At 36.1% G+C, this 72,089-nt stretch overlaps 6 protein-coding genes across 7 annotated transcripts in view; all 6 read left to right on the top strand.

Moving 5' to 3' along the window:
• The first annotated feature begins 8,039 nt into the window (after positions 1 to 8,039).
• LOC120771542 (lipopolysaccharide-induced tumor necrosis factor-alpha factor homolog) lies at positions 8,040 to 9,242 on the top strand. The gene is made up of 2 exons (XM_040099598.1): positions 8,040 to 8,247; positions 8,993 to 9,242. Exons 1-2 carry the CDS (start codon positions 8,096 to 8,098, stop codon positions 9,093 to 9,095), a joined length of 255 nt encoding a protein of 84 aa, XP_039955532.1. The 5' UTR covers positions 8,040 to 8,095; the 3' UTR covers positions 9,096 to 9,242.
• An 11,269-nt stretch (positions 9,243 to 20,511) lies between these two features.
• LOC120772884 (lipopolysaccharide-induced tumor necrosis factor-alpha factor homolog) lies at positions 20,512 to 24,458 on the top strand. The gene is made up of 3 exons (XM_040101736.1): positions 20,512 to 20,589; positions 23,279 to 23,421; positions 24,231 to 24,458. The coding sequence occupies exons 2-3, from the start codon at positions 23,291 to 23,293 to the stop codon at positions 24,331 to 24,333; spliced, it is 234 nt and encodes a 77-aa protein (XP_039957670.1). The 5' UTR covers positions 20,512 to 20,589; positions 23,279 to 23,290; the 3' UTR covers positions 24,334 to 24,458.
• A 3,601-nt stretch (positions 24,459 to 28,059) lies between these two features.
• On the top strand, positions 28,060 to 37,901 carry LOC120773101 (lipopolysaccharide-induced tumor necrosis factor-alpha factor homolog). Its single transcript, XM_040102072.1, has 3 exons — positions 28,060 to 28,089; positions 36,471 to 36,635; positions 37,735 to 37,901. The coding sequence occupies exons 2-3, from the start codon at positions 36,505 to 36,507 to the stop codon at positions 37,835 to 37,837; spliced, it is 234 nt and encodes a 77-aa protein (XP_039958006.1). The 5' UTR covers positions 28,060 to 28,089; positions 36,471 to 36,504; the 3' UTR covers positions 37,838 to 37,901.
• A 4,337-nt stretch (positions 37,902 to 42,238) lies between these two features.
• LOC120772180 (lipopolysaccharide-induced tumor necrosis factor-alpha factor-like) lies at positions 42,239 to 53,828 on the top strand. The gene is made up of 3 exons (XM_040100628.1): positions 42,239 to 43,025; positions 50,417 to 50,552; positions 53,561 to 53,828. The coding sequence occupies exons 1-3, from the start codon at positions 42,602 to 42,604 to the stop codon at positions 53,670 to 53,672; spliced, it is 672 nt and encodes a 223-aa protein (XP_039956562.1). The 5' UTR covers positions 42,239 to 42,601; the 3' UTR covers positions 53,673 to 53,828.
• Positions 53,829 to 62,064: 8,236 nt separating this feature from the next.
• Positions 62,065 to 64,810, top strand: LOC120771598 (lipopolysaccharide-induced tumor necrosis factor-alpha factor homolog). The gene is made up of 3 exons (XM_040099674.1): positions 62,065 to 62,560; positions 62,651 to 62,786; positions 64,464 to 64,810. The coding sequence occupies exons 1-3, from the start codon at positions 62,386 to 62,388 to the stop codon at positions 64,567 to 64,569; spliced, it is 417 nt and encodes a 138-aa protein (XP_039955608.1). The 5' UTR covers positions 62,065 to 62,385; the 3' UTR covers positions 64,570 to 64,810.
• Positions 64,811 to 69,251: 4,441 nt separating this feature from the next.
• Positions 69,252 to 72,089, top strand: part of LOC120772598 (lipopolysaccharide-induced tumor necrosis factor-alpha factor homolog) — a 5,997-nt gene continuing 3,159 nt past the window's right edge. Inside the window, exons 1-2 of one of the 2 annotated variants that reach the window (XM_040101311.1) lie at positions 69,253 to 69,390; positions 69,514 to 69,980. In XM_040101311.1, coding sequence (XP_039957245.1) covers positions 69,557 to 69,980 — 424 coding nt within the window. In that variant the 5' untranslated portion in view covers positions 69,253 to 69,390; positions 69,514 to 69,556. Of the gene's footprint in view, positions 69,981 to 72,089 lie in introns of both variants that reach the window. The other variant, XM_040101312.1, reaches the window with a different exon arrangement.

Below are 72,089 nucleotides of genomic sequence, written 5' to 3'. Positions count from 1 at the left end.
AAAAAATACCCTTTTAAATTGTTGTTTTAATTGTTGTCGTGAATATCCAGGATAAAGTCATAACATTTTTCCTAGAATATGTTACTATATTAGCACTAAAGAATTCACTACAGTTAGGTAGTTACTAAAGAGGTTTAAAATTTCCACCTGAGGAAAGTGTAACAAGTGTTAAGTCTTGTATAATTTTATAACAAATATAGTTCATACGCCATTTTGTAATAATTTCCCAAGATCTTGGAAATAATTCACCGGCTTACACGGAGCGTGGCTATACGCCTGCCCAAACATATCAACCACGGAAACTGTGATCATACAAACAAAAAGGCCCTCATTCATGCCGCTAGAAAATGAGCAGACACGTCTTATTTGTCCCTCCTGCCATGCACATATGCAAAAGTGTTAACTAAAATAGAATATAAGACTTCTCGAAGACAAAACACGTCTTATGGTCACTGCAAAATTGATATTTTAACTCTTGCAAACATGTTGCTACAGAGTATTATACATTTGTCCACATAATATATTAATAGGACTACATATTGCCACAAAATTATATTAAGCGAACACCTAAAGTAAACTAACTAAACTTTAAAATATGGTAAGGGCATGATTACAAAATTTTGAAAGAAGAAGCCATTTAAAAGAATTAATTTACAGAAGGATGAAATCGGACTATAACTCCGGCCACTCCCCATATAAAACAGTTTTGTTAAAAACTGCTAATTTTGCGAGAACTCATAGAATAAATGAGGCACAAACATTAGGTTTCACTACCACGATGGTAACATAGGTTTTAAAAGTTGGCGTTAAATTGTAGTCAGTTGTGTTAAAAATGAGCTGAATCGAGTCAATACTTCAGAAATTCATAATATAAAGATATATCGGCCAAGTTGGTAGTTGTTTTAATAAAATTGAATTGTTCTAAAAACATTATGTTATTCGAGCCCTTAACCATATTTTTTAGCATCATTAATTAGAGGTCTAAGCTTCTATTTGGCTATTATCATCTTCGTTTTCATTCGAACGAATTAATTTTATTACGTGTATTTGTTTTGCACTAAACACTCTACAAACAAATACGTACATCTCTATCTGATTAAACTATGAGTCACCCATCTTTGAGACGTATCTATTGCTCTAATTCAAAGTTCACAACATTGCTCAACCAATGACTTATGTGAGATGTTAATATTAGAAAAATATTTACTGTGACAACAACTGACGTGAAAGGCCTCTTAAAATAGAAATTAAATAAACAACAGCGATAGACGACTTTTTAGTATATATAGTACCTAAGCCAATCCGTGTAACCAACTAAATATATATTTTTTCGGCACAACGAAAAAATTGTTGCTTTTTCCTTAACATCAGCTCATATACATATGTATGTATACATAGCAATCATTAATTAACTTCAATTACTTACATACGGTATATGGAAAAAAATTACCGCGAAATTCCATTACTTTACTTACGTTTGCATCATAATTTACAATTCGTAGTATTTACTGGAAAACACAACAACAAACAATGGTAATTTATTACCTAGATTTACGATGTAATTAGCAATTACTAGCCATTACTAATAATAATTATATGCAACTAGTTTGTTTAATAACTTTTAATCGTAAATATAATACATACTATGTATTTCCTCTATATAAATACTATGCCCATGGACATGTAAATAGTAATAACAAGTAAGGAAGGGCTAAGTTCGGGTGTCACCGAACATTTTATACTCTCCCATGATAAAATGATAATCGAGATTTCATTATCCGTTATTTACATATTTTTCAAATACCGTATTTGCGTAAAGTTTTATTCCGCTATCATCATTCCTAATGTATATATTATACAGGGAAGGCATCAGATGGAATTCAATATAGAAGGCGTGGTTGTGAACCGATTTCACCCATATTTCGTACATGACATCAAGGTGTTAAGAAAATATTATGTACCGAATTTCATTGAAATCGGTCAAGTAGTTCCTGAGATATAGTTTTTGGTCCATAAGTGGGCGACGCCACTCCCATTTTCAATTAAAAAAAAAAGCCTGGGTGCAGCTTCCTTCTGCCATTTCTTTCGTAAAATTTAGTGTTTCTTACGTTTTTTGTTAGTCGGTTAACGCACTTTTATTGATTTCCAACATAACCTTTGTATGGGAGGTGGGCGTGGTTATTATCCGATTCCTTCCATTTTGGAACTGTATATGGAAATGCCTGAAGGAAACGACTCCATAGAGTTTAGTTGGCATAGCTATAGTAGTTTCCGAGATATGTACAACAAACTTAGTAGGGGGCGGGGCCACGCCCACTTTTCCAAAATAATTGCGTCCAAATATGCCCCTCCCAAATGCGATCCTTTGTGCCAAATTTCACTTTAATATCTTTATTTATGGCTTAGTTATGACACTTTATAGGTTTTCGGTTTTCGCCATTTTGTGGGCGTGGCAGTGGCCGATTTTGCCCATCTTCGAACTTAACATTCTTATGGAGCCAATAAATACGTGTACCAAGTTTCATCATATCTCAATTTTTACTCAAGTTACAGCTTGCACGGACGGACGGACAGACAGACATCCGGATTTCTACTCTACTCGTCACCCTGATCACTTTGGTATATATAACCCTACATCTGACTCTTTTAGTTTTAGGACTTGCAAACAACCGTTATGTGAACAAAACTATGTATAATACTCTCCTGAGCAACTTTGTTGCGAGAGTATAAAAACTCACTAATAACTTGCTAATCGCATTTCCTTGTCATTTTTGATGATTATAAAATATCCAACAACAAAGAAATTTTTAAATGCATTATGCAATGTATTATTACTTTTTTTGTGGAAATGTATGTATGTACAAATAAAAAAAATTAGGAGAATTGCTTTTGCCCATCTAGGTTTGAGATAATATGTTAAATGAACTTTAAGTGTAGCTAAATAAGGTAAATAACACCCTTTAATAGAATTCATGAAAATTTCATAATTTTCAGACGTTTAATTTTTCATTAACAACACACCGCTCCGCTCATTACTCCGAATCACTTTGAATAATGTCACCATCAACAACGTGTATCTTGGGATGATCCAAGCAGGGGAATCCAAGCAGGGGAAACTCGGTAAGGATTACTTTCTGCTGTGCTTTACTTCTTTCCTTACTCTGTATTTTGTCAATGTTGCAAACAGGTTCCACGGAGCGGTAATTTCACGTTGGGGAACAAGAATAAAGCACGCGGAGCTAAATCAGGTGAATATGGTGGTTGATCGACGATATTCATTGCGTTTTTGGCTTTAAATTCGGTCACAATCGTGGCTCAATACGATGGTGCATTATCATCGTTTAAAATCCATGAAGTGTTCTTCCACAATTTCGGCCATTTCCGACAGATGTTCTCACCCAAACACCTCAATATGGTCGCACAGAACTCTTTATTGACAGTTTGTTCATTTGGAAAAAACACAGGATGCACCAAGCCACGAATATCGTAAAAAAATAATTCGTCTTCTTCTTAATTGGCGTAGACACCGCTTATCCTATTATGACCGAGTTAAAAACAGCGCGCCAGTCGTTTCTTCTTTTCGCTACGTGGCGCCAATTGGATATTCCAAGCGAAGCCAGGTCCTTCTCCACCTGGTCCTTCCAACGGAGTGGAGGTCTTCCTCTTCCTCTGCTTCCCCCGGCGGGTACTGCGTCGAATACTTTCAGAGCTGGAGTGTTTTCGTTCATTCGGACAACATGACCTAGCCAGCGTAGCCGCTGTCTTTTAATTCGCTGAACTTTGTCAATGTCGTCGTATATCTCGTACAGCTCATCGTTCCATCGAATGCGGTATTCGCCGTGGCCGACGCGCAAAGGACCATAAATCTTTCGCAGAACTTTTCTCTCGACAACTCGCAACGTCGACTCATCCGTTGTTGACATCGTCCAAGACTCTGCACCATATAGCAAGACGGGAATTATGAGTGATTTATTGAGTTTGGTTTTTGTTTGTCGAGAGAGGACTTTGCTTCTCAATTGCCTACTCAGTCCGAAGTAGCATCTGTTGGCAAGATTTATCCTGCGTTGGATTTCTAGGCTGACATTGTTGGTGGTGTTTACGCTGGTTCCAAGATAGACGAAATTATCTACAACTTCAAAGTTATGACTGTCAACAGTGACGTGAGTGCCAAGTCGCGAGCGCGACGACTGTTTGTTTGATGACAGGAGATATTTCGTCTTGCCCTCGTTCACTGCCAGACCCATTTGTTTTGCTTTCTTGTCCAGTCTGGAGAAAACAGAACTAACGGCGCGGGTGTTAAGGCCGATGATATCAATATCATCGGCATACGCCAGCAGCTGTACACTCTTATAGAAGATGGTACCTTCTCTATTTACTTCTGCGGCTCGTACTATTTTCTCCAGGAGCAGATTGAAAAAGTCGCACGGTAGGGAATCGCCTTGTCTGAAATCTCGTTTGGTATCGAACGGCTCGGAGAGGTCCTTCCCGATTCTGACGGAGCTTTTGGTTTTACTCAACGTCAGTTTACACATGCATAAAGGCAGCTCCTTTTCGTACTGTCGAAAGCAGCTTTGAAATCGACGAAGAGGTGGTGTGTGTCGATTCTCCTTTCACGGGTCTTTTCCAAGATTTGGCGCATGGTGAATATCTGGTCGGTTGTTGATTTTCCAGGTCTGAAGCCACACTGATAAGGTCCAATCAGTTTGTTGACGGTGGGCTTTAATCTTTCACACAATACGCTCGATAGAACCTTATACGCGATGTTGAGGAGGCTAATCCCATGGTAGTTGGGCAGATTGTGGGATCTCCTTTTTTATGGATTGGGCATAGCACACTTAAATCGTTGGGCATGCTTTCGTCCGACCATATTTTACAAAGAAGCTGATGCATGCTCCTTATCAGTTCTTCGCCGCCGTGTTTGAATAGCTCGTCCGGAAATCCATCGGCCCCTGCCGCTTTGTTGTTCTTCAGGCTGGCAATTGATATTCGAACTTCTTCATGGTCAGGTAGTGGAACGTCTCCTCCATCGCCATCGATTGTGGAATCGGGTTCTCCTTCTCCTGGTGTTGTGCGTTCCCGCCCATTCAGCAGGCTGGAGAAGTGTTCCCTCCATAATTTAAGTATGCTCTGGGCATCAGTCACTAGATCACCTTTGGGGGTTCTACAAGAGTATGCTCCGGTCTTGAAACCTTCTGTAAGCCGCCGCATTTTTTCGTAGAATTTTCGAGCATTACCGCTGTCGGCCAGCTTATCAAGCTTTTCGTACTCACGCATTTCGGCCTCTTTCTTCTTCTGTCTACAAATGCGTCTCGCTTCCCTCTTCAACTCTCGGTATCTATCCCATCCCGCACGTGTAGTGGTCGATCGTAACGTTGCGAGGTAGGCAGCTAGTTTTCTCTCCGCTGCGACACGGCACTCCTCGTCGTACCAGCTGTTCTTTTGCACTTTCCAAAAACCAATGGTTTCGGTTGCAGCTGTACGTAAGGAGTTCGAAATGCCGTCCCACAGTTCCCTTATACCGAGTTGTTGAAGAGTGCTCTCAGAGAACAGGAGTGCAAGCAGAGTAGCAAAACGTTCGGCTGTCTGTTGTGATTGCAGCTTCTCGACGTCGAACCTTCCTTGTGTTTGTTGGCGTGCGTTTTTTGCTACACAGAGGCGGGTGCGAATCATGGCTGCAACAAGATAGTGGTCCGAGTCGATGTTAGAACCCTGGAGCGTACGCACGTCTAGAAAACTGGAGACGTATTTTCCGGCTATCACAACATGATCGATCTGGTTGGCCGTTTTTCGATCCGGAGACAGCCAGGTAGCTTGATGTATCTTCTTATGCTGGAATCTAGTACTACAGATAACCATATTTCGGGCCCCGGCGAAGTCGATCAGCCTCAACCCATTTGGGGATGTTTCCTCGTGGAGGCTGAATTTACCGACCGTAGTGCCAAAGATACCTTCTTTGCCCACCCTGGCGTTGAAGTCGCTGAGCATGGTTATGACATCGTGGCGAGGGCAGCAATCATAAGCGCGCTCCAAGCGCTTATAGAAGGCATCTTTGGTCACATCGTCCTTCAAATCAGCGATATGTTGAAGAACCTCGCTTTGATGCGGATTGTGGCTAGACGTTCATTCATGAATGATAGCGCTCGGCGACGGAATCTCTCTCCACGTATACAACACCAAACTTGCGCTCCTTTATATGGCCACTGTAGTAAATGTCACAAGGACCTACTCGTCTCTGGCCTTGTCCCGTCCATCGCATTTCTTGGACGGCGGTGATGTCAGCCTTTATTTGTACGAAGACATCAACCTGGGCAGCGGCACCTTCCCAATTAAGGGACCGGACATTCCAGGTGCATGCCCTCAATTCGTAGTCCTTATTTCGTTTGCCATGGTCGTCATCAAAAGGGGGGTCTCTCATCGGAGGCTGATTGCTAATTTTCCTTGGTAAGATTTTTTACGTGGCGGGTCCCAAACCCAGCGCACAACCCTGCGGAGGGGATGTTTCGCCTTTTCACTTTAGCTCGCCTTCAAACGGATGTTTTTAGGCTACCCAGAGGATATTTGGTCGAAGACCGGAAGTAGTGAGCTGCTTGAGTCATATGTAAAAGAATCGTTTCTGGCCACTCCTAAGTGAATGGCGATCAGAGAACTTTCCTCACTTGCGTGAACTTCTACATATGACTCCATCCTCCAAAAAAAATAAAAAAATAATTAGCTCACCTTAATTTTTGAAAGCGGCTTTGTCGTATTTTTTTTTGGTTTCGGGTCGTTTTTATTCCTTCGTTCCTATGATTGATGACTTGTTTGCATACCCATGTCTCATCGGCAGTTGTAATGATCTCCATGAATGTGATATCAGAATTCGCACGATCAATCATGTCCAAAGAGACTGGTTTATGGTACTCTTCTTGAAAAAAATCAGCTTCAACGATCTCTCGACCGTCTTTGAAGGCTTTGTACCACTCGCAGGCTTGTTTTTAAATCACCGCTAGCCGTTTCCAATATTCGAAACGGTTCCGCACACGAAATTTGGTTAGAAGGTTATTGTACGTCATATCATCATATTAGACGTAGAGGTTGTTACCGATAAAAACATAAAAGAAGTCCACAAAGTAATTTTAGATGGTCGTAAAGTGAATTTGTTCGAGATTGCAGGCACTCTGAAGATATCAACTGAATGTGTACATCATTTCATTTACGAATACATATTTGGTATGAGAAAGCAATGTGCTAAGTGAGTGCCGCAACAGTTCACTTTTGATCAAAAACTACGAGAAGTTGATAATTCAGAGCAGTGTTTGGCGTTAAGCGTAATAAACCCGAGATTTTGCATCGATATGTGACAATGGCTACACCATTTCACACCCACGTTCGTTCAACTTTATTACGTAAATTCATCTAGAGAATGTGTTTCGCGCGCTTCGCTCAACTTAATCAGCCAACCGACAATATTATTCGCAACCCATCTTGAGACCCAGCATTCATTATTGGAAAAACCGCATGGACCAGGTCCAGCACACAGTGAAGAAAATATAGTAGCCGTAGCTCAGAGTGTACACGACCGTGTAGAGTTTATTCGGAGTCTTTCACAGACATACGGACAATCCCGCTTTGATTCAGACCTTGGAGCAAAACATCACGCGTGTCATTTGCTAGTTACTGGTCGAAATGCTCGAACGAGGCATTGAAAATTGAACTCAACGGATGGGCCATCCATAATCCATATTGTAATCATTACGTATGTAATCACGTAAGAAGGATGTAAACAATGCTGTATTCTCTTAACAGGAATAAGTACCCAATATTTTTTTTGTAAAAAAAAACTTTCGTATGAACTTATGCTACATTTTTGGCAGCGAGAGTATTGAAATTATAAAGCAATAAACAAAAATATTTGAACAGCTGGTTTTTTTTATTTCCGAATGAACGAAAACGAATGAAGCAAAGAAAATGTTTTTACCTTTTCTTTGTTTTGAATTTTATTTTTGTAAATTTTGAAAAGAAAATTTATGAAAAACGTAAATAGTATGACTTAAATTTTACTATTTCACTACGATATTGTGCAAATTTTCGGTGAAAAATTGCTATACTTGTGAAAATGAGCCACCATACGGGCCCCATGGTGCAGGTAACAACGCCACATTCGACGCCAATGACCTGTCCCAGTTGTGGTGCAACTATTTGTACGACAGTTGAATATCGGCCGAGTGTGAAGACACACATAATCGGTTTGTTGCTCTGCCTTATGTGGTGAGTATGTGTGCGGACAGATTTTTATGCGAATTTGAATATTTATTACACAGGGAAGGGTCTTTCAATTGAGGTTAGTAACAGACCAGTCAAGTATTTCACTTTAGCTCGTCAACTATCGCCGCTTTTTGGGAGAAGGCAAGTTAATATCATCTAATTCAAACAGATTTGGCAATATTGGGGCTCCATAGCTGGATTCGATAGTTATAGTTCTAGGATGATATAGAAGAGCTTTGAATCACGTAAATTAAGTTTGTCACGAAATTGTTAAAACTCAAAAGGAAACGTCGAGGACACCATAAAATATATATAAACAGCGTACAAAGCTAAGTTGTCCGTCTGTATATACATACATATATACGCAAGATGGTCCCCAAGTTTTAGGGATATCGATCTGAAATTATTCACAGGTTATTTTTCCCCAAGAAACTGCACATTTGTTGGAACCCCCAATATGGGACGACTATAACATATAGCTGCCACAGAAACTGAAGTAAAAAATTTAAGTCCTTTTATGAAAAACATTTTTATTTGACAAGGTATCTTCACAAAATTTAGCATTGATTATTATTCGAAACAATGCTAAAATATCTGAAAAAATGTCCCAGATCGAAACACAATTGCATAAAGCTCTCATTCAAACTAAACGGTCGGTTCGGTTTTTTTTTTTATTATTTTCAGTATCAATATTTTTTACTTTTATTATTATATCACTTAGTCGTTATTCCACTCTTTTTCCTCACAGTTGCTGGCCTTGCGTGTGCGTACCCTACTGTATGAAGTCCTGTCAGAGTGCCAATCACTATTGTCCCAATTGTGACGTATACATTGGCTCATACAGAAATTAACTGTAATAAACAAAGCGAAAACTAACAAGCTAAAGCATTACCTAGCACAAAATGAAGCATTATCTTTCCAAAAATTAGCACCAAAACGTCGAATTGACAAAAAAGGGTTCGGAATTGAATGCTTTTTCGCGCAAATAAAAAGATAAATAAGCCAGTTTAATGAAATATAGTACATTTAATAAAATGAATAAATGTAAACATAAATATCTAATGTAAGATTTTCATAAGACAATGTAAAACGTGGTTTTAGTCCTGGAAATCTTGAAAAGACCCGTGAGAAGAGAATCGACACACACCACCTCTTCGTCGATTTCAAAGCTGCTTTTGACAGCATGAAAAGGAGCTGCCTTTATGCCGCGATGTCTGAATTTGGTATCCACGCAAAACTAATACCGTTGTGTAAAGTGAATGGATAAGGAAGCAAAGCAAATGGATCTGGCAGTGCACGAGGTTAAGACGAAATATCTCCTGTCATCAAACAAACAGTCGTCGCACTCGGGACTTGGCTCGGACTATCTATATATATTTCGTCTATCTTGGAACCAGCATTAAAAGCAACAACAATGTCAGCCTCGAAATCCAACGCAGAATATCTCTTGTCAACAGGTGCTACTTCGGACTGAGTAGGCAATTGAGAAGTAAAGTCCTCTCTTTCTATAAGTCACTCATTATTCCCGTTCTGCTATATGCTACGCTACGCTGCCTAGGTCATGTCGTACGTATGGTCGAAAACACTGCAGCTCTGAAAGTACTCGAAGCACTACCCGCCAGGGGTAGAGCCAAAAAAGGAGGTAGAGCTCCACTTCATTGGAAAGACCAGGTGGAGAGGGATCTGGCTTCGCTTGGAATTTCTAATTGGCGCCACGTTGCGAAAAAAAGAAACTACTGGCGCACTGTTGTTAACTCGGCTATAATCGCGTAAGCGGTGTCTACGCCAGTAATGAAGAAGAAGTTGTATGGGAGATAGGACTAGTATTGACCACTTTCTTCTATTTTTGACATTACCAACATGATTTTATAAATTTTAGGCAGAAATATGCGCCATTATTAGAAAACCACGCTCTATCAATTTTATTAAGATAGCTCACATATTGGCCGATACATACTGCACAAGGCTGGAAGTTCGCAAATATGTCTATTAAGTATATGGAGGCTAAGTGGATTATTGATCTGATTCATATTTGACGTACTATAATATTAACAAAAAAGAATTCTCTCCGAATTTCTATAATATATCTCACAGTTTAGCCAAGATGAATTTTTTAATTTACTGTAATTAACACAAATAGCACTCGTAAGTTCAAATGTTTTGAGTATATAGTTATACTCGTAACAATAATGTGAAACTTTACGATAAAATTTACGATACAATTGTGAGTTATCAGATTGCAATACCAGGCTTGCGAAAATCAGATGTGTCTTCCTAATGTGATTAGTTGTACCAAATAACAGTCTCCGGTCTTATTGTGGTGTTTAGTTTTATCACTTTATACATTAATTTTGTTTAGTGGGCGTGGCATCTGCAGTAAGAAACATTAGTACAAGTTCAATACAGATATGTATATTAATTTTTACTGAAGTTATAGCTTTCACGATCAGAGGGACGAACAAACAGTCTCAACTCGTATGATATTGCTGATTATATAAATAAGTTATGGGTTTGCTTGTCGAAAGTAAAAATTATCTTTTTTTTCTGGTCTTACGACCTTTATTGTTCAACCGCTCGCTTAACTCTAAACTTAACAAATTTTATAATTCTTATGGTAACTTAATGCGCTTGCAGTTCTGCTGACATCGGTTCCCACGTTCCGCTGGATTTCCAGAGAATCACGCCACACTGCGCTAGACGTATCGTCAGCACTTTTGCGAGTAGAACGGATGCGCGTGTCTTTTGATTGCTTTAAATATTATTGTTGCTAACTCCTCCCTTCTTAAAATCAATTGTCCTCAATTGATAAAAAATATTGTAAGTTGTCAAAATTGAAGTATGTAATGGGGTTTACTGTTTTTGGTACTATTTCTGGTAATGTTGGGTCCTTACCCTTGGACGATGTTTCTGATGTAAAGCTTGATTGCTGGATTATCTTCTTTCTCCTATGGCAGAAGAATATTATTGAAAAAGCTGCTAGTGTGAGAATGGCCATGATTGCCACAGAAGTTTTAGTGGTATTCGTATTATTCTGAAGGCAATCCAAACGTTTTGTGATTGGAATTGAATAGAAACTTTTGCGTATGAGCTGATTTAAGGAAAAAGTGAGTTTTGCAGTTCTCTGGTATGTATATTGTTTTTGTATGCTTTGTTCGCGATCAGCTTATGTGTCACATGCATTGCACTAAGAATTTGGTACACAACTTATATTTTAGTATGTATTTGTCATCCCGTCGATATGGAGCAAGAAGATATTTTAGAAAAAATACGTAAAAACGCCTACACATTGTCAGCCCGACATAAGGGAAGGAGCCATGTTTGGAATATATTATCTGAAATTATTAAAGAGGATGGCACTATTTGGAATGGATTTATATACTGCCAATGCTGTAACAATATTTTAAAATATTTGCCAAAAAATTCTTCAAATTTAAACAGACATATGTAAGTGCTGCAAATCGCTTAAGGAGACGGCGCTTTTATTCAAGCACAGTGAGTTCATTCATATGCGTTGAGTTTGCTCATACCCATTGAGTTTGCTCATAGGCGTTGAGTTTGCTTTTTTGTGTTTTTGTTTTCATTCAACACGATCATTGTTGAGCCGAATGAGCGAACGCCTGAGTAGAGCTGTTTCAACACGAGCGTGAATAAACTCGGCAAGCAAACGAATTTACCGCAATTGAGCTGAATTTAGCTCAGTAGCGAAAACTTTCACGAATGCCATTTTGAGCGCTTGAGCCGAATGGGCTGATAGTTCGGGTATTGATCGTGCATGAACATTTTTGCGCTCAACGGAAGCCGTTCTCTGATTCATACCTTCTTTTAGTGCTTGATTTACTAGAAATTGTTTATGTATTGAAATTGTATTGCTTGGTTTGACAACTTTTTTTTCCATTTTTTTTAATTTTTTTTTTCTGAACCATAAACATCTCAAGAATATTGTGTTAAAGTTTTAGGTCATTCGGAGAAAAACTAACGAAGTTACAGCAGGTTGAATAACGGTACCTCTAACTACCCGCGCTGGTTGTACAAAACTTTGAATCGATTTTCCCAAATATGTTATTTTTAAAGTCGGTGACCAGCCTACAGAAAAAACTACCGCATCGATCGTTTTGAAATTTTGTACAAATATTCTACATATATATATGTAGCTCTCGAATGACGTCGAGTTTTTTCAAAAATTATAATTTCTAAGAATTTTACAATAACAAATAGGTCGATTTTTTCGTCTAAAACCGTCATTTTGGCTTGAAAATGGTACCAAAAATTAAAAAATTAAGAAAAACTCGACGTCAATTGAAAGATAAACTAATAATCTAAAGAAAGCATTTTGATTTTTTGATTTCAGATGATCCAGTGATGCTGTAGGCTGGTCACCGCACAACAACTTTTTTTCGAGGTGCCTGCAGAGATCGACGATAAATCCGTTATTCCTCTCTATTTTTCGATAAATTTTTTTTTAAGTATCCTTCAAATGTTGTACTTTCTTATTATAATAAGTTATTATAATAAGTAAAATAAACCTACAGCAATAATTTTTTCTAAAAAAAATCACGAAAAAAGGTCTTTTTTCGACGAAGCAAACCTTAAATTCTATTTCTGTTATAGTGTGACGGTGAATAGTTGGAAAAACAATTTGAAATTTATAGCTTGATTCTGTATACCAATTAAAAATATCTGATTTTTGAAAACGTTGATAGGTACATCCACGAATTGAATCAAGTTTTGACCTGAACTGTCATCGCTATGCGTCATAACCGACATTGAATTTATTTGTTGCTGTGCTGTAATTCTTGATAGTGCATCAGCCACAACGTTAGTTCGACTAGTTTTATGAAATATTTCGTGATTATACTCTTCTAGTTCTGCCTTGCATCGTTTCATTTTACTATTTGTATTTTTGTTGCTTAAAGCAAAAGTTAGGGGCTGATGGTCTGTAAAGATTTTGACCTTAGCGTGCCCGTACATAAAATTCCGTAGAGTGGATAATGCCCAGACAATGGCTAGCATTTCCTTCTCGTTTGCGGCGTAATGTTCCTCCGCCTTACTTAGAGTTCGCGAAATAAAAGAAATAGGTTTTCCACTTTGGGAAAGAACGGCACCAAGTGCAAAATTTGAGGCATCAGTTGTGAGCTCAAAATCGTTATTGTAATTTGGAAAAGATAAAATTACCTCATCCGAAACCAATGTATTTTTAATTTTCTGAAATGCTTCTTTAGCTTGTTCATTGAATTCAATCGGTACTTTTGCGGACTTGTTTTTTGAAATTCGGCCTTCTTCGCCTCTTAGTAAGATTGTTAATGGCTTTGGTAATTTCGCGTAATCGCGAATAAATCTACGATAATAGCCTGATAGGCCTAAAACTGAACGCAATTCTTTAATATTTTTGGGTTCGGGAAAATTAGTAATTGCTTCTACCTTTTTTGGGTTAGTTCTAATGCCCTCTTTTGATACTATAAATCCTAAAAATTCTACATCCTTTTGTAAAAAGTGACATTTGTCCAGTTGAATCTTCATATTTGCTTCCTCTAAAGTTTCGCAAACTTTTCGAAGATTCTGTAAGTGTTCTTCTTCAGATTTTCCGAATATTATGATATCATCTACATATATACACATAGCAAATCCTGCCTACATGTTCATGGAGGATATCGTCAAGTGTACGCTGGAAAATGGCGGGCGCATTTTTCAGCCCAAATGGTAGCCGAGTAAACTTCCATTCCCATTATTCACCGAAAATCCCGTTTTTTCTATGTCTGACGGCTTTAGTGGGACCTGGACCCACTTTTGAGGTCTAGCGTGGTAAAAAACGAATTGTTGCCTAAATGCGATAACATACCCTCTATTTCGGGTATCGGATATTTATCCGCTATAGTTAAACTATTTAATTTTCTATAATCGATCACTAACCTATACTGTTTATTTCCACTGGAATCGGGTTTTTTTGCCACGATCCACACAGGGGAATTATAGGGGGATCTGGATGGTCTTATAATGGCATCGTTTAGTAGTTTTTCCACCTGTTTCTCTACTTCGCCTCTAAGCGATGCTGGATATGGATAAAACTTACTATATATTGGAGAATCGGATGACGTTCTGATCTCTCCCACTACTTTGGTAGTATAAGTTAACCGTTCATCTGGTTCTGAAAATAAGTTAGGATGCTCTGTAACCAATTTCTGTAGAGCTATTTTTTGATGGGGAGTTATGTTGTCATCGTGTATTTTGATAGCATTTACTGCGTCTGTTTCTAATTCTTTAATTAATATTTTTAATTATTTTTAATTGTCAAGGTTCCCTCTCTACCGTTAATTACAGCATCTAGCTGCCGAAAGCTATCATAGCCCAAAATGCCATGAAAAGTTCTTAAAGGGGGTAGTATAAAGAATTTTAAAGTTTCTGTTTGATTAAAAAGCTGTAAAAATGTGTGGTGTTTTATTTCTTTATCACCAGCAATAGTTTTCGCTAAAAATATATCTTTGTTTTCTAGTAGTTTTTTTGCTAAATTGGGTTGAATATAATTCTGGCAGAAGCCAGTGTCAATTAAAAATTTGAAAACTTCGCCGCTCTTCGTGCGGCATTCAAAGTAAGGCAACGAAGAGCTTTTTAAACTAAAAAATGAATATCGCTATATTCGTAATATTGTCCTTCATCCTGTATATTGTCGTCTGCCACACCCAAATAATCATTCAGATTATCTTCTGAGCCAGTGTTCGAGGTAGCGCTTGGAGTATTACTTATATGAAAATTGCGTTATGCCTTTTGTGGCTGGAGATTTTTTTCAGAAGTGGTCTGTGGTGGCCTTTTGCCGAATAATTGATTATTTTGCGGCCGGTTCATATAGTTAATGCGGCGCGAGCGCAAAGTTTCATCTATCTCCATAGGCACCGGCGGTTTTGGGGGGCGCATAGGCGGTTGGTTTAGGTGTGTTTGTGTATTTAAGTTCCGATCAAATCTTTGATTTGGAAAGTTATATGAAATAAGTAGTGGTTGGTTAAATTGTGTTTGTGCATTTAAATTCTGATTAGGTCTTTAATTAGGATGATTTTGTGAAATAATTTGTGGTTGTGGCTGTGGTAAGTAAGCAATTCCGGAGAAGAAATTTTGTTGGTTTACTTGCCTCCGAAAATTTCTTGAAGGTATAGGTGGTACGGCGTTTCGCTGCATCCCTCTACGATCCATATTGGTGTTGTGTGCGTACCGTGTGCGGAATGCCTGATTTTCCAACTTCAAGCACAAGTGTAATGCTTGGGGCAGATCTATTGGTTCCTTCATGCCCAATAGTTTAGCGCACAAACGTATCTAGCGCCTTGTTTCTGTATGTGTGAGTAAGAAGATTACGAGCCTCGCTACCCACCTCCATACAGCCTAGCTTATTAAGTATTAAAGATAAATTGGAATAAACGGCCTGGTAAAATTCTTCAATTGACCTATTTCCCTGAACCAAAGAAGTCATTTGGTATTCTAGGGTGGATACATCACGCTTGTCGGCGTAATGTAAAGTTAGACATTTACAAATAGCACCCCAGTCTAAGGGTGTATTGTATGACTCAACGGCAGCATCCGCGTTGCCGAAGATTTTATTCCTTATCACGTTAAGGATTCCGTAGAATTTAGGTGTGCCCTTACTCGCTTCGTAAATATTTAATATTCGACTTACACTTTTTTCCACGAATTGAATTCGGCGGGATTTCCCGAGAATTCGCGTAAACATTTTACCACATCAGGTATCGTGTCTAAATCTGAAAAGTTGCTTGCATGTTCTATATTGATGGTTTGGTCGCAAGTGTCTGCTAAGCCTGCATTCGGGTTAAGGGTTGCCCTAACTATGCTGGGCCCCTGCCTGTTTACCACGTCTAAAGCTACCCTTTCTATTAGGTTTACGAGGTCATCTTCGTTTATTGTAACGTTAGATGATCCTGAATTTTCTGCAGGATCATTCGTCCTGATTACTGGTGGACGAACCAGATCTGTTAAAGAGTTCGTTTTATTTTTTTTCTCACTGTCCACTACTCTTTACGTATCGGTTTCTTTTCTACTTCAATAACGTTTCAGTTTTTGCACTTACAAATTAATGCTTAAAGGTTTTATTTCAATTTTAGTTTGGTAAAAAAAAAATTTCACAATCTGGGTTTCACTTAATGTTCTTAATTAGTAATTATCACTTAACTTACAATACAATAACGACTTTCATTCTTTGCCTCTTGATATTGTTCGTTGTTAATGTTGATAGGTGCTGATGAGTTGGCTTGCGTCCAACGCGTCTTTTTTGCTCTGCTACTAAGGGGCCTGATCTCACACTAGTACAGTTGTTTTTATTATCACTCCACGTTCTCCGAAGAAGTATTCTTAACGCCTTTTATTTTCCTTCGCGACGTAGGAGCTTATTTTAGCTCGGGCGCCAGTTATGGGTTTACTTGTCGAAAGTAAAAGATATCTTCTTTTTCTGGTCTTACGACCTTTATTGTTCAACCGCTCGCTTAACTCTAAACTTAACAAATTTTATAATTCTTATGGTAACTTAATGCGCTTGCAGTTCTGCTGACATCGGTTCCCACGTTCCGCTGGATTTCCAGAGAATCACGCCACACTGCGCTAGACGTATCGTCAGCACTTTTGCGAGTAGAACGGATGCGCGTGTCTTTTGATTGCTTTAAATGTTATTGTTGCTAACTAATATATGTATGTATGTATATATATACATATGTAGGTGATCAAACCCTATAGCAGCTTGTTGCAAGAATATAAAAAAAAGATATTGAATCAATTTTTCAGGAAAGTATTTGAAAACCATAGCCTTTTAACACGAATACGATTGACTTTTCACCAAAATTAAAATTTTCATCAAAGTTTTAGAGTTCTGGTAGAGCCATATTAGAAATAAATTGGTTGTAAACCTTTTCTGGAATAAACATAATTTAGTTTAATATCAAAAGTAAATGCAATCAGTTCAGGAAACCATGAAAGTAATTTTTGATATTCCGGTTGATTGGATATATACCCAATTTAGTAATGAATCTTAGTGAGACTATGAGCAAAAAATAGTGAGACTTTTTTCATAATTCATAATTCCCTTCAAAGCTTTACCCTTGGCCCCAATGCACTAGTGCCAACGATTTTACCAATCCTCGAAACACTTGTTAAAGTCAATATCTGGAATAGCCTTCAATGCGCGTAGTAATTCACGTTAAATGTCTTCAATTGAGTCACAACGGTTTCTCCGGAGCGTTCGTTTGAGTTTGTGTAATAACCAGAAGTTCACAGGGAGTCATGCGAATACGCTGATTGCGTCACGACTTTGGTTGAAAATTTGGCAAAAAACTCAGGAAAAATTAATGTAGTACACGACGGTGTATTATCGTAGTGTAAAAACCAAACGCTTAACACTCAAACACTTGTTGACACTTTGGCCGGTTGGAAGGAATTCAGAGTTAACCAAACCTTGAATTAACATAACCTTGAGTTTTGACCTGCTATGGCGTGGTTTTTTTGGCTTCAGCTCACCATTGCCACGATCTTCGGCTGATTGATCGTCTATTTTCGGGTCGTAAGCATAGATCCAAGATTTATCGCCAGCAATAATGCATTTCGTCACACCCTGGTACTCAGAAAATAACCGGACGCTAGTTTTCTAAAAAATTTAGTGATTTTAGAGAAAATCGTGATTTCAATATCCTTAGGGGCAAATGATCTATCACAATGATTTTCACTGATCCTTCCGATATTCCAATGATGCCAGTAAGATCTCTGACTGTTACTCGTTGATTTTCAAGTACCAATTCCTTTATTTTATTGACGTGTTGATCATCAGTTGAAGTTGATAGCCTCCTGAACGTGATTCGTCGTCAACGTGTTCTCGACCCTCTTTGAATAACTTGTACCAACCAAAAGCACTTGCTCGCGACACGATTCGGCACCAGAAATTTAATTCTGCACACAAAATTTAGTGGAACTTCTTCGTTGAATAATTTCACTTATCGTAAAAATCCGCGAATGCACTTTATGTACTTCAGAAAGCCAATCATATATTTTGAAGTGACATTTGGCACAGATGTCACTGACAGTCATCCCAACCTAAAAAAAATATTTGGACGAAAGGTTTTGCTATTAGTTGCTAACACTTGAAAATTTCGAAAGCAAAGAGTATGCGGTTATACCCGAACTTAGCCTTTACTTTCTTTAAACGTTTAACCACTTTTTCTAAGCACCCTACAGAAAAAAATTACATTATACATCTTCTAGTTGTAATAACCGGTATCTTATGCAAATATATTTATGTGCGTCTCAATAGAATATTAACCAAATGCAATAACATTTTTTCGGAGCCTGAATTACGCACCAATAGAAAGCTGTGAATGTGTTAGAAGCCAAAGTGCTCAGCAACGTGTTGCAGGGAAGCAGTCATACAGTTGCGGTCAAATTCTCAGGATTGTTAGCATTATTTTTATATATGTATGTATAATCCTTTTTAATTGCATTTTTTCTTTTGGAGTTCACTTTAAAATCCGTTATCTTCAGGTGTCGACATGAGAACATGCACCGACTTTTTTCGCTTAGCTTGTTGTTTTTTGTTACAATTGCGATACTTTTTATTTGCAAAGCGTTTAAAAATAGCGGTGATATTCATTTATTTAATTGAAATTGTGGGTTTTAATGTTAAAATATTACTAGTCTTATTTTAGCAATGTCGAAAAATAAGAATTGTACGCCCAAGTAGTGCGCCATGATAGAAAAAAAATTGATTTCTGAGAGCAAAGCTTATGTCGAAGCTCAAAATATTATTGGTTGCTCACCCACAATGGTACATAACGCTATCAGGTACCAAGTAATATAAAACGTGGAAGGAAGCGAGCACCAGTTACCATTTGCGGCTGCTAAAGAGATAAAATATGTCTTTAACACGTTCAGGACGGCGTGACCCACCGGTGGGTCATGCACTTATGTTTCATCTGGCGGCGTGACCCACCGGTGGGTCACGCTGTCTTTGATTCAGATCTATTTTTTTTTAATAAAATAAAAAATAATTTGGCATCAAAACCATTCTGTGTCATCATCACTTTTTCCGAATCTTAACGGTCACTTTCCTCTTCTGAAGAAGATGAAAATACCCTCATACCGCCAGATGAAACTGACTACTAAAAACTGCGCCGTCCTCAATGTGTTAATGAAGCTGCAAGTATTGAAACTGTACGCCGGCGTTTGCTCGGTCACGACCTGAGTGAATCGAAGTGAGTCGAAGAAAAGTGCCATTATTGTTAAAAACGCATTTTGAAAATAGATTTCGAATCGCCAAAAAAAAACATTTAAATTGGACAAAATGGCGGAACATTTTAGAGTCGGATGAATCTAAGATTGTTAACTGTGGCGGTTAAGGATTACGTCAATATGTAAAACGTTCACCCAATACCAAATACCAGCCGAAATATGCAACAAAAATGGAAAAGCACGGAAGTGCGAGTATTAGGTTTGGGCTTTTCTTGGCAAGGTGTAGGACCATTTTATTGGATTAAGGAAAACATGACTGGTAATTCGTATGTCGAAATAGTTTAGATAGCCATGTTGCTGTATGCCGCTTGTTTGGACGTTCCACCAGAATAATGACCCCAAGCACAAAAGTACAGTTGCTAAAAAGCCGCTTGAGGAAAGGAATGTTAATTCCCTGACATTGAAAAAAGTGGACTGATATCTAGGAGTCAGTAGCCCGATGTAAGCCGACATCGACTAGGAAACTATGAGAAGCTGTTAAGAACACTTGGGAGTCTATTTCCATTGAAAGATGCCAAAAACTTGTTGACTCAATGCCATTACAATACTAAACAAGAAAGGTAACGCAACTAAATACTAATTTAATAAATTAAAAACAATTTCCAATTAAAAAAAAAAATTAAAAAGGAAATATTTTAAAAAATTAAAAAAATCCTTTTGTTGAAATTTTGGATTTAATTTTTTTACACTAAGAAGTTTTTGACCACCAAATTCCTCACAAATGTTTTTGATATATTTATAATTCATTTAAATTAGTTAAAAACTGTTTTGTTTTTTTTTTTTTTTTTTTTTTGTGATTCGTTTCACTTACTCTTAGGGCTTTTATTGTAAAAAATTTATTTTTTTAAAGGCGATATCGCATAGATTTTTATTTAATAATTCTTTCGACGAACACTACTAAGAATTTGACCACAGCTGTACATGTACGTATGCGTGTGGCTATATTGGCGAGCTGAGGGAAAAAAGTGTTGACGATTCCTCAAACAGCACGAGATTCTCAATGTAGTTCTGAGTGCCAACAAGCAACGACGTGTCGTCGGAAGATTGCAAATAATTTCGTATCGTCAGAAATATATAAAGAAAGTAAGTGAAGTTTTCGGTTTGAAGTGATGGCGTCATCTTCTGTGATAAAATAGATACTGGTTATACTACCTACTTATACATACATATGTACCAAATGTATATTTGCATGTTGTTTGGTGATAAAGTGCAAAAGATGTTCTTAAATTAAATTAAATTACAACATTTTACGATGAGTGAGTTAAGAAGAAATCAACAGGAGCCAAATATATATTCAATGCATTTTCTCGAATGCCTATGGGCAATTGATTTAATTGATTTTGACAAGACCACAAATAAATATTTGCATATAAGACATTAGTCTTGTAGGCGAGTGGGCTAAATGCATGGCCCTCAATGTCAAAAGTGCTTGCAATTGTAAACTGTAATGGAGGGAAAACATTTTTACTTAGCTGGTGCGAATATCTTATGATTTTTCTCTTTCGGCAAAGTTATCATAGTGATGAAAAATTAATCGACGACTGACATGGGACAAGTTTTCGCTCCTAAGGATATACTTCCCTGTAGACCTTTTGCAGTATTCTTATATTTATCGGAATGAGAAAGTTTTAAACAAAAATGCTGGGTTGACTAAGGTTAACAGGTCGTTCCTAAATGGGATCTCTCATAAACAGCTTATAAACAGCCCCTTGGGGTACCTAAAACTAAATAAAAATGTATTGAAACGGCTAATGACAGTTTTGGCTATGTCTCCTGTTTCGCCGAAGGTATACCCGCCGAGATGTTTCAACCTCAGTCTGCAAAATCTGGACAACGTAGTAGAAAGTACCTGGATGTTTCCACCTCACCTTCTCTCCAATTGTTTGGGTCCGACTGGAATTTTAGCCTTACATCATAGTTGCTTATTGGAAAAAGTCTGGTAAAAACAACTATGATTGCGACAAGATTTCAAGTTGTTTAGTAGATCTCATATGTTTCACGCTGGGTTCTCGCAAAAGCACAAATTTACTAGCTTTCAAAAATTAGTATATTAATATATAATACTTGCAAGTATATGTGTAAAGGCATATTTGAGCAGGTTACATGCGATATTCCTATAGAAATACTTACGGTTCTAATGGTCTTATATTCACAATATACCATATATCGGCAAAAGTATAGATATATGTATGTAATATATATACAGTTTATGAAATAGTTGGTGCCAAAGTTGCATTATTACAGTAATCAAGCAATAACAATTTGCGCACTTGCTTTGCTGGCACCCTCACTCCGGTTGTCACTTCTAACGACAAACAACAGTGCGGGAGACATGTTTACCGACGACAAGTACAAAAAACTTCGTGGCACCGAAAATACAATAAGGAGGTGAAATTTGTAGGTTGATAGGATGGCGTCATCTCTGGAGATGGAGCATATGGTAGTTACTCTAAATGTATACATACATATATAATACATATACTTATACAAATTAATATTCACGGAATGTTGCACATTTAATAAGTACAAAAATAAATTTTAGTTTAATTGATCAAGTGAATCGAGATGTTGTTTTAATTAATGCTGAAGCTTACTCGTCTATAAAAATAATTAAAATTCAATTTTAATAGAGTAGAAAACTTAATGTATGGTGTGTGTCTATTATTGAAGCTCCTTAGTTGAACAATTAAATGTGAAAGTAACAACAAAGTTATCCATTCAATTAACTTTTTAACATCTTATTTTTTTCTCTATTTGATTATGCTAGTCCATTTATTTGATGCCATTTGTGCGTTCGATTCGGTACTTTCTAGGCTTTGACGAATCTATGTTTTATGTGTATAATACATATATATATATAAGAGTACAGTTATGACTGTCATTGATCGGTTATTACTTCTAACAGCCTCTTAAGTCTAAAAGATCAAAACTATTTCTTCGGACATTAAATGAGATACAAAAAAAAAAAGCACCTATGCCGCTATGTCACAGTCATCACAACCGCTGCTTTTCTCACACGTCAGCAGAATCACTCTTTGGACTAGGTAGGCAATTGAAAACCAAAGTCCTCTTTCGACGAACAAAGTCCATCCGTATGCATTTGTTCTCACTGAAGCCATTAAACCACCGTAACTGTCGTGATTGCTGATTTTGCCGTGGAACAACTTGAAAACGATATCGATTATTTTAAGAAAATCATCTCCGATAGAGCTCACTTTCATCTGAAAGGTAATGAGCTATAATTACTTTCACCTAAATTGACAGTTTGGTGTGGGTTTTGGACTGGTAGAATCATCAGTCCGTACTTCTTTCAAAACGAAAGTGGTGAAACCGTTACTGTCAATGAAGAACATATAGACCAATTAAAACTGACTTTTTATTGCCGCACTGCAAGAAGTTTATCTTCATAACATCTGGTGGCTACGCGCCACAATCGAATTATTGCGAGAAAAGTTTGGAGATTCGATTATTTTAAGAAATTTTGACATTGAATGGCCTTCAAGAAGTTGTGTTTTAAAACCATTAGATTGCTTGTTGTGAGGTTATATACATTATAGGGTGTTTGACTTTTCCTTTTGAGTGTTACAAACATAGTGGCAAACATAATATGTTAGTCAAGATGCTGTCAAAAGCCACTGATCACTAAAAACCTAATTTTAATTTATAAGAACAGATAATAAATTATCTATGCTATAGATAAAATAATATAAATCAAAATTGACAATATTTAAACAAATTCAAAATTAACATTATTAACATTTTTTCTTTACAGCTCCCAGTCAATATGTCAGCACCGGTGGGTCCGGAACCAGCCACGATCATTTGTCCAACTTGCAATAAACAAGTAATCACCAGCGTGGACCATACATCATCCACGAAAACGCATTTGATAGCTTTGCTTTTATGTGTTATCGGGTAGGTCTTAGTTCTAGGGTTACCATTTTTTTCGAATGATTAGTTTGGGTTCGAAAATCGTCGGTAACTGCTGATCAGCTATCTACATATTTACATTTAAGAAGCTTTACATTGCTGAAGCTGAAGACAGTTCGAAATTCTATATGGCGATTTTGAATAGACTAAATTAGTTTCATGTTGTTCCAAGTGGCTACTTATTTGGGAGTCGATCTCTCGTATGATTTTGAATAGATGAACCCAAAAAGTAGACAACAGCTGTTCAATTCACATATGACTTCCAGTAACCTATTTAATATGGGAGCCCCTTAAAAGTAAGGATGTCAATTGTTAACGTTCTCTTATACCAAACGGATCCTAAAAGTTGATTTTGTATTCATAAAGGACCGTATATCACATTTCAAGTATTCTTGAGTATCCCATAAACTTCGTTTGCAAACAAAATCGTCTTATTTATGAATTGATGTTAAACATAGTTTCCGAACAAAGATTGAGCGCTCAGAAACCAAACTTTTGGATTAATATTAATGTAGCTCTTAATCTACATTGAAATTTACCAGACTTACGAAAATAATCCTGCAAAGATCAGAATTTCAGGAAAATTTTAACGCCTAACTAAACAGATAACTTGGAAGAATAGATAAACCTAACCGGTTTTTATCAATTCTGAGCTCCTCCTACGACTAAGTATTTTTCTTACTGAAAGCCGATTAACTTTAATTAATTTTACAAAATACTTCCAAAGGGTTCAGAAAAATATAAATCCATATAATTTTTGCACATTTTTGTTGATTCCAAATATTTATTTCCAGCTTTTGGCCGTGCGCTTGCTGCCTTTATTGCACAGGCTGTGCTCGTAATGTCGAACATCGATGCCCATCATGCAACAGCTTCATTGGAGTTTACGAACGTTGAAGTGGCTTATTAGCAACTAATAACCGTTATTTTCAACGACACCTACTATACTGTATATATAAGCGCATATACATATATATGTAGGTATATTAGGATGATTAAAAAAAAAATTTTATTTTTTTTCGTTTGGTACTTTGAAAAATAGGTTCCTAGACACCTCTAAGAAAGCCTCTCTAAAAACCTATGAGTTTCATCATTCATAATGATTTTTTTCTTTGAGTTATAAAATTTATAAGAAATAAAAAATTTTCCCAAAAATAATCAAATTTTAACTGTTAATATCTTTTAAACGGTTGGGCTTACGAAAAAATTATTGTGACCATTCAATATCCTACAAAATCTAAGGAACAAGATATTTTTTCAAGTAGTTGGAAGCGAGATATAAATTTTTCTATCTCATAATAAGAAAAAATAGAAATTTGTATGTAGGAGGAGAGGTTTTCTTAGAGGTGTCTAGGAACCTATTTTTCCGAGTACCAAACGAAAAAAAAAGAAATTTTGTTTTGAATCACCCTAAGGTATATATAACCTTATTATAATAGTTTTTCAGAAAAATAGAGATTCAAAATAACTCGAATACAAACTTGGAAGATTTTTTTAACAATGTAAATATACTATATATAAATATAAATATAAACTATGCGGTTTTTTCGAAGTCATTACCTGTAAAAACATTGTATCTGTAATATTGTTTATAAAAATTATAAGTATCTGCCACATTTTTGTTATAAATGGTTATACTTTAACAAAAACAGTATCCGCTTCGTTTTTATTCAATTAGATTCCTATAAAGGAAATATATATATGAAATAGTTTGAAGCTAGGTAATTTAGGTTAAGTCGTTGGGTTGATCCAAAATCTATGGATTTCACTTGGGCAGATATTTGTTTTTTGTGTTACCCAAAAACTCCTTAAAGTGCATAACATGATAGATCGATGAAGAGTTTTGAGCTTACGACAAATTTGTTAAGGTGGTCGATCTATGTCTACCGAAAATTTCAATGTCATTATTGCAAAAACCTAGCAACAGAAGAGAAAATGACTAGATTATCAAAATGGCTAGATAATCAAAGAGTCTGACAAAATATTTAGTCGCACCTCATATGTACTTATTTGGTGTGTCTAATCAGAACGCCTACAATGGAGAAGAGATTGACTTTGCTTGAAAACTGACTGGATCGTAAAAATTCGGTTAGTTCGGAGGACGTTTTACGGTTCACTTTGAGCCAAAAAGATGTCGCAATCGCGTTGGCTTTGGTTGTTAACAAGTGACTACCAAACTCCCTAGAGGTCCGCAAGTCTCCTTAGCCAAGTCATAAGTCCAGTGCTATTTAGAACGCAAATGGATACCAAACAACCGACTCGTTTACAATCGGATGAAATCGGGGTGAGTGTGCCCCAATGGAGTAAGTGTGGGAGTGAATGCACACCTCTCGACATGAGGCTGCACTGCGGAGGAATATATCTGCCGCTACCTTGATGGCAGCCACTTTCGCTTGAAAGACGCTGCAGTGCTCTGTTAGCCTAAAACTAGAGTTGATAGAGAGCTCCCGACAAAAGACTCCTCCTTCTACCCTCCCTCTTAACTTTAATGCCTACTGCGCCTCTTCTTCAACGGATATCTCCGCGTACAAATCCCTCCCAGGTGTGTCAGCCAAGAAGGAACCGACAAGTAAAGGTCCCGCGATGGAGTGGTCTACAAGGTGTGTTTCAAAGTAAACAGGACTTTAAAACAAAACCAGAACAAATGGTTTTCCGGCAAAATGTATTTATTTTATTTAAAATAGTCTCCTTCTGCTTCAATGCAGTTTTTTCCAAAACCTTGTCGAATGAGAGTTTTGGCTCGTTGGCCAGTATACCGGTGCAAGCCTTTTGAATGGCCTCTACGTCTGTATAATGCTTTCCTTTCATGGGCAAATGTATTTTTCCGAAAAGGAAGAAGTCGCACGGTGCCATATCAGGTGAATACGGGGAGTGGTTAATGGTTAAAATTTGATTTTTGGTCAAATAATCGTCCTTAGAATGTTGGATTCTTTGCAATTTTTGGTCGTCAGCCAAATTGTGCGCAACAAACCGTGCACACACCTTTCGTAAGCCCAAATGTTCAGTCAAAATGCGATAAATCGGTGTTTTGGAGAGGTTCAATTCCATTTCCATAAATTTCAGTAATGATTTTCGATGGAATTTTCGGTGATCACGGATTTTGATTGGCCCACATGTTGATCGTCATTTATGTCTTGTTTTCTTTGGAAAGCACCTTGTATATTGTAAAGAATGTAATTGAATTAAAAAGGAATTTGTATGCGTTTCTGTCTGCTAAAAGTAGGTAAGTAGCGAAGGTTTCCAAAAAAGGGTTAACATGCTCTTGTTCAGATCTGATGGATAAAATCGTCAAAAATAGAGAAATATTTCGCTTCATACTAAGAAAAAAGAACATACCAACATCTCTACCAGAATAGTTTGGTGGCGGCTGATCGTTTGGAACTGCATGTTTTCAAGACATCGTTTGTTAATATTGGATTATTGCTGGCAAATGTTGCTGAGTTTTTATTGGTTATTTAAAGAGTGTCCCTCCTGCTTCGGAAAAAGGAGTGTTGATATGTGGAAGATTCTTTCTGCTTTAAATTAGCTCAAATCCAAAATCATCAAGCAGCAGACAAAATTGTTATTACTATAGATAAATACAAGTTGGGATCGAAGGACTAGTTAAATTTTGATTTTTTACAAAATGGTGGCTTTACAAAAGACAGTTATTGTGAAATTTGACTTTAACAACTCTTTCGAAGATTGGAAAAAACGTTGGCACAAGTGTAAGAGAGACGACATAGATTTTTAAAAATTAATTTGGAGTTTTAAAATTCTGAACGAAGTCTTACTAATTTTTGTTCATAGTAGTATATCCAAGAGGGTCGTGTGAAAATTACAAGCCGATCGTTCCAGCCGTTTCCTCCAGCGTTTTCCACAATGGCTCTGAAAATAGCGTTTCGAGACACTGCACTAAGATACAAAAATCTTACATACATACATATCTCCGAAACTATTTGCGGGTCCACTTCATTTTCAGAGAATATTCTCAAATATCTGTACATCGATATAGATAAGTGCAAATAAATCTTGTTTTTAGTTCATAAGTAGATGTAACCTCTTAATAGTCACTCAAAGTCCATTATTATGGGTTCAGAAGTGAAATGCTGCGGCGCTTTATGGACTTTTAAGTGCTGGCTGTACACGCTTTATAAGGAGCGTCCATACAGTTCGTTAAGTATTTGCTGCGACTGAGAAAAACTGGATAAATATTTAAGTTTACTTGATCGGATGCCAGATTATGGTGCCATTAGCAATGTTGCGAATTCTCTCTGAATTTGTGACAAAATCTAATATTTTTTGTTGTCGAATGCGCCCTCTCCACATATAATATCAATTAAATCCAAGGTCAACACTAAACATTTTATTCACCACCATTTCATTGATTTAAGCTGTTTTCTGTGCTTTTGCAATGTTTTCTAAGATAACTTTGAAAGATAAAAGGATAAATTACAAAATTATCATTGCACACGAAGACCTCGCATGCACTTTAGTACAATTTTATTTATTTATATGTATATACACATATATGTGGATAATATCTAAGTGCATGTGAATAAAGATAATCATAAATGGCGCCTCGAATGAAAAGTGACCAATTCAATAGTTTTGAAACGTCCTTTGTGGACGACGTGTTTATGACGGCATTATACAATATAAAAATATTTTTGAGTAAGAAAACTTTTATTTTATTGCATAATGTTTACAAATTATATTGGAAACTTTAAAAAAGGCCAAAAACAAAATTTTAAATTTGTGTAAATAAAAAAAGAAAATTTTTTAAATAGAAAATACATATTTTTTTATTATGAATTTAAGAACAGAATATAAATTTCTGGCTTAATATGAAAAAATGACAACAACAAATAACGTAAACTTCGTTTGCACCGAACAGAAAAGATAAAAGATTGATTTCTATTTTGCCCTAATCTTCATTAGGCTCGCCTATAAATTTGACAGCTCTCAGGTCATTAGTTTGTGAATTATATCATTTTGAGTGAACCAACTTCTGGTACTGTAATTTTGGAATTTGAAGTGTTGACAAATATTGCTACTATTTTCTGTCCTCAGATCTTAAAAGAATGCTGGATGTGAAGAAATTTTCGTCGAATGAAGAGGTGATTGCCGAAACTAGGTGCTATAGTGGTTCGAATCGGCGGTTCCGAAAAACAAGCAGTTTCTTGAAAAAGAAAGGACGTGTGAAACAAACATTGAGCGACTAGCTCGCGTATATACCGAGGTGCGGAGAGACGAACAAACAGCAGAAAAGCAAAAACCAAATAAAATTAAAAAAGGATAAAATTAAATAGACAATATTTCAAAACTCAATTCATCAAAGTAGAACTTTAGGAGCATTGCTATTTGAAGTTTTCTACACCGTAAATAATACCTAACTAAATTTTGACCTACATTTAAGCACATTGCCAAATTTTTAAAGATTCTATCGAAGAAACATACCCGATTTTGGAGTTAGTAAATATTCAGCTATTCTTTTCATCTATAAAGGGGCATATTCTCGTCAAAATTAATCCTGATTTTAATATAGTAATAAAAATTCAAAAGCTAAACAAGAAGACCAAAAATATCGATATGTGTCAACATATTCGTTTTCTTGCTACTTTTATGTACAAGTATATCCATATCTACGTCCATTTTTGTGGCTCTTCGTTAAGGAATATTTTACTACGCACTTACAAATATCGGAAAATCAAATATATTAAGTAAAATAATAAAAAACTATCTTCTTAAGGCGCGTTCATGAATGTGAATGACAGTAATCTGTGGTGAAAATGCCGATGAGTAAATAGTACATAATCATGCAAGCCATTGGGACAGTCTGTCCAACGGTAGACACATTTTTAACGTATACACTTGGTTGGTTGGTTACTTGAAAGGGGAGGAACAGGATTAGCCCCATTGAAATGCATACACATATGTATGTAGCGACATGGCTACATTTCTTGCAAGGTGTGGCCGAAAACAAGGCGTGAAACCCAGTGAATTATAAGCAAAAGGACATACTATGTATATGTGGTATGTTGTTCACTTATTTTGTTTGTCCGCAAAGGGCCGTTATTTATTTATTGTGCTTTAAGGGAATGCAAATGGCTATAGTGATATACTATGTTTAAAAGGGAAACGAGTTATAAGCGTTCTGTCCGACTTTAACCTTGAACAGTGGGATGAAGGCTGCAGAATTTTGACTTGAGTCATCTAGTGTGTAATTGTGGTGATATAGTATAACAGATAGCAAAGATAAAACTTTCGGGAAGGGGGGTTTTTCAGTGCGAACATTACACAAAGTCATTCATTTAGGATGACATACATACGTCGGCCAAATAACAAAATCCCAAAGCAAAGTTCTTTCACAGAAATATACATATGTAGATGCTTCAGAAAGACACATTAAATCAGTACTTTTAGTGAAAGCAGCGGCCAAATTGGGATAAATTGAGAATAATCTTCGTTGTAAACTTATTGAGATTATGAGGACTGTGGTCGATAACACCTTCGAAGGTTGGAGCCGAACCGCACATTGCAAGTCCGATAACTAGTAATCGATATTAGTGAAGTTCTCGACCCACTGAGATTATTTTGGAAATCCAAATTACGATATGTGAAATGTAACATTTTTACACCTTTGTTGTGCAGTGGTGTTGAAAGCCCACTGCGCGAGATAATGGGCTCTCTGAAAATATCCTTCCAATAAACATTCAACTAAAAGTGAGCTTCATGGTTGAACAAAGTTTTCTTGTCAGAATTCGACGTGCTTTATGGTCGTTTGGCTTCAAGGACCAGGATCCTTCTACAAAATCCGTCTTAAGGTGCGTCTCCAAGCATGCTCCTTACACACTAGAGTAAACCAAACCGATCCATGGTTGCGCGAATCATCTACTCTGCTGTATGGCAAATTTTGAATTTTTGCGGGTATTCGATTTTTGATTATTTTGTTGCGGTTTGTTGGTTCTCATATCCTTTACTTATGCTGAAAAGGTCGCCCATTGTCTAGTTAATTTTTTGGAGCTGTTTTGTTTGGAAACATATTGGTTAATTACCTAAAAAAATTGATCTAGCAATCTGCATGAAATTTTGTGTGAAAAACAATCTAAAGTACGCGGACGCATACCTTGGACAAAAGCAGCGTTTATGGGTGGTACAAAATGTTCTTCGATCGCCGAATCATTATTAAGGAAATTGCTAAGGAACTAAACATATCAATAGGCTCGTTTCATTCGACTTTAACCAATGATTTTTGTATGAGCCGGATCGCTGCCAAGTCTGTGCCAAAATTGGACTAAGTCCGTGTCAACCCAGATCTGCTCCAGAGAGTCATAACTGGTGATGAATCATGGTGTTTAGGTTATGACGTGGAAACCAGCGCTCAATAATCTCAATGGAAGCTACCAAGTTAGGTCGAATAATTTTGCTAAACGTTTTCTTTTATTGCAGGGTCTTCGTGTAGCCTGAGTTCTTGCCAAAGGGACGACGGTTAATAAAGAATATTACTTGCAAGTTACGCACAATTTGCGGAAAGCAATCCACCAAAAACGCCCGGATCTGTAGAAGCAGGAAAATGATAGTGCCACCGCAGCCACCCACAAGCAATCACCCACGTACATTTTAACTAATGGTATTATAGATAAACAACTGAAAATCAATTACTTTCGTCATCGTTGTCATTTTGATATGATAGTGTGTAATCCTAAATATATCTCGATTAATTTCAGTCGGTATAAGTAGTGGTTTGATGGCCAAATATTGTACCCTTTACAAATACAATAATTATAATTTCCAATCAACAAGCCGTGATTAATGCGCACGGTATTCAGAAAGATGATAAGATTTGTGAATAGAATTAAAATCACACTAAATATTCAAAAGTGCAGTTTTCTTCTATAAAGTACACAAACAAAAATCTCTCTTGCTCTTATCATTTATTGCTATGAATACAAAGTTCACGTAATTTCACAATATCAATGACTAATTTGAAACATTAATATAAGAAAATATTTATTTTTTTATACTCTCGCAACAATGTTGCTAAGGAGAGTATTATAGTTTTGTTCACATAACGGTTGTTTGTAAGTCCTAAAACGAAAAGAGTCAGATATAGGGTTATATATACCAAAGTGATCAGGGTGACGAGTAGAGTCGAAATCCGGATGTCTGTCTGTCCGTCCGTCCGTCCGTCTGTCCGTCCGTCTGTCCGTCCGTCCGTCCGTGCAAGCTGTAACTTGAGTAAAAATTGAGATATCATGATGAAACTTGGTACACGTATTCCTTGGCTCCATAAGAAGGTTAAGTTCGAAGATGGGCAAAATCGGCCTACTGCCACGCCCACAAAATGGCGGAAACCGAAAACCTATAAAGTGTCATAACTAAGCCATAAATAAAGATATTAAAGTGAAATTTGACACAAAGGATCGCATTAGGGAGGGGCATATTTGGACGCAATTTTTTTGAAAAAGTGGACGTGGCCCCGCCCCCTACTAATTTTTTTGTACATATCTCGGAAACTACTATAGCTATGCCAACCAAACTCTACAGAGTCGTTTTCTTCAGGCATTTCCATATACAGTTTAAAAATGAAATCGGATAATAACCACGCCCACCTCCCATACGAAGGTTATGTTGAAAATCACTAAAAGTGCGTTAACCGACTAACAAAAAACGTCAGAAACACTAAATTTTACGGAAGAAATTGCAGAAGGAAGCTGCACCCAGGCTTTTTTTTTTTTAAATTGAAAATGGGCGTGGCCTCGCCCACTTATGGACCAAAAACCATATCTCAGGAACTACTCCACCGATTTCAATGAAATTCGGTAGATAATATTTTCTTAACGCCCTGATGACATGTACAAAATATGGGTGAAATCGGTTTACAACCACGCCTTCTTCCAATATAACGCTATTTTGAATTCCATCTGATGCCTTTTCTGTATAATACGAGTATATACATTAGGAACCAATGATGATAGCGGAATAAAACTTAACACAAATACAGTATTTCTAAAATGTGTAGATGACTGATAATGAAATATCGATTATCACTTTATCATGCGAGAGTATAAAATGTTCGGTGACACCCGAACTTAGCCCTTCCTTACTTGTTTATTTTGTCGCTAATCGGAGCTGACGTAAAATAGAATTTAAATAAACAATATGCATTTATAAACAAAAGTTAAGATTTGTTTACATTCGAATTATAGACGAAATTCCTCTATAGATAGTACTGGGGTCATACTGGTACCAAAACCAATATATTTGGTACCATGCGGTACATGAGAAATCTGACGAACATGATATGTTGCTATCAGTAAAACCAAACAATAATAGCAACCCATGAAGTTTTTTCTTATAAAACGCTATATCAATTTTTTTCTCAATCCTATGGCAATAATTAATCAAAATACTACAGTACGTGGGTTGCTTCTTACATTTCGGGTTTTTTCAACTCTAGTGTTGCAATGTGGCAACTCACAACTTAATAATTTTTTTCACAGTAAATGATGATTGATGGTATCAATACTCAGAATTTTTTGGCATTCGAGCACTATTTGTGTTGTTTACAGTTACTTAAAATATTCATTTCGACCATAAAACGGTATTAAATCGCTACCATTTTCTAGAGATTATTTTTTACAATTTTCGGATTGGATTAACTAAGCAACAGAGCACCCATGAGCTTAATTCAGTTTTTGGCGATAAAGCTCCATCAAGAATCATTGTTTATCAATGGAAGGTCTCTCAAAATCAGTTGTCGTTCGGAAAACTATTGATACTAAGTTAAGAATGAGACAATTACAGACATTAGTGGGATGAGCATATTATATATTCAATATTCCATTAAGGTTTGGCTGGAAAAAGAAATGTTTATGTTGGATCCCACACAATGGCTCGAAAAAAAACTCGTGAGTATTAGTCGAGAGAAATGAAAAATGATAGCGGTGCTTCAAAACACGTCTATCACAACATGGCAAGTGCTGAATGGGGGGTTTATACGTATGAAATGTATGAAATTTTAATATTTTGTTCAAAGTGAAATTTCTTATGCAAAAAATAAGTAAATAGGTAAATATTTTTGCTTTAAATTATCAATTGTTATTACAAATGATATAATAGAGCTATTTTATGCTTTTATTTGTAAAATAACTTCAAGTTTGTTAGAGCTGTAAATCATTTTACATTTTACATATTAGTGGCATAACCACTCTACCTCATCTATCTATCTTCCATTCTATTGTCAACTCTACTGTCGTCCTACTGTCGTTGGCAAATATAGGAGAATATTGAAGTTAGCGAGAACGACAACTGTCGGCCTGCAGTCGTGCAGTCGTGTAGTCGTGCAGCTGTCAAAATAACAGTGTCCATAAGAACGTGTGTATTTTAATATTTGACAGCTGTAGTTTGCAGTCTGTCGCGCTCTATGTATTCAGCACTTGAACCCGAAAGTAAACTGTAGTCGACTGTAAGTCCACCGAATCCAACAAAAGCTGGACTTTTGGGCTTTCCAAATTGAATTTTGCTTGTTTGAATTTGGACACAGCTTCTTTATATACATTTCGGTGTTCAATTCTTCCTCACGTTTGAGCGCTTTTTTTTAATTTACGTACCGCAGCTTTCAATTGAAGCTGAGTGGAGGGGGAGCGATTTATCTGCCATTCACGTCGTGCACGCCTTTTTTCATTTACAAGCATTTCTATTTCTCTATTAGAGATTTTTCTGAAGCCAAGCGGATTATATCTTTTGTTTGGTGTTGCTAAGACAGCTGCGCTAGTTATTATATCATTAACTTCTCTTATACTTTCGTCAATATCACTTCCTGTATTTATTTTGTACTCAATATTAATGTGGCTACTGACGTATTTTTTATATTTTAGCCAATTCGTTTTATAAGAAGTTAAACCCACTTTTGGATTAACGAATATGGGTTGTTCAAATAACTTTATTAGTACAGGAGAATGATCAGAAGATAGATCAGTACATGTATCAGCTGTTATGTGCAATTTATCTATATTTTTGATTACAGCAAAATCAATTAAATCTGGTATTTTCTTACGGTCACTAGGCCAATATGTCGGCTTACCAGGAGATATTATTTCATGGTTATTGTGCCTATTTATAACAGTTTGATACAGCTGTCGTCCTTTCGGATTAATAAGACGTGAGCCCCAGTACGTGTGTTATGCGTTGTAATCTCCACCTGCTAGAAATCTTTGACCTAGTGTTCCAAAAAAGTCTTTAAATTCGATTTCTGTAATTTTAAAATGAGGAGGACAGTATATAGCCGTAAGGTTAAGGTCACACCCCCGATTTTTTAGTGATATTGTTATAGCTTGTAACTGTCGTGTAGCATGAGATTCTAGAGCATAGTGGTTTAAACTATTTCTAATCAACACTGCCGTACCACCATGCGCTTTTCCATCCGGATGATTTCTAACATATAGTCTAAATCCCGGTATACTGAAATTATTTTTATTTGTTAGATGAGTTTCTGAAATAAGCATTACATCTATATTCTTTTCTGACAGAAATCTGATAATCTCTAATTTATGTAAGCTCATTTTTTACTTAATAAATTTTGCAGCATTTGATTTTGTGATTTTATTAAATCTTGGATCATGTTTTGCATAGTAGACATAAATTGTGTCATACACTGTGTAAGATTTATAATCATAGTTTCAATACCTCCATTTGGAGGATTTTGCGGCAGTTGCATTTGCACAGTGTTGCCTTTCACCACATTTGCATAGCTTCCTTGCTTTTGAAAAAAAAAATTTTAAACTAACAGGTGATTCAAGTAGAAGCACTTTTTCCAAAAGCCTCTTTTTGACAGATCACGCATGAGTCATGTCAAGCTGTCATGTTATTTTTGCTCAGTATTGTTTGGCATTTTATCATGGAAAGATCGGCCTACTGAGCATACTATTCGCAACACCATCACCAATCTTGAAACCCAACATTATTATTATAATATACGACCGAATAGACCACTTCCAGCATGCAATGAAAAAAATATAGCAGATGTAGCTGAGAGTGTACACGAAGACCGTGGAGAGTCGATTCGGCGCCGTTCGCAGCAATTCGGGCTGACGAATGGAACGACTTATTGCATTTTATGTCGAGGTCTTAAATTGACAGCGTACAAAATTGAGCTTGTGCTAGAATTGAAGCCGCTCGACCTTCCCCAGCGACATCGCTTTGCTCTAAGGGATCTTGAAAAGTTCCAAGTTTGGAGCCAAATTTTGTTCAGCGATGAGGTCCATTTCTGGCTGAATGGGTGTGTAAACAAGCAAAATAGCCGCATTTGGGACGAAGAGCCATCTGAAGAGATTCGTCCATATTTCTTCAAAAATGATGCCGGTGAGAACGAAACCATCAATGGCGACCATTATCGCGCAATGATAATCAACCATTTGAAGTTGGAAATTGAAGCTCGTGATCCGGGCGATATTTGGAACAACAAGACGGCCTTCCCACACATCGCATCAATCAATGGATTCATTGAGAGAACAATTCGATAAGCAGATAATTTCACGTTTTGTGCCGGTCGATTGGCCACCAAGATCGTGTGATATCACACCGTTAGATTCTTTCGTGTGGAAATATGTAAAGTCTAAAATCTATGCGGACAATCTTGCTTCGATTCAGGCCTTGAACAAAACATGACGAGTGTCATTCGCCAGTTATCAGTCAAAAAAATGACAAAATGGCGGCATTTAGAAAATATTCGATTTTTTGTTTCGGCCTGTTGATTTTTGATCAGATTTAGTAGGTCATTGTATGCACAGTTATATGCAGAAAAGGCAGAAACAATTTCATGATGACCACATCATTTGTCTTCGAGTTATCACAGCAGCAAATTGCAAATAGCAGATTGAACTGAGCGGCTACACTTTAGAAGGTTCCGTCAACTCAAAAACCATTTGAGATATTGCGGACTGTCCGCCTTAAATGTTGTTAAATTAAGTTAAATAAATCGCAGAAATAGAATTTATGAATGTTGAAGTAACATAATTGTCAAACTTTTCTTTTTTCAATGTCAACCACAGCTCCATTTGTTGTTTCACCGAATCACTTTGAGTAATGTTACCACCACTTGGCCCAATACCCTGCAGTTTGAGCTGCCCGAATTGCTCCAAACAGGTGACATCGCGTATGGAATACAGATCTTCGACAAAATCACATATTATTGCTTTACTACTCGCTGGAATGCTGTGAGTATTATAACTAGCTGAAAGGAACATTATGATGGTCAATTAAAAATAATTAAATTATTACGAAAAATTTAACTATTTACTCATTTAACTTTACACTAACTTATAAGCTATTACCTAATGGGAGTTCCAATACTGAAAGATCTATCCGACTCATTAGGTAAATTTGATAAATAATATAATTTTAGACAAGCGTAATAAATGTATGTACATACATATGGGTAAATGATGAATAGCATAACCTCTAATACTTAGGAAAGCATTTCAATCGAATTTGAAAAAACACACAACTGAGCTCATTAGATAAGAATACCGAAATAACAAAAAATGTTAGGAAAACACCGAATTCAAACCGAAATTTCGGGATCCCGAAATAATAAAAAGTGTAAGGTAAAAAAACAAACAACAAATGCAATTGAGCAAAATAAATAACAATCCCGAAATGGCGGGATTCCGAAATTGTATTATTCAAACCTTACCCAGTGGCATGTAAAGTAGTGCTTTCGGTATTAAAATTAATTCGTGTTTTTCCTGACATGTCTCAATAATAACTCATAAGCAAATAGATTTTTATCTTTTTGTCGAAATCAAATCGAATTCACGGCACATACCTAACTAAATACTAACCAATAATCTAGGTATATTCATGTTCGTTTCCAAAGTTTGTTTAAAGAAAATTTAATGGCTAAAATCATCTACTAAAACACTCTCCAAAAAACTCCAATAGAGGTCGGAGGCTCAAAGTCCATGTAGGAGCAGACATAGCCTTAAATGTTAGGTTTAAATAAAATGAAGGAATACATTTTGTGAAAGCAAGTTTGCTGGCGGCGTGATTGAATTAAAAAATTAAAGCTTTTCGGCAACCGATTTAAATTAACATTATTTATGAAAATTCTCAACATAATAAAATATTGTTCGAAACACTTAATAATCATTAAATATGCAATTTTATAATCTGTAATTATTTATAGAAAAATATTTCACAGTTTACAATACGGACCACCCTAATATTGTATAATTCACTTATACCTTATCACACCATAGTATATAAAATAGGCATGACTTTCTAAATGCTAACGCTCTTACTCTTTTCTTTTAGCTGCCTGCCTTGCGCCTGCGCTGTGTATTGCACGGATTGCGCACGAAATGTGGAGCACTACTGCCCATCTTGTAATGCCTTTTTGGGTGTATATGACCGCTGAGTTGATTTTGATAAAATGCTTAAGTGAATTTTAACTAAGAAGGATATTAAACGAAATTGGAAATTTGAACACAAAATCTTTTGTCGCAAAAAACAGTAAACATTTTTGAAACTTATTGATATGATATTTAATACTATCTATATAGATAGATATTAAAATATCTCTAAACACATCTATAATAGTAAGTTGACTATAAGGTTTTTCTTTGACTAACTCGAAAATCGATAAAAAAAAGTGTAGTCAGTGCGAAATGCCGAAAAAATTTATGAATTTATATAACTTTGTTACTTTTGATTATGAGTTTTTTGTTACACTTCTACATTTTTCTACAAAATTATCCACCTTTTTATAGAAATTCAAAAAATCAGCATGAAACCCATCCAAATTTAAAGCTAAATCTTAAAATTAGGATGGCTTAAATCCTTTCCGATTAAAAAATATATTAATATGAGTGCAGTCAACTTATATTATTCTGTAATACGAGTATGCTATTAAATAAAAATAAACAAATACGATTTGCAAAAGCAGGCAAATTCTTTTATTCCTTACTGAGCATTCGTAATAGAAAGTTGTAATGACAAATATTGAAAGCTTCAAGACATACGTAGGTACTATCAGAAGAATTCAATTTATGAATTATGTTTTTTCCAAAAAATCAGCACTGAAATAATTGAAATTTCAGAGGTCTGGTTGTCTATGCTATTATATAACGGCTGATCCAATTAGAGGTAAATTAAAGAATTTGCCGCATTTGGGACGAAGATCAACCTGAAGACGTTCAAGACCTGCCATTTCAACCCGAAAAAACAACGGTGTGGTGTGGTTTACCGGTGGCATCATCGGTCCATATTTGTTCCAAAATTATGTCGCTGAGAACGTAACCGTCAATGATGACCGTTATCGCGCCGTGGTAACCGACTGTTTGATGTCTGATATTGAAACTTGTGACCTCGGCGACATTTGGTTTCAAGAACTCATCACATCAATTCTTATGGATTCATGGAGAGAACACATCGGTGAGCAGATAATGTTACGTTTTGGGCCGGTCGATTGGCCACCAAGATCATGTGATATCGCACCGTTAGACTTTTTTCTGTGGAAACTTGTAAAGTCTAAAGTCTATGCGGACAATCCCACAAGCAAAACATTACATGCGTTATTCGCCAGTTATCAGACGAAATGCTCGAACGAGTCATCCAAAATTGTACTCAACGGATGGACCATCTGAGACGTAACCGCGGCCAACATTTGAAAGAAATAATCTTCAAAACATAAATGGCAACGAATGTTCTTTCGAATTATAATAATATCCCCATTAAATTTGAAGTTTCTGCGTTTTTTTTTTAGTTTAAAATATCCATTTCGAATAACTCATTATGTATGTATGTAAGTTTCTACTTCGAGTAGCTACACTTGCTGCTAGGGCTTTTTTCTAAAAGATACCTATCTGATTGCTTTGATTCTATTAAAAAAGTAAAGTCACCCAGTTAAAATCTGTGAAAGAGAGTAGTTTTAACCACATGCTTGTTCGGTTCGTCCCTCACCAAGCTTTATCGAATCGAAAATACTATTTGATACGATTTACTTTTAGAAAATCTTCCAAAGTCCCAAGAGTAGTGTTTAGGCAATTTTTTTAAACTATTCCAGACGAAGGAAAGATGTTTTTTGTTGGTATATTATTTAATAGATTCACTTATCATGATAAAAGTCGAGAGCTTTGGTCTGCCATTCCCCTCCTTAGAGTATTAATTCGGAACTCCAATTACACCGAGCTCAGAATTCAGACTATTCTTCTATTTGTGAATGTTTAACGTGGGTTTTATGTTTTTTCGCCACGAACTTCGGAAACCCTATAAAATAAATGATCAGCATGACGAGCTGAGCTTACTTAGCCATGCGCATTCGTCCATCTGTTTGTACATATATACGCGAACTAGTCTCTCAATTTTTGAGATTTCGTCTTCAAATTTATTTTTCTTGTCAAGAAGCTTTTCATTCGTCGGAACAGCCAATAATGGGCTTTTCTATCTGACAATATATCTTTACAAAATTTGGTGTGAATTTTTGTCTAAGGCACTGGTACAATTTCTAAGAAATTGTTCAGATTGAGTCCCTATAGCATATAGCTGACAAATTGAGGGGTCGGAGCCAAGTGCTTTTAAGGAGTCTTTTGCAATTTTGAAGAGTATTATAGCTTCAGAGCATCCGAAGTTAGTGTTTCTGCGTGTTTATTTTCTAAATTAATTTCTATGCAAAGTAGATGCTATTGCCAGATAGTGCTGTAATGGATATGTTTCTAAGGAGTGTACTTATAGTTCTATTATTTACCTCTCCCATCAATATTAGCTGCAAAACACTGCACCACCAGTTGTCGAATGTAACCGAATTTTTATTTTTATCATATTCTGGTACACGTCAAGCGATTATGATTAAGAAAATTAAAATATGAAGCAGATTAGAGCGTATACGACTACAACTATTACTATTGTTAAATGCAAATACATATTTATTTCTAAAGTCAAGTGGGGTTGAAGACCGCAATTTATCGATTCCAAGACATTCTCAAGAATTGGGACTGACTTAAACCCCAACTTGGCCGATTTTCAGAAAGGAAAAATGTCTTCACTCAAGAGCTGTAGCTGTTGGACCATAAACGTCGGGTATTTTCTGATTTTGCCTTGAAACAACTTGAAAAGGTTAACTATTTTTTTAAGAAAATCATCTGAGTGGTGTACATTCACCTAAATTGAGAGTTTGGTCTGATGGAATCGTCGATCCGTACTTCTTTCGAAATGAAGTTAGTAACACCGTTACAGTCAATAGAGAGTGGCATCGATATATGTAGATTGTGTAAGGTTTTTTAGGTAAAAAAGGACTTTTTTGCGAATTTATTTCTTAAATATGGATTGAGTAATTTTATTCGAACCTTTTGTACATTATTGAACAGATTTTGGACAATCAAGGGTAATTTTTTCATGCAGAAATATTGAAGCATAAGCGGTAACAGAGCTTATCCTAGAACGTCTTGAGAAAACAAACTTTGCGGTGTTAACTATAACTTGGCTGGAAATTATCCGAAAATATAATAACCTTTTTTTTTATTTAAATATTTTCGGCGGCCATTTAAAGTGAAAACTGCTATTTTCTAACATCATTGGAAAACATCCTTATTGTAATAAAAAAAAATTACTAAACTATGGGGGCTGGTGTTTTATATGTCAATAATGTGTACAAAATTTTCAATGAGAAAACCGCGTTTAAAATTTAGAACTAAAAAGTGACGAAATTGTCAAAAGTGTGCTCAATAATGTACAAAAAGTCCGAATAAAATTACTTAATCCATATTTAAAAAATAAATTCGCAAAAAGGTAATTTTTTTGCTATGAGAACTGTAGCCCTCCTTTAAGCTTTCGGTCAGTTTAATTTCCACGTAAAAACACTCAATTTTAATGGTTATAATGCGCTAACATTTTGTGTATAATGGAAGAAAACTAGTGAAGGAGGACTTGGCTTCATTGTTTTAGTGTATTAAAAAAAAAAAGCTTTGTGTTTCATGTGGAATATATGTATTTATGTACATATGTACATATATAATAGGTTGTCAAAAAAGTCTTGCGGTATTTTCGCTAGTTGGCGCTGAAAGTGCGTAGTTCTAGTTTTATTCGTCGCATCGGGTCATGCTACACCTGATCGGGTCATGTTTGATTGATTGTCGTTTTTTTTAAGTCGTTCGTGAGTTATAGCGGCGCAAACATAGAACAAAATAAAGAGAAAATACGGCATATTTTAAAGTACTACTACGATAAAGGCAAAAATGCATCTCAAGCCGCCAATAAAATTTGTGCAGTTTATGGACCCAATACAGTTTCCATATCCACCGCACAACGATGGTTTCAACGTTTTCGTTCTGGTGTAGAGTCGAAGATGCGCCAGGCTCCGGAAGGCTTGTCGTCGAAAATTGCGATAAAATCGCTGAATTGGTCGAAAGAGACCGGCATAGTAGCAGCCGTAGCATCGGTCAAGAGCTGGGCATGAGTCATTAAAGCTTCATTTCAATTTCAATAAAAATAAAAAAAATTCAATAAAAATACCGCAAGACTTTTTTGACAACCCATTACTATGTACATTACTATACAACAAACAAAAAGTAACCGAAAAAGTCTCATAACATCTAAGCTTACACATGCAAATCAGATAACGCAAAAAGCTCGCACTTGAAAGTAAAACGAAATAATAAATAAATGATGATATACATATACAAACAAAATAGTTGGCAACGCTGCGCCACGGTCTTCTGATTACTAGAATCAACGAGCGCCTTCGTAAAAGCGCAGTGATAAGCATTGTGCAAGCTTATGAATTACTCATCAACGAAGCTAACAGCTGCTAAGCGGAGCCGAGCAACAGTCAAGCGTTGGCAACGAACAGAAACACACGCGAAGTTGAAAGAAACTCCGAACGAAAAACGGCAAAAATATAAATATAGAAACAGTGCAAGCAAACAACGTGCAAAACAAGTGATTTCACAGTAAAAAAAAAAAATCAGAAAAACAAAAGCAAAAACAAATATACTAGTATTGACATTTGGTGTACGTGTCAAGAATTAAAGCAGAAAGTTTATTGTGTATTTGATACACATACATACATACATATATTTAAAAAATAAGTCAAGTGTTGAAGTTCAAGAATTCGCCAGTAATTAAGTAATTGAAACACCCCAAAAACAACAACAGTAACAAGTTAACTAATCAGCTCACCATTGCGATGGAAAAATCAGGTCCACCTGTCAATTATCCGCGTATGCCCGCCGAGATGCAGGAGGCTACACACAGCGGCTACGTCGATCAGGCACCGGCCGCACCGCCGTCCTACGAACAGGCCATGCACACCGCTCCCTATCCACCGGTGCAGGTGTTGCCCACACCGAGCAGCACTTCCGACGCCGCCAACCGCCCGCCCACACAGCAACAACAGTCGGCACAAGCACGCACAAATAAAGCAACAACAACTACTGGTGGTTTTGGCGCTGGCGCACAACACACCTATGGTGGCAGCACACAGTATGGCGCCACCAGCATGGGTGGCGCTGGCGGGGGCGGCGGTGTACCGCCACCACATCACGCTTACATGCCCAGCGCGTCAGGCACGACGCAGCCGATGGTACAACAACCTGTTGTAATCATACAACGTAAGTACGATTTGCTGGAAATGTGAATCACACACTCGTCAGCGCAGAACAGTATTGTGCCATGATGCAATTTGATATTTGTCGAACAACAGTGTGACAGTTGGCAAATCGTTATTGTGTTCAATGAAAAAATGTTGTTACAGAGTATATTAGCTTTGTGCACTTCAAATCGAGATAGATATAGGGTTATATATATGTATATAAGTTATCAGGATGATGAGACGAGTTGAAATTCGAGTGACTTTCTGTCCGTCCGTGCCACTATAAAGAAAGTAAGAATTGAGACATCATCATCATCTTATGACCAGAAGTTATCTAAATCGGACCAAAACTGTTCAAACGATACAGCACTTAATATGTGGACCCCAATACCTATAGTTAACTTTTGACCGAAAATAACGGTCAATGTGTGAGATATATAATTGAAAGTCATAGAGAGTTCTTTTTTGAAAATATTATGTCTGTGTGTCGAAAATGGGTTGAATTGGGTAAATACTTCCCTGAGCCCCCATATACCTAACATAGAGATTTTTGAACTTCCGAGTGACTATACACCGCATACTTATATTGGCCACTATGTGAATTACCTCAATGAAAACGAACAACATCAAACAATGTCTGGATAAAATCGGGGGAAACCTATGTATATAACTAATATCAGAATTTTCGAAAAACCGGCTGACTTTATGTATGTGAGGAAAATGAAACCCAGGGAGCATCTACAAGGTGCGTTTCAAAGTAAACAGTACTCAAAAAAAAATCAGAACAAATGATTTTTTCAGCAAAATCAATTTACTGCATTCAAAATGATCTTCTTCTACTTCAATACAGCTTTTTGCACGGTCCAAAAGCATGTCATACGAGTGTTTTAGCTCTTTGGCCGGTATGGCCACCATTGCGCCAGTGTAAGCCTTTTGAATGGCCTCTACGTCTACATAACGCATTCTTTTCATGGGCAAATGTATTTTTCCGAAAAGGAAGAGTCACACGGTGCCATATCAGGTGAATACGGGGAGTGGTTAATGGTTAAAATTTGATTTTTGGTCAAATAATCGTCCTTCGAATGTTGGATTCTGAGCAATTTTTAGACATCAGTCAATTTGTGCGGAACAAACCGGGCACAGACCTTTCGTAAGCCCAAATGTTCCATGAATTTCAATGATGATTTCGGGTGACAGTTTCGATGGAATTTCCGGTGATCACGGATTTTGATTGGCCCACATGTTGATCTTCATTTATGTCCTCACGACCACCACCGGGATAGGCAATCATCGCCTTAAATTTGTTTTATTAAATTCAAAAATTTCAAAATTTAATGTTGGCTCTTTGTTCGAAGCTCATTTACGCACCGATAACACAAACATACTGATCGATGAAATGTCATGAAATTTTCACTGGACAATCGATAATGAAAGCAGATTCTAAAGCATCAGTTGACATATAAATGGCGCCACCAGGGGCGCTAGATTCAAAAAGTCCTGTTTCCTTTGGAACTCACCTTGTATTAGTATCTGGCATGTTAATAGTACATATATAAAATAAATAAAATCGGGTCGATGTTACCACAACTCTCATATTTTAAGGGGTTACATGGGTTTCCTCGGGTAAAAACAGCATTTTTTCTCATAAAAAATTCAATATTTTATTATATTTTTTTTTTGTTACATACACACACAATTGTCATGAAGATCGGTTGAGTATTTCTCTGGAAATCTTGCCAACCGACTTCAAAACCACAGCTTCGAGAAAAACGCGTTTAAAGACGGCGCACTTAGCCTAGCTACTAGCCTCGAGCGCATAAGTTCTCAAGGCTGTATCTCCGAAACTATTACTCGGATCAACTTGAATGAAATGAAATTTAGAACAATATTATGGAAGTGTTGTAGAATTTATATCGATTTTTTGAAACTGGTAAACCCTTGTAACCCCCTAATATGAAATATTGCCACCTTCAAATCAGCATAAAATTTTCAGTTACAGCCGAAATTACTACCCATTTTTAATTACTTGTTTTTTTATTAATTTAAATTTGCTTTGATATTTTAACATTTACTTCTATTGTTATGATTAAATATTTTTAAACTTAAAAATGCTTATGCATTTATTATAATTTTTTCATAAAACAAAATTCATCAGAATTTAAATTTAATGTTTTTTTGCCCAATGAATTGTTTTAATAATATTTCGTTTAAATTCATACCATCATTCTTCGAAAAATAAAAATTGTGTATATTAGTTTAATTATTAAATTTAAAAACAATTATTATTATTTTTTCTTATTGATATTCTGGCCTTTTAAATATTTGTAATTTTCTTCTACCTAAAATATATTATTTTTCTACATATTTTTTCTATTTTTTTGTTAAAATAGCATGTTTTAACACCGACTTTCCTTATCACTTGTCACTGTAGACTCTAACAGTAATGGTAGTGTAATCAACAGCTTAAAAATATGAACATACACACACATCCGTTCGCATGCTTTAGCAGTACTTACAAATAATCTCATAAGTCAGAAGCAACGCATTATGCTTTTTGTTCTCAAAGTTTGCTCCGGAATGGGTACTTGATTACAATTTTAATAACGTCAATGACATTTTAGTTGAAAAAACACAAAATGGCTGATATTACTTTTAATTATTTTTTATGCGTTTTATTATTATTTTATTTTGTTTGTGGGAACATATTTTTCTGGTATTCGTAGCAATTAGTCATAAGTAAATGGAAATACCGAATTTTAAATTTTACTTATTTCCCGCACCCTTTTTAATACAAATAGTTTTTTAGAACATGTTGCTAATTGACTCAGTTAAGGAGCTGACGGAATCCCGTTTTAATGAAGAAAAGAATGTTTTATCAGTCATTTAAAACTTCATTTTTTCACTTTTAGAATTGACTTGTACGGTTAAGTTTGTGGAAACAAGCTGTAATATTTTAAAGTTATGGCGAATTAGGAGCAAAATTGCGGTTATCGTGCTACCATATAGAACATAGTTCAGCCGGTCAGAAGGAATTCGGAGTTCATCGCGTCTCGAGAATCGAAGAAAACTGTTAACATAACCTTGATTTTTGACCTGGTGTGACGTGGTTTTTTCGGCTTCGGCTGACCTCTTCCACGGCCGTTTAATTCGTCTTTTCCCGGATCGTAAGCATGGATCCAAGACTCCTCGCCAATAATCATACGTTTCATGGCATTCAGGTAGTCGGAGAGCATTGTTTCATAGACGTTAATGCGACGCTGTTCTCTTTTTAAGTCCAAATTATCCTTCAAAATGGTTATCATCCATTCCTTCCGATATCTCAACGATGCCAGTAAGATCTCTGACTGCTAGTTATCGATTCTCAAACACCAATTCTTTTGTTTTAATGACATGTTGATCATCAATTGATGCTGTTGGCCGTCCTGGACGTAGTTCGTCGTCAACACGTTACCGACCTTCTTTGAATAATTTGTACCAATCAAAAACACTTGCTGGCGACAATACATTTTTCGATCTTTAAATACTCTTTCATCCAAATTTTGAACATTTAATATCGAATAATAAAAGAGAAACACTAAATAAATTTAATGAATCTGTGTGTCGCATCCGAATATCAAGGACGCGTAGATCGATAGATTCACATGAGTAGCCTCCGTGTTCTGAAAACGATCTTGTGCAGTTCTAAAGGTCTCTAATTGTTAACATTGAATAAAATACTAACTGAGAAATTGATCGTTTCCTTCGATTTCTTTCACCTTAGCACCATATTTATAACCTGATCAACGTATATTAAGTTTGCTACAAGGTGTGTAACGCCGAAGCCCCTATGTCTTTTTATACCCTTTTATGTGATAAGAAATCCACCTGAGAAGGTTATTATAGCTTCGGAACCGAAGCTACTGTTTTTTTCATGTTTCTTTTGGGTAGCTACGCACATAATGGTGCATATCTTAATTAAAGAAAGCACATAATAATGACGCGAATGCAGACCCACGTCTGCGTCAAACCATTGACGTCAGGTATGATATGAGTACAATGTTGTTTCCATTTGAAAGAAGTCTTCAAATGAACAAATATCTGCCAGCCCACCCTTCTTCTGATACAAATAAAACATTTTAATCATAAAATTATTTCCTTATATCTTGTATTATTTTAGAAACGTGTCTTTTAAAAGATTTTTTTTTACCTAACATAGAGATTTTTGAACTTCCGAGTGACTATACACCGCATACTTATATTGGCCACTATGTGAATTACCTCAATGAAAACGAGGGAGCGGAAGCATATTTTACTAACAAACAATGTCTGGATAAAATCGGGGGAAACCTATGTATATAACTAATATCAGAATTTTCGAAAAACCGGCTGACTTTATGTATGTGAGGAAAATGAAACCCAGGGAGCATCTACAAGGTGCGTTTCAAAGTAAACAGTACTCAAAAAAAATCAGAACAAATGATTTTTTCAGCAAAATCAATTTACTGCATTCAAAATGATCTTCTTCTACTTCAATACAGCTTTTTGCACGGTCCAAAAGCATGTCGAACGAGTGTTTTAGCTCGTTGGCCGGTATGGCCGCCAGTATGCCGGTGCAAGCCTTTTGAATGGCCTCTACGTCTACATAACGCTTTCCTTTCATGGGCAAATGCATTTTTCCGAAAAGGAAGAAGTCGCACGGTGCCATATCAGGTGAATACGGGGAGTGGTTAATGGTTAAAATTTGATTTTTGGTCAAATAATCGTCCTTCGAATGTTGGATTCTGAGCAATTTTTAGACATCAGTCAATTTGTGCGGAACAAACCGGACACAGACCTTTCGTAAGCCCAAATGTTCCATGTTCCGGTGATCACGGATTTTGATTGGCCCACATGTTGATCTTCATTTATGTCCTCACGACCACCACCGGGATAGGCAATCATCGCCTTAAATTTGTTTTATTAAATTCAAAAATTTCAAAATTTAATGTTGGCTCTTTGTTCGAAGCTCATTTACGCACCGATAACACAAACATACTGATCGATGAAATGTCATGAAATTTTCACTGGACAATCGATAATGAAAGCAGATTCTAACGCATCAGTTGACATATAAATGGCGCCACCAGGGCTTATGCATTTATTATAATTGTTTCATAAAACAAAATTCATCAGAATTTAAATTTAATGTTTTTTTGCCCAATGAATTGTTTTAATAATATTTCGTTTAAATTCATACCATCATTCTTCGAAAAATAAAAATTGTGTATATTAGTTTAATTATTAAATTTAAAAACAATTATTATTATTTTTTCTTATTGATATTCTGGCCTTTTAAATATTTGTAATTTTCTTCTACCTAAAATATATTATTTTTCTACATATTTTTTCTATTTTTTTGTTAAAATAGCATGTTTTAACACCGACTTTCCTTATCACTTGTCACTGTAGACTCTAACAGTAATGGTAGTGTAATCAACAGCTTAAAAATATGAACATACACACACATCCGTTCGCATGCTTTAGCAGTACTTACAAATAATCTCATAAGTCAGAAGCAACGCATTATGCTTTTTGTTCTCAAAGTTTGCTCCGGAATGGGTACTTGATTACAATTTTAATAACGTCAATGACATTTTAGTTGAAAAAACACAAAATGGCTGATATTACTTTTAATTATTTTTTATGCGTTTTATTATTATTTTATTTTGTTTGTGGGAACATATTTTTCTGGTATTCGTAGCAATTAGTCATAAGTAAATGGAAATACCGAATTTTAAATTTTACTTATTTCCCGCACCCTTTTTAATACAAATAGTTTTTTAGAACATGTTGCTAATTGACTCAGTTAAGGAGCTGACGGAATCCCGTTTTAATGAAGAAAAGAATGTTTTATCAGTCATTTAAAACTTCATTTTTTCACTTTTAGAATTGACTTGTACGGTTAAGTTTGTGGAAACAAGCTGTAATATTTTAAAGTTATGGCGAATTAGGAGCAAAATTGCGGTTATCGTGCTACCATATAGAACATAGTTCAGCCGGTCAGAAGGAATTCGGAGTTCATCGCGTCTCGAGAATCGAAGAAAACTGTTAACATAACCTTGATTTTTGACCTGGTGTGACGTGGTTTTTTCGGCTTCGGCTGACCTCTTCCACGGCCGTTTAATTCGTCTTTTCCCGGATCGTAAGCATGGATCCAAGACTCCTCGCCAATAATCATACGTTTCATGGCATTCAGGTAGTCGGAGAGCATTGTTTCATAGACGTTAATGCGACGCTGTTCTCTTTTTAAGTCCAAATTATCCTTCAAAATGGTTATCATCCATTCCTTCCGATATCTCAACGATGCCAGTAAGATCTCTGACTGCTAATTATCGATTCTCAAACACCAATTCTTTCGTCGTCAACACGTTACCGACCCTCTTTGAATAATTTGTACCAATCAAAAACACTTGCTGGCGACAATACATTTTTCGATCTTTAAATACTCTTTCATCCAAATTTTGAACATTTAATATCGAATAATAGAAGAGGAACACTAAATACATTTAATGAATCTGTGTGTCGCATCCGAATATCAAGGACACGTAGATCGATAGATTCACATGAGTAGCCTCCGTGTTCTGAAAACGATCTTGTGCAGTTCTAAAGGTCTCTAATTGTTAACATTGAATAAAATACTAACTGAGAAATTGATCGTTTCCTTCGATTTCTTTCACCTTAGCACCATATTTATAACCTGATCAACGTATATTAAGTTTGCTACAAGGTGTGTAACGCCGAAGCCCCTATGTCTTTTTATACCCTTTTATGTGATAAGAAATCCACCTGAGAAGGTTATTATAGCTTCGGAACCGAAGCTACTGTTTTTTTCATGTTTCTTTTGGGTAGCTACGCACATAATGGTGCATATCTTAATTAAAGAAAGCACATAATAATGACGCGAATGCAGACCCACGTCTGCGTCAAACCATTGACGTCAGGTATGATATGAGTACAATGTTGTTTCCATTTGAAAGAAGTCTTCAAATGAACAAATATCTGCCAGCCCACCCTTCTTCTGATACAAATAAAACATTTTAATCATAAAATTATTTCCTTATATCTTGTATTATTTTAGAAACGTGTCTTTTAAAAGATTTTTGATGAAGCCTATGTAAAACAATAATTAAGTCAACCACTTCAAACCTACCACAAAAAAAGAAGATTATTGTGATAGATTAACAGTAAATTTATTGGATTCAATAAAGACAATCTATATCAAAATTGCCTATCAGAAGCATATCTGAGTAAATAAACATTGACACGAATATTCTACATTATGAATTATATACTCGTGCAGTACATAGTTTCTTATTAATTAAAAAAATTTAAGTAGTAATAAGGATAACCTTGACTGATTGCAATAATTAATTAAATTTTTATTTTTTTCAGAACAAGCAATTTTGCCCTTGGGGCCGGAACCTACATTCATCACATGTCCAGGCTGTCACGTTACAAAACTGACACGCATCGGCTATGAACCGAATGCCAGGACACATTTAATGGCGGCGATACTGTGTATTGTGGGGTAAGAAAATGTGAAAAAAAGCAAATTAAAAAAATTGGTTAATAAAAAAAAAAATAAACAATTAAAAACTGTATATAAATATAAAAAAGTAAATAAATAAATTATAAAAAAATTAAAAAATAGAAAAGAATTAAAGAAATATTAAATATAATAAAATAAATTAATTAATGTAAAATAAATACAATAAAATGAATTAGCATAAAATATATTATAACAATACAAACTCAAAACTAAAATAAAATCGAATAAAAAAAAATTTAAATTAAATTAAAGTCAATAAAATAAGCAAAAATAAATAAAAAAGTGGGTATGTTAATAAACAAACTTGCCGTATTTGGAGTGTTGATAATCTACAAGCCATTGTTGAGATTCCCTAACATCCTCAAAAATTCACTGTTTGGCATGCTCTATGGGCAAAGGGAATCATTGGTCAATATTTTTTCAAAAATTTTGCTGCAAAAAGTGGTCGAAAGCTTCTCGGCTGGAATTCATTTGAGCTAGCTCAGGCGGTCACTTGCTCGAAATCATTTTTATAACATATTGCCGATCCCCTATCTTTATATTGAAGCTGAATTATTGACAATGATATCAGATTTTATACGTTTTAGATCTTTTTGAAAACTACATGTTCAAAAAAAACAACCTTAATTTGATAATGCTGACTTAAGTGCGACCGCTTGTTGTCCCTCATACTTTGATTTCTCCTATTAAGCTTTACAAATCCACCATAAGGAAACAATTGAGCCAGTTTGAGCGTTATATTAATAAACTAAATTAAATTTTTTATAAAATATTTATATAAACAATCAGAAACCCATCCTTTAAATCGTACTTTCAAGGAATATCAGCTAAATTCATTAAGACTGTAAAATAGCAATCAATATTTAATAATACTTAATATGTGTCTGAGTAGTTTGTATTTAAAAACTCGTGCAAAAAATGATCAAATGACACTTAGCTAAATTAATAGATTATCTGATAACACCACCCGGGGCTCCAACTAAACTGTCAGTATGTCAACTAGCTAAGTCAGTTAAAATATAAATTAACTTTGCGTTTATGTTGTTGAAACGTAATTAATTCTTAAAAAAAAATTACGTTTGACAAGAGTTGAGAAAGTACAAGCCTTTCTTTGCAAAAGCTTAAGTGAGAACTTTAAATTTAAAAAATTACAACTTAAAATGTTTTTCGTACTTTATATATAATTTAAAACATATTAATAATTTCTCTAATCTACGAAGCATTAAAATGATCGACGATTTTTTGTAAAGCCTTTATTACAGTTTTCAACCCAATTACATTTTGGTTGAATTTTTAAATTCGGTATTATCGATTTTTACCTGTCCGAAAAAATTTCGGTTGCAACCTCAAGCTTTTTGTAGTATTACAGTGTTTTGCAGTGGGGTTGACTAGAGGGACACTAATTCAATACACTTCAAAAGTTCTATAAAGATATCTAAATAACTTTAAAGGCAACATAACAGTAATCTGGCAACTAGTTAATTGCTTCAAAAACAATTAAATTTTATTTAAGAAAGAATTTTTATTTATACATTGTGAAAAAGAACCCGGAAATTGTAAATAATTTGCTCAAGTCAGTGCACCCTAGTAGTGCGTTGAACAAAGAATTTGTCTAAATTTTGTATTTCAAACCAAATTTCGTATGCGGAATCGTTGAGGTAGTTGGAAAAAGCTTACGGTTTTCTGTTTTATCAAAAACACAAACCTATATACGAGTAGTACAAAGCCTTCAAAGACGGTTGAGAAGTCGTTGAAGACAAGCCTCGTTCTGAACGACCTTCAACCTCTTCAACTGATATTAAAAAAGTGAAAGATGGTGCTTGAAAATAGTCAAGCAAGTGTTAATGGGATGGCAAGAGAGCTCAACATCTGTCGCGAGTCCGTTCGAATGATTTTGATGAATATTTTGGGTATGAAACGCGTTCTTCCTCGACTCGTCCCGATAAATCTTTTTTTTTCAAAGAGAGTACCGTAAACAAGTCCTGCTTAATCGTGCAAGTTCCGATCCCACATGCTTTGAGAGCATTATAACTGCCGATGAGACATTAGTTGCATTTGACATGCAATTAAGTCAAAAATCTTCGTAATGGTGGAGAAAAAAGAAGCCGAAACCAAAAAAAACACGCCAAAGCCGCTCAAAAATTACGCTGATGTTCATTATTCCGATATTTAAAGCCACTATCTACCGCCGTATTCATCAGATTTGGCTCCGTATGCTTTATTCTCGTTCCCCAAACTGAAATTACCCCATCGCGGAGCCTGTTTTCAGTCGATCGAGGAGATAAACAAAATTCACTGAAGGAGCTGAAGGCCAACCCGAAAAGTGCTTATGAAAAGTGTTTCGAAAACTTTGAAAAATCGTTAGCATAAGTGTATTACATCTGGTGGGGATTACTTTGAAGGCGAAAATATAAATATTGAAGACTAATTAAATATTTTGCGTTTTATTTACAATTTCCGGTTGTTATTCAGTACTAATTCAGATAATGTACTAATAGAATAATAAATTGAATAAGTCAAAAACTTATAAAATAACTTTCTGGGAATGAAACGCCTCATTTATATTAGTAATAAATAAATTGCGCATTTTAGTTCTGACAAATTGCAAACATTTACATCTATCTGTACAAATGAAGTTCTATGCACAAGTATTGCATTATTCCACAACATTATGGCGTACCAGACTATACAAAACTAAAATTTCTTATCGAAAAACCCCGCTTATATAATTAATACTTTGTTTTCTTGATAAATATGCGCATTATTTGTAGCGGATATAAGCCCATGCACACATACATTCATACGTATATATATTATAAATGTATAGAATGATATATTACGGCAGAAATTTGCTGCAAGCACCAGACACATGTTTGCATTTCGATATGGAAATCTGAAAAAATAACAAATAAAATAAAAAAATTATATGTGTATACTGAAAAGATAAAATTTAGATAATTTTTTTGTTGTTCATTATTTACTTTCAGCTTATGGTGTTGCGTCTGTTTGCCCTACTGTGCGGAGAGTTGCATGAGCACCAACCATTACTGTGGTAATTGCAATAAATATCTGGGCACCTACAATGGCGGCGGGTTCTGATGGGCTGGAGTTGCAAGTAAGCGCACTCACAACATACATATGTATGTTGACCTTCGACACTCGCCACGAAGCTTTTTAAAACACTTTATTATATACATACATACATTTATATGTAGTACAGTATATATGCATATTAATTCATTGTTAAACGTTGAATTTTATTTTTTTTTTATTTTGAATTTTATGAATTTTACCAACAATGTATAAAAATTTTAACTAAACGATTATTTATTAACTGATAAATATATATACAAAGCTTTAAATATATTTTAAAGCACTCGGAACCAAAAAATGTTTATCTTTTGAAATAATAGTTGAAAAATTACAGTAATTTATTTATATAATTAAACAATTTGCTTGCAATATAAATATAATTAAATTTATTTTCTCATGTTATACAAATATAGCTGTCCACTTTTTATGCCTTTAAAGCGTGGTTCAGAAATAGTTAGAAATTAAATTAAAAACACAGGTTTAGCTTTACAGTGGAACTCATTACTTAAGATTAATCTGCATAAAATACAATAAGGAAACTATTTTTTGAATAAAGCCATAAATATTAAGAAAATTTATACCATAGCGCCACCTGTTGTAAGCTTTGTACACAATTTAATAAACATGTCAAGGCAAGGGTCAATATTATAAGATAACTTTTTTAGAATACTACCGTTATCTGATCGAATTTTCGCTGTGCATAGAGTGACCTTCTGTTTATGTCGCTACAGAGTGTCGAAAAATCAACTTATTTCCAAATTTTCACTGCTCAAAAAAAGAAAAATATGTTTAGGGGAGGACAGTGAGTATAAAATTTATTATAAGATTCCGTGTCTGGAATAACTTCTCCAACAAATTTGGAATCTGGAAAACAATCTCAAATTTTTTGCTGAAACTTTCATACAAAAGCTCGAGAAAGCTCTACGAATTTTTAAATCACTTTCTAGAATAAAATTTAAATTTTTTTATTTAAACCTTTATACAAGTACAAAAGCTCGAAAAAGCTCTAGGAATTTTTTAACACACTTTTTGGAAAAGCTTTGTCTTTTGGAGGAATGCTTTTTAGGTTTTTTTTCAAACGAGTTTACACATTTTGATACATCAGGTTAGGATTGTAACTCAGAATCAGCAATGTTGTGAGAGGTAAATTTAAAAGTCCCCGGCCTTACACATAGATGGCGCTACTAGAATCAAATTCATACGATGTTTAACCTTCAAAAAGCGCGTTTTGTTGGATCATTTCATCGTGAATTATGTTTATTTTTGAGTGATTCAACTTTTGTTGTGAAAAAAAATGCATGAAAAGGATTTAAGCGTGTTGATAAATGTGGTTTTCAAAGGGGAAAAACACAGTACAAGCAAAAGTTTGGCTTAATGACGAGTTTCCGAATACTGATACAGCAAACTCAACCATTAATGAAATGAACCATGATGAAATGAGCACCGAAGGCGACGAACGTTGTAAATGCCCAAAAGCGGTTGTTACCGACGAAAACATTAACAAAGTCCACAAAATAATTTTGGATGACCGTAAAGTGAAGTTGTTCAAGATAGCAGGCACTCTAAAGATATTAACTGAACGTATATATCATATCATTCACGAAGATTTGGGTATGAGGAAACTCTGTTCAAAGTGGGTACCGCACGAGCTCACTTTTTACCAAAATCAACGACGAGGTGATGAGTTGGAGCAGTGTTTAGAGATGTTCAAGCCTAATAAACTCGAGTTTTTGTGTCGATATGTGACATTGAATGAAACATGGTTCATTTCATACCGAAGTACAATCGACAGTCATCTCAGTGGACTGCACAGGACAAATCCGCTTCAAAGCGTGGTAAAAAACAACAGTCGGGTGGCAAGATTATGGCGTCTGTATTTTGGAATGCGTATTGAATAATCAAAGAAGGCCTCCACTCCATTGGAAAGACCAGTTGGAGAAGGACCTGGGTATACTTGAAATCTTCAATGTAAACTCTGATATAACCGCGTATATACGCCAATAAAGAAGAAGCAGATTATTACATAGCGTTATTAGACCGTTTGAAAAGCAAATTTTTGAAGGACGAAATTGAAGAAAAACGTTCACATTTGAAGAAAGAGAAAGTGATTTTCACCAAGACAATACACAGCATCACAAGCTAGTTAAAACTTTCTTTATTCTCGAGTAGTATAATCATTCAAATATGCATAAGAATATATCTGTGGGTTAAAATCGGAATTTTACTATTTTTTATTTTCTTTAATTTAATAAATTGCGAATGAGCAATATCATTTCTGTATCACAGTGAAATTATTAAGCAAAATTATTATTTGCACTAACGAGCTGGAAATTTTGAAAAACTATAATCAGTATGTATATATAGTATGTACAAATAACCCATGTATGCACTTACATACATATAGTACATACATATATTAGATATCACATATACATAGGTGTAATTTTTAGCTGTGAAAACCCCTTTGAAAATCAAATTGTTTGGATCTATAAATGAATAATCGTGACAAAATTTACTTATCATATATATATTTACTACGTACATACATATGTGTATATAAGCTTTTTTTAATGCATTGAAGTGCCGATTAATCAAACTGCCAGGCAATCACAATAACATTATTTGATTTTCATATTTTTGTATTATTAGAACACTTAACATCACGCTTAATGACTAAAATCGGTTGTACTAACATATAACATCCTGGTATGAATGAATAATCACACATATAAATATATACTAAGTATACATGGTAGACAGCTACGACCAGTAATGGTTGACGAAAATTACTCTAATCAGCTTATTGGCACAATGTTTGGCACAAATTGAGGAAAAAGGAGAAAAAATGTTTAATAATGAATACAGTAGATGCTCAATTATTTTGCTTTATTCGGGATACTTACATACATACAAGTATATACAGGTATAATTGAAGTAAATAAGGAAAATCAATAAATAAAACACATTTGGTGAACCACCGTCCTGCATTCACCTAGCATAGATGAACAGAAATTATTATATTATCTATGAAAATATGCGCTATTTTAAAGGGTGGTCCATTTCGAGCTTACCTACTTTTTTAATGAAAAAACGCAGAAACTTTAAATTTAATAGGAAATGTTTATTGTCGATCGAAAGAACATTCTTTGGCCATCCGTTGAATCTAATTTTTGATGACTCGATTGAGCATTTCGACTGGTAACTGGTGAATGACACGCGTGATATTTTGTCCCAAGCCCTGAATCGAAGCGGGATTTTCCGCTGAAAAAAATTTGTCTTGAAAACGTCGGTTCTTCTTAGAACTTTTCAAGAGCCCAAAGCGTTGTCACTTGGGAACGTCGAGCGGCTTCATTTCATGCCAGAGCTGTATTTTAAAAACTTTCAATTAAAGTTCTCGACGTAAAATGCGCCAAGTCGTTCCATACGTCAGTCCGGTCGAATATTATCTAAAAATTAAAGCTGAGTCTCAAGATGAGTGATGGTGTTGTGAATAGTACGCTCAGTAGGCCGATTATCTTGACCATCAGAATTGGCCCCCTAGATCGTGTGATTAACCACCATTAAATTTTTTTGTTATGAGACTAATTAAAATCACAAATCCATTGCCACAAGTCCTCAACCACGCGTGCTTTACGCAGAAAAGTCATCGAAATTTCAACAATTGAGTGTGTATGTGTATGGAGGCCGTGAGGGACATTCGCCGCATGTCTTATTCCTCTGTACTTTATGATTCAATAAAAAAAAATTATTAAAATTTTAGTTCCAATCTTGCATAAATTTTGGGACATACATATATATTTTGAAGAAACTTCATGGCAAATTTAAAATACAAAAAATTTGGTTTTATTGAAATATTACGACCCTTTACAGTTAAGAACTGTTACTTGATGATAAAAGTATGGCGGTCGTGAAAGTCGAATATTAATAATAAATTATAGATTATGTAGTGAAAATGTATGGCTTTCGATCTTATTGGAATGCGACGTAAGAATTTTAGGGCCATTTTCAGATGGCGACTAACCAATATCTGGTTAGTTTTCAAACAGTACTCTGAAGATAATTGACAATAACGAGGAGATCTTTGTTATCACTGATTATAATTCAAGTGAATTTAACAATTCAGAGAACCGAATTTTTTTAAGCTTTTTATACCATTCATCAGATATATCAAAATATATCCAACTCATAGGGAAGTTATTTGTTTCAGCAATCTATGTATGTAATTTCAAAGTAAAAAGTGTCACCCAACTAACCAAGTAAGTAAATTACTGAACAAATACTCAAACAACAACTAAAGTCTCCACTCAAAAGAAAAAGTGTATCCTTAGAGTTGGAGCACCTGTCTTCGAGATAAAAAATTATAACATAATTGGAAGTTATGTCCAGATTGAATTAATTAATATTTATTTATCCCAATGAGACTCCGACAAATTAGTCTAGATGACTTTAGTTTACATCAATTTCAGCTCGAGAGCCCATCGTAATTCTGACAGTAATATTATCATGAATGGAACTGATATCTTCTTCACAAACCAAACTAAAAAACGTTGGAGGATCTCAGTTAGGGCTGGCTGTAAAATCATCCAAGGCCTTATCTAAACTTTCACTTATTTGATGGACGGAGTGATTACTCTCTTTCGAGAAACTACTGGGGAAGTCTTTTTGCACTCCTACAATGGCGCTTATTATTATTACGTGGTATATGTATCGGGTGATTTTTTTGAGGTTAGGATTTTCATGCATTAGTATTTGACAGATCACGTGGGATTTCAGACATGGTGTCAAAGAGAAAGATGCTCAGTATGCTTTGACATTTCATCATGAATAGACTTACTAACGAGCAACGCTTGCAAATCATTGAATTTTATTACCAAAATCAGTGTTCGGTTCGAAGTTCGAAAAGTTGGCAGAAAATCCGCTTTTTTATCGACAAATTTTGTTCAGCGATGAGGCTCATTTCTGGTTGAATGGCTACGTAAATAAGCAAAATTGCCGCATTTGGGGTGAAGAGCAACCAGAAGCCGTTCAAGAACTGCCCATGCATCCCGAAAAATGCACTGTTTGGTGTGGTTTGTACGCTGGTGGAATCATTGGACCGTATTTTTCAAAGATGCTGTTGGACGCAACGTTACGGTGAATGGCGATCGCTATCGTTCGATGCTAACAAACTTTTTTGTTGCCAAAAATGGAAGAACTGAACTTGGTTGACATGTGGTTTCAACAAGATGGCGCTACATGCCACACAGCTCGCGATTCTATGGCCATTTTGAGGGAAAACTTCGGAGAACAATTCATCTCAAGAAATGGACCCGTAAGTTGGCCACCAAGATCATGCGATTTAACGCCTTTAGACTATTTTTGTGGGGCTACGTCAAGTCTAAAGTCTACAGAAATAAGCCAGCAACTATTCCAGCTTTGGAAGACAACATTTCCGAAGAAATTCGGGCTATTCCGGCCGAAATGCTCGAAAAAGTTGCCCAAAATTGGACTTTCCGAATGGACCACCTAAGACGCAGCCGCGGTCAACATTTAAATGAAATTATCTTCAAAAAGTAAATGTCATGAACCAATCTAACGTTTCAAATAAAGAACCGATGAGATTTTGCAAATTTTATGCGTTTTTTTTTTTAAAAAAGTTATCAAGCTCTTAAAAAATCACCCGATAGTACGTCTCTAATCTAAATCTAAGTTTTTTTTGACTCCTGACATAACACAAATATAACAAGTGATTACTCTGTTGGCTTCTTAAAGTTTTAAAAAATAGATTTAGACCGATACTAAGTATGAGTAAGTGCAATATATTTTTTTTCTCTATAATAGGGCCTCAACTATTTGATCTCGAACTGGTCTTTACTCTAAGAAATCACAGTTCAACAGAAAAAAATAATAGGTTGTCAAAAAAGTCTTGCGGTATTTTCGCTAGTTGGCGCTGAAAGCGCGTATTTCTAATTTTATTCGTCGCATCGGGTCATGCTACACCTTTTTGGAAAGCTCATTTCACGCGCTAACACGTCGTTTCTTTTAAGTCGTTCGTGAGTTATAGCGTCGCAAACATGGAGTAAAATAAATAGAAAATACGGCATATTTTACAGTACTACTAGGATATAGACAAAAATGCATCTCAAGCCGCCAATAAAATTTGTGCAGTTTATGGATCCGATACAGTTTCCATTTCCACCGCACAATGATGGTTTCAACGTTTTCGTTCTGGTGTAGAGGTGGTCGAAGATGCACCACGCTCCGGAAGGCCTGTCGTCGAAAATTGCGATAAAATCGCTGAATTGGTCGAAAGAGACCGGCATAGTAGCAGCCGTAGCATCGGTCAAGAGCTGGGCATGAGTCATCAAAAATTCATTTCAATTCAATAAAAAAAAATTCAATAAATATACCGCAAGACTTTTTTGACAACCCATTATTATTATTAATAATACCTTCATATTTTGCTGGGTACCAACCATACACCGAATCTGATCGCAATCTATTCAAAAGCACCCCTACCCCATTAATTTTAATATAAAAATGAGAGTTTATCGCTTTTTCAATCCAAATAACTTTAATTTTTTTCAGTCTCCTTATACTTCACTGTCGCGTGAACTGCTCTCTTCAAAACCGCGCCAACCTAATAAACCTAATTCTGTCACAAGAGTAACAATTTCTATTTTTATTATGCCTCGAAGTTTGTAGCAATTAGAAGAAGGCATCAAGTACTCTACATATGTATATAATTTATTCATAAATGATTAGCATGACGAGCTGAGTCGATTTAACCATGTCCGTCTGCCTACATAAGTATATACATGAACTAATTTTTTGAGATATCGATACATACATTGTTCAGATCGTACCTCTGTACCATATATGTATGTAGCTGCAATACAAACGGAATGATCGGAATTAAGTGCTTGTATGGAACAATTTTTCATCTGACGAGATATCTTTTAGTACGTTTGCAGTAGTCGTCATCAAAAGGGAGGTCTCTTATCCGAAGCTGTTTTCTTCTTTTTTTACGTGCCGGGTCCCAAACCCAGCGCACAACTAGTGGGGGGGGATGTTTCGTTTTTTTTTACTTTAGCTCGCTTTCAAACGGATATTTTTTTGGCTGTTTTGGCTACCCAGAGGATATTTGGTTTAAGACCTGAAGTCGTGAGCTCCCAAGTGAATGGCGCTCATATCACTTTCCCCACTTGCGTGAACTTCTTTACAAGGCTCCATCCACCTTTTAGAGAGAAAGGTTTTGCGGAGAATTAATGGTCTTTTATGCATTTGCAACAGCGAATACCGCATTCGATGGAACGATGAGCTGTATGAGCTATACGACGACAGTGACATAGTTCACCGAATTAAGAAACAGCGGTTACGCTGTCTAGGTCATGTCGTCCGATTTGATGAAAACACTCCAATTCTGAAAGTATTCGACGCAGTACCCGCCGGGAGAAGCAGTGAAGGAGGAACTGCTTCCTGCTGGAACTGATGACCTGCACTTAAAATATCCAAATGGTGCCAAACAGCGAAAAAGAAGAGCGACTGGAACGGTTGTAACAGGCTATAACTGCGTAAGCGGTGACTACGCCAATAAAGAAGTTGAAGAATGGTATAATTTCCGGAAAAATTGCTGAGATTTAGTCACTATGGCATATAGTATCTGCCAGGCAAACTGACTGATCAAAATCGAGTTTTAGTAGGGAACGTTTTGTATTTATGAAGAGTATTCAGTGCAACCGAAGTTAACGTTCTTTCTTTTTTTAACGGAAGTTCTTTAAATATCGCTCGGGCTCTATACACATCAATGGATCTTGAACTGATCGTGATGTCGAGCTGATTGCGTCCTCTTCAAAAACCGTTCTAACTTAATGAATGCCAGGTAAAAGTGAGAGTAAATATCTCTACCGTAACTAAATTGTCACAAAACAATCTTGTAACCACGAATAAAGTGTGTGAGAGAGAGAGAGAGAGAGAGTGAGAGATTGGTAGAGAATTTGAATATACCATACACAAGTAAATGATTCTTTATCGCCAAGAAGAATGCAGTAAAGTAGAGAAACGAATTGAGCGGATATTGATTAATTGACCAGAGGTGTGAGTACATATTGAAATATTGATAAAGCGCTTACACACTCCGCTCAGCGGTCTTTTTCGCTTTGAACTGAAAACTTACCGCGAATGTCGATGATAAAAATTGAAGCGTTCGCCGCACTACCGGTGCTGCTGATAACAAAAGATCTGCCAATGTGCGTGTGTGGGTAAGTCTAAATATGTGTATATGTGTTTAGGAATGCAAGTATTTATGTATCGATAGGTGGTTTCATTGTTTATTTTCTTTGTCGTTGTAATTTTTATTATCTTTACACACTCACATACATATACATATGTATATAATATAGGTACATTATATGGATTTACCTTTGCCATCGACTCGCTTTCCCTGCTTACCTATAGCTTTTTTTCGATTCTCTATTTTTCGATTTTGAATTGTATCGCCGCCCGAAATCGACAAACGCTCGTCGAACACGAACGCCTCACAGTTTGGTTTGATAAATGAGTGCAATAGTAACGGCTTGTCACACCTGTCAGACGGCCAGAACGCAATTAGAACAAAGTGTTGAATACTCACTGAAAAGATAAAGAAGCAGAAAATATTTTTGTTATTACAACAAATTAATTAGTAATCGTTTCTTAAGTGTGTTTATTATTAGTGAATACTTATTCAAGTCAAATAAATATGGATGACAAGTCATCAGCACCGTCGCGCATCTACCCAACAGCCCCACTAGAGCAAGCGGTGCCGCCCAACGAGCAGCAGCAGACTTTATTGCCACCCGCGCCGCCCAGCTACGCGCAAGCAACAGGTGCCGCACCCACGACCGCGAACCCATCGCATGTTGTTGTAATTACGCGTAAGTGCGGCAACCTTCAAATGTTTGTGGGAAAATGAAATAGTTTCACTTAATTTTTTTCTTATTTTTTTCGGTGTTTTGTATGCACAGCGGGTGCGCCGATTATATACGGACCAGTGCCGGTGGATATACAGTGTCCCTATTGCCACAATTATACACGCACACGTCTGCGCTTCAGGCCCACATCACGCACGCATCTGATCGCATTGCTGCTGTGTCTCTTTCAGTAAGTTTTTGGTTTAAGGTGTTGCCAATAAATTTATTTTACAGCCAAAGAACGATAAATTAAGGGCAAATATTTCTAAAAAACAATTTTTAGAGCGCATTGTTATTCTGAAAATTATAAATCTAACCTCATAATCCTAATTATATCATTATTTACTAGAGTTTTATGAGTACATTAGGGTGGTTCTCAAAAAAATTTAAAAAAAAAACTATTTACAAAATTTAAAGTGCTAATTTTTCCGTTTCGTGTCTTTAATCAGCACCAAAATTTACAACTGATACTTTTATACCTGGTGTTAATTACAGATATTGAAATAATTAATTCAAACCATATATTTAATGGACCACCCTAATTTACATGCATATATTTTATGAAACTCCCAATTTAGTCTACCAGCATAAATTAGTGAGTAATAATTATAGTTTTGGGTGCTTAATTAACATTTCTGATTCGAAAATTTCTAGAGTTGCCATATATATTTTTTTTTTTAATTACAGAAGAAAAATTTGTTTACATTATTGACCGAATATTAACGTTAAACTTTAGTGAACGAAGTATTTTACTACAGTTTCTAGAAAAGAGTTGCCAAATAATTTAGGCATAATTCATATAACGGGGTTTTGAATAGGGTCGCTGCAAAAGTAGGCCAATACAAAATGCAAACGACACCATATTTTTTCCTGCTCTTTTTACATTTCTCTTCAGTAAGGTTTGCCATTTCATCATGGAAAGATCCAAAAACGAGTCGAAATTATTAAAATTTATTTCCGAAATTCGGAGTCAGTGGCCTCTATTTTAAGAGCGCTACGTCCTATTTATGGTCGTCATAATCGTCCTGTCAGATTAACAATTAAGCGTCTGGTGAAAAATTTTAATCCACAGGCACAGTTCAAAAGGTTCTCGTGCCAGTGAGACAAAGAAGTGCCGCTAGTGTCGAGAATATTGCTGCCGCTAGCGCATCATCTTCAAAAATTAAGCTCATTTCTGGCTGAGTGGCTTCGTCAATAAGCAACCTATGAGTTATTGGTGAGGCAGCAATCCAAACGTACTCCAATAGTCACATTGTAATCCGCACTTCTTACGTGATGATCAAGACCGGAACGTTATTGTGAATGGGAATCGCTACCGCTCAATGATAACTGAATATTTTTGGCGTGAATTGGATGATATGGACTTGGACAATATGTGGTTCCAACAGGTCGGCGCCACAAGCCACACGGCGAATGTCACAATCGATTTATTGAAATCCAAGTTTGGTGAACTAGGTGGCTCAGTCAATTGGCCGCCTCGGTCGAGGGATTTGACCCCGTTAGACTCTATGTCAAGTCTATGATCTATGCCAACAAGCCAAACATGATTGATGAACTTCGTACGAATATCGAACCGGAAATTGATTTATGCTTGCAAACTGTCGAAAATTGCGTTCAGCGTCTGGACTTCTGCAAGCGGGCCATACATAATGGCATTGAATGTACTTTCACAGGAATAAAGAATTTCATTGATATCTCAATCTTTTTTAGCGCTCTTATTGAAATACTCGCTTTTAAACATTTATTAAATTGTTCTAATTTATAGAATATACCATATTTTCAAAAATACCCACCACTCTTGCTTTTACAACAAAATAATACTATATTCCATGCATTTCATTATCACTCCCTCTTTTTCTACTTTCAGACTTTATTGCTTCATTTGTCTACCCTATTGCATTGGCAGTTGCATGAACACGGCGCACTATTGTGGCATGTGTGACCGTTACTTAGGCACTTATGTGCGGGAATAACCATTAGGACATAGAAAATGAAGTCTACGATGGACATGCAACAATTTCAATATTTTTAAAACACACTTTTTAAATTCATTACACAACATTTTACAGTTACAAAAACAAAAATAAAATGAAATTATTTATGAACGTTTTCACACATACTAATTCGTAAAGAATAAACATATTTGAAGCTATATAGTAAAGATATAAATCTCGATATATTCATTTTTATTGATTTTAAAAAGGTTTTGTAACGCAAAATATGGTCCAATATAGTCTGATTTCAAAGGTTCGACATAGAAACCAACCAAATAGTTTTTTATTTTATTTTTTATTAAACGGGTATACTTTCCCATTATTTATGGAACATAATTTGACAACTTCGAATTTCTTCCCATTAATCCAGTGTTTTAAGAACTTATCCATGATAGTAGTTCTTACCTCAATAATCAATGAACAAAATTATTTAAGAACTTTTGCCGCTACTGGAATGTTCGAAGAACACTTCTTTCCAAAAACCAAAACTAACTGGGTTATTTGGGCCATCAGAGGATTAATGTTGTAGCTATTTTCAGTATTAGCTATTTATATTGGTATTAGTCATAAAAAGAAAATGAAACATTCTTTAAACTTATAGATAACAAACAAGTTCTGATAACAAGTAAGGAAGGTATAATTTCGCATGCAGACAAAGATAATGTCCTCAAATTTTAAGCGATGTTTTCAATTACACCGATACATACGTTATAAAGTCAGATAAAGTGACGAATATATTATATTAGATGTATGAGGCTAAGGAGACCAAATTTCTTCTATATTCTCATAGAAATTTATTGATATAAGTATCTCTCGCTAACCCATACCCAAGGCAACCAAAGGTATGGAGAGTACACATTGAGTATATGGTGATTAGCTTAACATTTGGACCGTTTACTTTAATTTTTTTATAGCAAATTATATTACTTTAAAGATAAGATGTTTACTTAATGCCAATAAAATATGTATATATTGACCGACACTAACAATATAAAGACAATTGGAAAATCGATAAATAGAATCGTATTTGGGCTAGAGAGAGGACTGGACTGATTACGTTTATCTTTGGCGTACAACTAAAGTCAACTAGTTTAACAAAACTCATAATATTTAGTGTATTGGTTTTTATACACTTCCAACATGTTGCTACAGAGTATAATAGTTTTGTTCACCTAACGATTGTACGTAAGAAAAGTTGAAATACGGGTCACTTTCTGTCTGTCCGTTTGTCAGAGCAAGGTGTAACTTGAGTATAAATTAAGATATCTTGATGAAAATTGGTATGACGGTTCCTTGGTACACAAAAAAGTCGAGTTCGTAGATAGGCGTAATCAGACCACTGTCACCACAACAAAACGCCATTAAAGGAAAACCTATAAAGTGCCATAAGTAAGCACTTAAACATGGTACAGATATGTAATTGTTTTCTTAACTGAAATGTAAACAAGAACAAGTAAGGAAGGGCTAAGTTCGGGTGTCACCGAACATTTTATACTCTCGCATGGTAAAGTGATAATCGAGATTTCATTATTCGTCATTTAAATATTTTTCAAATACCGTATTTTTGTAAAGTTTTATTCCGCTATCATCATTGGTTCCTAATGTTTATACTCGTATTATACAGAGAAGGCATCAGATGGAATTCAAAATAGCTTTATATTAGAAGAAGGCGTGGTTGTGAACCGATTTCACCCATATTTCGTACATGTCATCAGGGTGTTAAGAAAACATTATATACCGAATTTCATTGAAATCGGTCTAGTAGTTCCTGAGATATGGTTCTTGGTCCATAAGTGGGCGGCGCCACGCCCATTTTCAATTTTTAAAAAAAGCCTGGATGCAGCTTCCTTCTGCCACTTCTTCCGTAAAATTTAGTGTTTCTGACGTTTTTTGTTAGTCGGTTAACGCACTTTAGTGATTTTCAACATAACCTTTGTATGGGAGGTGGGCGTGGTTATTATCCGATTTCTTCCATTTTTGAACTGTATATGGAAATGCTTTAAAAACGGCTCTGTAGAGTTTGGTTGACATAGCTATAGTAGTTTCCGAGATATGTACAAAAACTTAGTAGGGGGCGGGGCCACGCCCACTTTTCCAAAACAATTGGGTCCAAATATGCCCCTCCCTAATGCGATCCTTTGTGCCGAATTTCACTTTAATATCTTTATTTATGGCTTAGTTATGACACTTTATAGGTTTTCGGTTTCCGCCATTTTGTGGGCGTGGCAGTGGGCCGATTTTGCCCATCTTCGAACTTAACCTTCTTATGGAGCCAAGGAATACGTGTACCAAGTTTCATCATGATATCTCAATTTTTACTCAAGTTACAGCTTGCACGGACGGACGGACAGACGGACGGACGGACGGACAGACGGACGGACAGACAGACATCCGGATTTCGACTCTACTCGTCGCCCTGATCACTTTGGTATATATAACCCTATATCTGACTCTTGTAGTTTTAGGACTTACAAACAACCGTTATGTGAACAAAACTATAATACTCTCGTTAGCAACATTGTTGCGAGAGTATAAAAAGTAGTTTCTTCCAGGTGCATTGTTGGGCCGTACTTCTTTGAAGAGAACGGTGTAACAGTAAATATGAATGGGCACCGCTATTTAAAGATGTTGAATGAGTTTTTTTTACCCAGAACTGCGCCAAAGATGTATCCCTTTCAATGCAGTATGGTTGCAGCAAGATGGAGCAATAGCCATACCGGTTATTGTGGAGCTCCAACTAAAATTTGAAAACAAATTAATATTAAGAAACCCCACTTTGCGCTAGGGGATTGGGGCCAGATTACCTGACCTGACTGCACCAATTTTTCTTTTGTGGGATTATGTCAAGCATGAGGTATACAAAACAAAACCAAGAAATCATATTAAATTGAAGTATTTCATTAAGTCGATAGTTGAGGCAATCCCGACTTCAACCCTTCAGGCCGCAATGATTTATTTTCTTATTAGGTGTAGGTGGTAGGCTGAGTATGGAGGTCATTTTCGGTCCATAATTAAAAAAAAAAAAATTAAATATATAAAATAAAATGAATTTTGCTGTAGAATAAAAAAAATAAATATAATATATTGATTAAAAAAATTATTACGATTTCTTTTTGTAGGCCGACCTCCACCTTGTATTTGAAACACCTAATATTTACATGCTATCAAAAGGGGAATCTCTTATCCGAGGCTGTTTTGATCTTTCACTTGGGATGTTTTTTAGGTGGTGGTTGACCAAACCAAGCACACAATCCTGGGGAGGGGTAATTCGCCTTCTCACTTTAGCTTGCCTCCAAACGGATGATTTTTGGCAACCCATAGGATACTTGGATTAAGACCGCAAGTCTAGACGCCACAATCTGAGCCAATCACCGCTATATCGCATAAAGGTTCTAACAAGCATACGATGTGAAAGACTGAAGCCCACCGTCAACAAAGTGATTTGACCTTATTAGTGTGGCTTTAGATCTGAAAAATCTACAATCGACCAGATTTCCACCAAGCGCCTAATCTTGGAAATCTCTCGTGAAAGGAAGACCCACACACCACTTGACTTGGCTCCCACATCACTGTTGACAGTCATAACTTCGAAGTCGTACATAATTTCGTCTATCTTAGAACCAACATTAACACCAACAACATCAGCTTCGAAATCTAACGGAGAATAACTCTTGCCAGCAGGTGCTACTTCGGGCTGAGTAGGCGATTGACAAGTAAAGTCCCCTCCCGTCGAACAAAAACCAAATTCTACAAGTCACTAATCATCCCCGTCCTGCTATATAGTGCAGAGGCATAAACGATACGAACATCTGATGAGTCGGCATTACGAATTTTCGGAAGAAAGGTTTTGTGAAAGACTTATGGCCCTTTGCGCGTTGGCAACGGCGAATGAGCTGTATGAGATATACGACGACATTGACAAAGTTCAACGAATTAAGAAACAGCGGCTAGGTCATGAAAACGATCCAACTCTGACGGTATTCGAAGTAGTACTCGGCAGGGAAAGCAAAAGAAGATAATATAACCACTCAAGCGGTGTCCACGCCAATAAAGAGGAAGAATAATATTTACATCCCACTTTACGGATGGCCAACATTTTAATTTTTAAGACATTGAAATTTTTCGACTAAAAAAGATACAGAATTCACTGTTTTATCAAGCGATCCCTGTATATTTCGTTTTTGTTGTATTATTGCTATCTATCTAGGTAAACATGTACTCCGGCTGTTACTGAGGGTACCAATACTCAACCAACAAGTAGAATTGAGCTCACTCCACCACTCTTTTCGGCTTCGATAAGCTAATCGGCATAAGTGACTATGATTTTTGACTTTCATTTTTACGAATTCCGTTTTAAGATGTTTTTTCGCGAATATTTTGTTTTTCCGTAACTCTGTAGCTCAGCGGTAGATCTGCTGAAAGATACGAGTATATGGAAAAGCGACAGTAGTAAGGGCGAGGAGAAGCAGAGGAACAACAAAAGCAATAAAAAAGCACGACAACAGCTAAACAGTGCAAAGCATGAAATATGTAAGCAAGCGGAATAAAACGAAAATGTATGGTAAAGTGGAATAATGAAAAATAAATAAATAAATGAGATTGAAAAAAATGCAAAATGAATACGAAAAGCACAGACTAGAAATCCAAGCGTGGATAAGCTGACGAACTTTGTAACTTCAGTCGCGGTGTGCAAGCGAGTCTGAGTAGATCGTGGTGACGTGCGAACGCTTCGAACGCGCTACGGCGTCGTTTTTTCAATTTTATTTGCTTTTGATTACAAAATCACTCGGTGAATTGCATGTGAGTTGCAGTGAAGCGCGAAGCAACAACAAAAATAAACAAGTTAAATTACAACAATAGCACGCTGTGCAAGTGAATTGACACATTTAATCGGTGACCTCTGAAACCTTTTGTGAATTCCAGCTGCACACACATACTCAAATAAATCAACATATAGTAAGTAAGCATGGATCAAAAGCGTGCTATGCTCTACCCGGATATCGATCCTGCTGCCCACAATGCTGCCACACGCGATCATCGCATATCTGCCTCGGCCGCCATGGGCTTGCCCACGGAGGCGCCACCTTCATACGACATGGCTATAGCATCCACATCGGCGCCCAGCGGCTCAACAAGTAATGGAGGAAGTGGTGTCACCAGTGGTCTGGTTGCCGATGGCACTACTGCGCCGCTGGGCTGGCATCCCAGCGCCCCACTGCCAGCGACCACACCCGTAACACAACCGCCAGCGCCAGTACCTCCACTCCGACAGTCGCGCACCGCACAGCAGACGCCTCTACCGCACGACAGTCAGACAAGGCCGGTGATTGTGGTGCAACCGTTGCCACATAACCAACAGCAACAGCCACTCTCGCCGCCAATACAAACAAGTAAGTGTACACAGTGTGTTGTTGTTTTTGGCTCACTTGAAATTGTTGTCTTCACTTAACTTTGACTAAGCAACGTAATTTTCAAAATAAAGGGGTTTACAATATGATTGGATCGATCGGTCAGGTGTTTGTCGCGGCATTTCGTGTTTAAAGCCGAGCGAATTTTTGAAATAATGTCAAACAAATTCTGCTAAATTTTTCTTTACATTCTGAGATAGTTAATTCTTATGATATAACTAATTGATCGTTTGGGGATAAGCATTATTTAAGTTCAACTCGAAGGTGGTTCGCAATCGAGGCTCTTACAGGTTACGAGGGGAATAACAACAGCGCGCCAGTCGTTTCTTCTTTTCGCTACGTGGCGCCAATTGGATATTCCAAGCGAAGCCAGGTCCTTTTTCACTAAGTCCTTTCAACGGAGTGAAGGTCTCCTCTTCCTCTGCTTCCCCCGGCGGGTACTGTATCGAATACTTTCTGAGCTGAAGAGTTTTCGTCCATTCGGACAACATGACCTAGCCAGCGGAGCCGCTGTCTTTTAATTCGCTGAACTATGTCAATGCCGTCGTATATCTCATACAACTCATCGTTCTATCGAATGGCATATTCGCAGTGGCCAACGCGCAAAGAACCATAAATCTTCCGCAGAACCTTTCTGTCGAAAACTCGCCACTTCGACTCATCAGTTGTTGTTGTTTGGTTTTTGTTCGCCTAGAGAGGACTTTACTTCTCAATTGCCTATTCAGTCCGAAGTAGCACCTGTTGGCAAGTGTTATTCTGCGTTGGTTTAAAGAATTTAGTTCCTATTAAACTCGTTCCGATAAAGAACCAGAAAAACGCTCCTCGGGATCCAAAATCCGGTCCACGGTTATAGCACCTTAGAAAGACACTTTTGAGTCTTAACTAGGTAAATAATAATACAAATTCTACATGCCGTTTCTTCTCCCTCAAATCGAAATATGAAGACGAAATTAGCCTCGAAGCTTTGCCGAGCTGACTTCGTAAGGACACCTCAGGACGCATTGTCTCATTGATGTGATTTGTTATGATATCTATACAATGAACAAGATACCCGATTACCTCGAAGTTTGTAAAGTATATATAAATGATCAGCGGGACGAGCTGAGTCGAGTTAGCCACCCCGTAAGTCTGTCCGTCTCTCAGTTTTTCAATTATCGGTCTGAAGTTCACACATGTCCTTTCTTAAAAAAGCTTATCGTTTGTCAGAATCGCTAAAAGCTGATTCAAACCTTATATAGAAACCTTGTTTTATTTGATACGATATTTTCACGAACTTTGGTATGGATTATTATCCAAGACAATCTCCAATATCTGAACAACTTTTTCATTCGCAAAGACCCGTTATGGCATTTAGCTCCATACAAACTGACTGATGAAAGTCAAGATCTTTTTCCCCTATAATTTCAGTTGAAGGTTGTTTGTATCAAACAACGTGGATAGAAAGAGCTACCAAAACGTCTTGCGTTGGCCGGTAAAGTTTTCGGATTAAGTTAGGCTCAGTGAAGCCGAAGTTAAGCGGTTTTCTTGGTTTTTTTCGTAAGCAAAAAGCAGCGTCAAAATCGCATCTAATTCGACCGACCCCAATTGGCAACCCCTGTGCAAAATCAAATAATTGCATATCTGTTTAGTTAGGAAACGCTAACAACTTTTATAAATATTATTTTTCAAATTATTGCATTTCAATCTTCTACGCTCACGAAAATTGTAAATGGAAAATAGTTCAAATATTTATTTTTATGGTTTCTTAGTATACCATATCTGCCCATGCGCACTTGTATTCAACGCAATTCGCTTTAGACAGATTTAGTAAACTCAGTCGTAGGCATAATTCTTCTTGGTTGATTATAGGATCTAGTATCCATATAGTCCCAATTAAGTTCAATTAATATAGAGTAAAGCTTATATTTCACATTCCGTATAAATACTTATATTAACATCTTCCAAGCGGAAGTATTAGGTATAGAGAAAACTTGTGGAGTCCTATTGAATAACAAGAATACAGAAAACAATCATATACACGGATAGCCAAGCGGTATTGTTGACCTTGTGAACGTCATTGTTTAATTCCAGCATATTCAACAACAACAGCAA

Source organism: Bactrocera tryoni, chromosome 3 (assembly GCF_016617805.1).
Source record: "Bactrocera tryoni isolate S06 chromosome 3, CSIRO_BtryS06_freeze2, whole genome shotgun sequence".
NCBI lineage: Eukaryota > Metazoa > Arthropoda > Insecta > Diptera > Tephritidae > Bactrocera > Bactrocera tryoni.
This window is presented reverse-complemented; position numbering and strand designations above follow the sequence as displayed.

Bases quoted from the DNA above. Each gene is read 5' to 3' on its own strand.
- LOC120771598 (XM_040099674.1), top strand. From the start codon at position 62,386: ATGGATGACAAGTCATCAGCACCGTCGCGCATCTACCCAACAGCCCCA. The intron at 62,561-62,650 runs GTAAGTGCGGCA...TTGTATGCACAG, and splicing joins GCATGTTGTTGTAATTACGC to CGGGTGCGCCGATTATATAC. The intron at 62,787-64,463 runs GTAAGTTTTTGG...TTCTACTTTCAG, and splicing joins TTGCTGCTGTGTCTCTTTCA to ACTTTATTGCTTCATTTGTC.
- LOC120772884 (XM_040101736.1), top strand. From the start codon at position 23,291: ATGTCAGCACCGGTGGGTCCGGAACCAGCCACGATCATTTGTCCAACT. The intron at 23,422-24,230 runs GTAGGTCTTAGT...ATTTATTTCCAG, and splicing joins TTGCTTTTATGTGTTATCGG to CTTTTGGCCGTGCGCTTGCT.
- LOC120773101 (XM_040102072.1), top strand. From the start codon at position 36,505: ATGTTACCACCACTTGGCCCAATACCCTGCAGTTTGAGCTGCCCGAAT. The intron at 36,636-37,734 runs GTGAGTATTATA...CTTTTCTTTTAG, and splicing joins TTACTACTCGCTGGAATGCT to CTGCCTGCCTTGCGCCTGCG.
- LOC120772180 (XM_040100628.1), top strand. From the start codon at position 42,602: ATGGAAAAATCAGGTCCACCTGTCAATTATCCGCGTATGCCCGCCGAG. The intron at 43,026-50,416 runs GTAAGTACGATT...TATTTTTTTCAG, and splicing joins ACCTGTTGTAATCATACAAC to AACAAGCAATTTTGCCCTTG. The intron at 50,553-53,560 runs GTAAGAAAATGT...ATTTACTTTCAG, and splicing joins GCGATACTGTGTATTGTGGG to CTTATGGTGTTGCGTCTGTT.
- LOC120771542 (XM_040099598.1), top strand. From the start codon at position 8,096: ATGAGCCACCATACGGGCCCCATGGTGCAGGTAACAACGCCACATTCG. The intron at 8,248-8,992 runs GTGAGTATGTGT...TTTTCCTCACAG, and splicing joins TTGTTGCTCTGCCTTATGTG to TTGCTGGCCTTGCGTGTGCG.